Raw genomic sequence first — 70,348 nt, 5'->3', positions numbered from 1 at the left:
CAGTGCAGTCAAAATATAAACAGATTCCAGTCAGAACATTTCAAAGGAGAAATCAACCATTCCAGAGAGCAGAGGATGGCGCCCCTTCTGCCGCCTGGCAAAGAGTTTCATTGGGAAAAATTATTTTTCATAACCTTTTTGCTTTCTATTTAAATTAAGCTTCGCAGAGCAAGTTTGGCAGTAGCGGCAGGCTCCTAATTTGGTCCCCCTTGACCTCTGCTGCCTTGATTGGCAGTTTGTTGTCAGGCTGGAAGTTGTGCCTGCGAGATAGGAGCGAGCAGAACAAATGCCCTAGGACAGCTTTGCGTCCCCCAAGGGCCCCGGTGGAGCGGGGAGAGTGTGCAATTAGAGAGGTCTTCACACGGAAAGTTAATTAGCTACTAAATAGCATTTAGCACAGTTTACGATGGCAAATGCGTGTCTGAAAAGCGAAAGGAGATCAATGAAAGATGGCTGCCGCAAGGATGAGGGCGATGCTGGCCTGCCAGCGTTTCACCCCTCGTGTCTGACTCCGCGCCAGGGTCTCAGGGCGTGGGGCCGGCGTTCCTCAGTGGGGTGAAGGCAAGGAATCCAAGCAGGGCCCACAAGATGGAGCGGCCCATGTTGCCAGGAGCTTCCCCTCCAGGAGTGAAGGCCAGCCTCTCCAGGCCCGGGTTGGGAGATGCCCCCTGGACAGTCTGCCTGGCCTCGGAGTGGCTGTCCTGCCTTGCACACCTGCTCAGCTTCCCCGCCATAACAATCAGTTAAATGTGGCTTCAGTTACTGGGAACTGTGTCTGTAGTGGGTTGAATAGTGTTACCCCAAATTCATGTCCACCTAGAACCTCAGAGTAGGACCTTATTGGGAAGGGTCTCTGTAGATGTGATTAAGGTAAGGATCAGGATGAGAGCATACTAGGTTAGGGTGGGCCCTAAATCCAATGAGTGCCCTTAAAAGGGCTGGAAAAGGACACACAGACCTAGGGAGCTTGCCGTGTGAATATGGAGGCAGAGGTCGGAGTGACGCATCTACAAGCCAAGGAATGCCAAGGGTTGCTGGCAGCCCCCAGAAACTGGAAGGGGCTGGGCAGGATTCTCCCCTAGACCTTCAAAGGGAGTGCAGCCCCGTGGACACCTTGATTTTGGACTTCTCCAGAACCGTGAGACAATAAATTTCTGTTGTTTTAAAGCACCCAGTTTGTGGTGATTTGTTACGGCAGCCCCAGGAAGCTAATAGTGTCGCCGGCCACAGGAGAGCCCCCACCTGGGTCCTCGAGGATGGGAGGTCCAGCTGGCTGCTGACGTCTGAAGCCCGAGGAGGGCTTGGAGGGCAGGAGGAAGCCAGGGCCCCAGGAGACAGAGATGAGGGAGGCGTCAGGACAGCGTCATCTATAAGATCTGAGCTGACTGGGGTGTGGCCCTTTGGCCTACTTGTTTTATTTCCCTGTTGGAACCTTGGGCTGATTGCCCGGGGGAATTTTTCGTTTTGTGAAGGGTAGGTTTTCACTTTGTCTTGTTTTTCTGTTTGTTTTTGCCTTTGATGTTTTTAATGATTTGGAGGGTTTCCGTTTCTTTTTTAATAATAAAAGTAACACCTGCTTACTAAAGAAATTTTGGAAAATAGGGAAAAGACCGGAGAAGTGGTGAAATCCTATCTAGGTCCTCCCACCCAACACAGCCATTGTTAATGTTTTGGTGTATTTCCTCTGGCCTTGTGTTTATCTTTGTTGTTGTTTCTGATGCCTACCTTATTTTCCGGAGTGGTTGACGTGCTGTTTGTAAAATTTGATTTTTTGGTTTTTAAAAAAATTATTTTTAATTTCGTTACATTTGATACCCGCAAAATAATATATGTAATGTGGGTAATCACGCAGCATCATAATAAAACGAACCCCTGTTCTCCATTGCACAGCCACATTACCTGGAGCTGACGGAGCCATCCCAGGCTCTTTCCTCCCCCGTCTCACCTGCTGTAACCTGGTCTCCGGAAGGAATCACTTTCTGGAACGCCGTGTGCATCATTTCCTTGCTCTTTTAAAGCAGGCTGTCCACATGTGTGTACATTTCCCAACAATACATCGTTTAGTTTTGTCTGATTTTGAGCGTTGTAAAAATGTCGTCATCCTTTAAATTCTTCTGTCCCCCTGTGTCTAAGACCGTGTACTTTGTGGTACTCCAAGCTGTGACTGTTTTCCAGTTTGTCTGTGTTCCTGTCGATTCCGTGTGGTTTGTTTTGCAATTTTTTTCTATGAACAATGCTGCTGTGACAATTCTTTGGTGCAGAGGAGTGCATCCCTCAGGGGGCACACGTGGGCCCCACGACGTGTGTGCTCAGCCTCATAAGATGCACCAGTTGTTTTCCACAGGCATTGGGCCAGCATACACTCCCACCCACCAGGATTGTGTGAGTTCTGTCCTGCTATTTTCAATTCATGTCCTATCATAAACTCTGCGCTATAATGTCTTCTTAATGGCCATCATTTTTAACGCCTACATAATATCCTGTTGGGTAGATGTATGCCATTTCTCTTGCCCATATAGCTCTCGTGGACATTTAGTTGTTTCCAATTTTCCACTCGTCCTGTGAAAAACCTGTGTGTGCTTGGTGCTTGTGCACAAATAGGATTCTTTCTCCAGTGGCTTCCCAGAAACAGAATCAAAGAAAGGAACATTTTCAGTTCTTGAGACGTTGTCAATTGCTGCCTTAAAGGTTTGAGCCTTGGTTGTGGACAAATTCACAGACGTGCACAGATGTATAAATATGTGTGTGTACACATGCACACACAGAGGTTCTGGGTATACGTGTGTCAAACAAAGGTTCAATGTGTAATTTTGTGCATGCACAGAGGTTTAATGCATACATGAGTATACACCTGCATACACACTGAAGTTCAATGTGATATTATTTACACGAAAATAAAAACAGGAAACATCCCAAGTCTTTGTCTCTAGGGAATGTTTAAATAACTGCATAGAACCTGAAGCAGCCCTTGAAAAGAGGTGTGGCTGACCCGGCGGACTAACAGGACAGAGGCCCTGAATGTGGCAACTGAAAAAAATCCAGCTGTGACCCAGTATTGATTGTGTGGTCCTATTTCTGTTTTAACGTGTGTGCGTGTGTGTGCTGGCATGTGTGTGTACACACGTGGAACACCCCCAGAGGGCCGTGTGGCCTGTTGTTACCTGGAGTTGCTGTGAAGGAGCAGGATTGAGTCTGGGCTGCGGCTGGTGAAAGAGCAGGAAACCGTACAGTTTTGCTTTACATGCTTCTGAGTGTCTGAATTTGTAACGAGCACATTCCTTTTCCAATTGAAGAAGAGCTGAGGAGAGAGCTGGAGCTTGGACTGTCCGCCTTGGCTGGGCGGGTGGAGGCCTGTGTTCTCGGAGCCCTCCCAGCGTCGGCTGCCACTTGTTTGGAAATAAATCATTGCTGATACACCATGTTCATTTGCATTTCTTTATGACTGATGATTTTGAATATATTTCTGTGTTTATTCATTTTGTTTCTTCTTTTGTGAAGTATGTGTCATTGGCCCATTTACCTCCTGGGGGCTTTGTGATTTTTATAGAAGAGCACCTCAAAGAGAAGAAGGTGTTAGCTCTTGCTCATCTGAGGGTCCCAAAAATCTCCCACCAGTACCACCGTTTTGGACTCGTTTTCATGGAGACCAGGAGGCAGGGAGATGCATCAACTCCCTGGGATCTGTCACCCGGTGGCATTCCGGCGTCTCTATCCCTTCTGCCCTGTAAGCACCTCTGAGGGCTGTCTAGGCCCGACAGTGAGCTTCCGTGTGGGCCACTGTCAGGCTGATGGACGGTGGCTATGCCACCCCTAGAGCAGTCCGGAAGCACAGCCTTTCCAAGCCCATCCTCTCCCGGTTGGTGAATAGCCATTTTGCTCTAAGAATATTCTATTGGGCAGTGTCCTGATCCTGGTTTGCCTTAAATGCTCTGAGTCAAGCCAAGCAATGGCTCAGTGCCACAGGACGCTGTTGGTCAACCTGGAACCAGGCCCAGGGGATGGAGAGGCAAGAGTGGCATGTAGGGGGTTGTAGGGAAGAGGAAAAGACTCCAAAACAAGTTCTGTTTAGATGTCATCCACCAGATGTGGTGGTATATACAAAATCCAGGTTTGTGGTGTCAACCATGTGGATGGGATTTAAATGAATATAAATGAATAGCCAGTGTGCTGTCAAAGAATGCTGGTGATTTTATTACTCGTTATCATTATTATTTGCAGTTTTGGGTTGGGAGCAGTAGAGACAACCGATAGTTCCCCCAGCGCCCAGGCTGCAGTCACCGACCCCTCCCCTCCATACCAGCAGCTCCGAGTCGGCTCTGGGTGTGGGGTTCCCCAGTCCCTCACGGCTCCCCTCCAGCCTGTGGGGACTGAGGGTAGTGGGGTCGAGCACAGGTTCGGGCAGTCCCCGGGGCGTCACTCTGAGCGACCTGGAGGGCATGTTTGGAAGAGCCAGTCAAGACTGGCTGTCTCTGCTACTGGGGCTCCCAGAGGCGGTTCACATGAACCCGGACTGGCTGAAAGTGGGAAGGAGTTGCGTGGAGTGGCTCGAAGCCCGGAGCTCAGCATCGGAAAGGTTCTGGCTTCTAGCTCCACTCTTCCACCGGCTGTGTTTCTCAGCTGGTCTCTCTGCTCCCTGCACCTCAGTGTCCTCTTCAGGAAAATGAATTGATTGGCTTCATGATCTTCAAGGTGCTTCTGTGACCACATGCTCCTTCTCTGGACAAACCTTAGTTGTCCCCACTCACAATGCAGCACCCCAAACTCCCACTGCCCTTCCCCATAAACCTCTTCCGATTGTCTTGTCCCTCTGGGAAGGGAAGTTCCAGCCTGCCAGGTGGAGTTCACTGACCCACGTGATGGGCAGGAAGCCCTTGCCATGAAGCTGAGAGAGAAGGAGAATTTGGGCTGAAAGCCTGAAAAAGAGTTCATGAAATTTAATCAGATGCCTAAGGGGAACACCTAAATTTAGTCAAATTATTGTTAGTATTCATTCCATTTTTAAATTGCCTAGGGTAACGTCACCGAAGAAGTTGGGAAATCACCAGCCTGGGTGGTAATGATTTTGTTTCTACAGAGCCGTGGGCTGTGCTGGGGGACCACGGGGGTCCCAAGGAACCGTGCGCCTGCCACCAGCAGCACCCACGCTGGGAGGCGCAGGGTCCGGGGAGGAGCAGGTGCCCACAGTGGGCTCAGGCAAACCTGAAGCTTTCCTGTATTTGGCCATAACAGACCCAAACAGGATCACATACCGACATAGACCCCATCAGCCCCAGGCTCTGGCCGGCGGAGCCCCCCAACCCATAGCAAGGCCCTTGGTCAGCAATGATCCCTGCAAGAGTCTGTTCCTGGTCACTTAGTTACCTTGTTACTTAGTTTCTGGTTACCTTGTTATGTACTCTGGCCTCATTCTCTGCTGGTTCTGTAGTCTGGGGTGGGCTTTTTGGTGAGTGTGAAGAGAAGCTCCTGAAAAAGGTATGCGGAGGAGGAGAATAGGGTCCCCTCCCACTCCTGGTAAGACTCATGTGATTCAGGGCCCACCAGATTGTGGGGCAACTTTTTGGGGCTGACAGCCCATTCCAGGCGTTTCTGCAGAAAAACCATGCAAGGCCAACGTGGTGCTTTTTTATTGCACTAAGTAACCTCACCCAAGTGAGGAACCCAAGTGTCTTTCTATCCCCAAACAGTACTTAGGTAACAACTGAATATTTGGCCGCACAGCAGACAGAGTGTTTTCACACCCTGGTGAGTTTGAGACAACCTTGTGCTTCCTCTCCTGTCCTTCCCACCCGCCCCGTCTGCCTGAGCCTCATGTTGCTGGTTCGGGTTGGTGTCGCAGCTTCATTTTGAAAGGGTCACATGACCGGCAGGTGCACTCTGGGCTGGGCCTGACCCTGGGCTGGGTGTCGGGACTGGGGTGTGCCCCCGGCGTCAGCTGCATTCTCTGCCAGCTCAGGGGTGCCGCCAGGGCGGCTCGATGGCCCTGTCTCTGTCAGGGACTCGCTCTTGCCAGAACTCGAGTCTCGCCTCATTTTTTCTTAGTCGTATGAAACTTCGCAGGTGCGACCATGACTGGGCTGAGCATGAGCAGCTAATGAGAGCACTTTGGTTTAGAAACATCTTATCTTCTTAGCCATGTTAAATTCCTATAAAATCCGGGGGAAAAAATATGTAGCTCTGCCTTTTGTTCTTTTTGAGTTCGGAAAGATCTCTTTGCTATTGTCTTCTCTGTGAAGTCTATTTCAGGGAGGAAGTCAGCCGGGAATAAAGCAGAACAGTTGGTTCTCAAGCAACTGGTTCGGGAGCAGCTAGGAGCGGTCTCTAGACTGCTTGGGCTATTAATTATTTTGCTTTATTTATTAGCTGTACCCAGCATCCCTTAGCCTCCAAGCATATTTGCAAATGCCTTGAGGGAAAAAGGAAAACAAATGATTCCTGCCATCAGAGTCTCCAGCCCATAATGAATAACACCATCTAATAATGTTAAGCGGAGAAAACCCCATACAGCATCCCATGTACATCCTGAGTCTACCTGGGTAACAATTATAAACGCATCTGACCTGCGGAAGCTCAGAAACTTATGAAAGCAGTTGGATTGGTTAAGTGAAATTTTTCTTCATTTTACTTAGAAATCTGACGATGTCATTCTATTTGACTCAGAAAAAATTGAAATAAAGACAGCACCCAAAGGACTGGTGCATTCTCCCCTCCTACCTGCTGTGCGTTCCGGCCAGCCCAGCACCACTCCCCGGGCTGGCGCAGAAGCAGCCCGGCCTGGTTATCTTTTCCTAAATTGTGTTGGTAATAAACCTGAATAATGTGCCTGCTCTCCTCCGCCCCCCGTGATTTACACCTTTCATAATTAGCCCTGCACGGGCTCCCGTGGTGTCGGGACAGCTTGGCTGAGTTAATCGCCCGGGCTGAGGCACTGTCCTCCCGGCTCCGAGCAGTGCCGTGCTCCCAGCGCGCAGAGCTGTGATTTATGCCCTGCTGGCTTGTCTCTGCTGCCCGAGGTTCTTGAGTCCCCCTGGGTGGGAAGCCAGGTTGGTCTTGGGTGTGGGCTGATGACACCCCGAAGCTGGACCACGGTGGGTGCTAGGGGCTGGAATAACAGCCTGTCCAGCCTCCGCTCATGTCAGAAACGACATCTGGATCCTAACAGAACCGGGTTCCCTGGTGTTCTTTAGGGCTGAGGTCTCTGAAAAGCTTATAAAGCTCCACCTTGGCAGCGGAAGTTGCCACAATCACCCAGGGCAGTGCTCTGGCAGCCTTTCCGGAAGCGACATGGATTGACTGTGCTCCTGTTCACCACCTGGCTGGGCCCCTCGGCCTCCATGGTCAGTGGGAACCAGGCAGAGTCCAGCCCAGCAAGTGGATTGATCCAACGCTGTCTGTGTGCGTTCTTGTGTGTTTGTGTGCACGCGTGTGTGATGTTAATCATGGCAGACGTGCCTTCAGTTTTGCTTGGAAGGGTCAGCTTAGTATGCATTTTAGAAACTGCCAGAATTTGAGAGCCTGATGGGGTCTCAGAGATCAGAGTCCAGCTGCTGTCACCACCATTTTACAGATAGAGAAGTTAAAGCACAGAGTGAGGCTTCCTTTGTCATCCATCTGCATCCTCCTCTGTGCCAGGCCCTTGTGGGGCGAAGGTTGCAGAGGTGGCTAAGACACCATCCTTGCCGGGGGGGTGTGGTACGTCAGAGGGCATGCATGCTGGGAAAGGGCTTGGGGCCGGGGGTGAGGTGTCAGGGAAGGTGGGGCCCTGTCAATGGAGTCAGAGACCCAGAGGTGGAGAGCCACTGCTCCACACCAGCTCCTTCCCACTCCATCCTCTCCTCCTGATTAACACAGCCCGGTGAGCACCACCCCCGGACCAGGGTGCAGGGAACATGGGAGGGGACAGTCTTTACCTGAAGTCCTGTGTCTTCCCTGACCCGGCACTCACAGAGGGCTTGGCCAGACTCCAGAGGATAAGAAGAGCAGAGACATGCAGGGGACACTCGGATGCAGGGGAGGTGACACACGTGCAAAGGCCGAGGGCAAGGGTATGGGCTAGGGTTGGGAATGGCAAGCCCTCAGGGGCCTAAACTTGCAAGGAGATGATATGGGGTGGCTGGAGCGTGTTGGAAAACACAGGACATCCTGCCTGGGGCTGACTGTCCAATAGTCATAGACATGCCAGGGCGCAAGCCGCACATGACGAGCAGGCAGTTAGAATAGGCAGCATCCACTTGCTGCGTCTCAGCCACTCAGCCCCATCCCCACACATCTCCCCTCCCATCACCCCATTTTACAAATGAGATGGAGGCCCAGCGGAGGGGGCTAACGGGCCTAGGACAACACAGGCTGGATGAGGGGCCAAGCCAGGATTGCTCCCAGGTCTTCCGGGCTCTACACTGGGCAGGGAGGATTTCCAGTCAGCTTGTTTTTGGCTGGAAGAATGTAGGCACACCCATCTATGCCTGATGTGGTCATTCATGTTTCAGGTATTTAAACACGCACACGTGTGTGTGCTGCTGTGACCTGTCTTCCTGCATCCTTTTCTCTTTGGAACTCTTCTTCCTATATTTTTAGTTGTCAACATTTGAAAGCCGTATATGAGAAAATGCCTTATGCTTGGAACTTGATGGAGGATAAAGAAATGCTTTCTCTGCTGCAAAGGAGACAACCTAATGTAGTGGTCGGGGCACAGCATTGCCTTGAGGAATGACTGGGCCCCTCTAGGTCTCAGTTTTCACATCTGAAAAGTGGGCATGCTAACAGAGATACGGTGAGGATCCTGTATAACCTTTAGAACCGAAACTGCTCTGTATGAGTTGGTTCTTATTTTATGCCATCCTCTGTGCTTTGTCTGGATGAGGTGCAGTTAGTAAGGCCCAGTTATATCAGCTGGATCACTGGTTGATCTGTGTGTGGACTAGTTGGCTCGAAGGAACAAAGCAGAACTCTGAAATGTCTGGTGTTGCAGCCGGTGGCAAGTCTCCGCCAACTGGCACTTCTGTCGCTGCATGATGTCCCACGTGCCCGGGCTGGCTGCCTTGCCTGAGAACAGGCAGAAGCTGTGAGCGTGCAGGTCCTCAGTCCTTGTGACCAAGAGAGCCGCCCACCAAGGCCACTGTCGCCCTGAAATCCAGAGGCTTTGCCAGGTCTCTGCAGAGATCCCGTCCATTCCAGAGTGGCCTCAGAACAGCCCGCCCTGGGCCGTGGTCCCCTCCGAAGTGGCACTCATGCTCCACAGTCGTGGGCAGAAGTAGGCATTGCCAGAAATTGTGTTTGTGCTAAAGGCTCCAGAGACGGAATTCATGGCCACCAGCAGTGGGTTTGGGGTTGTTTGGGGCCCGAAGCTGTGAACAGTTGGTTGCATGCAGACCGGGGTTGGTTACAGGCTGGGCTAAAGGTAATCTTTGTCTTCCCCATGTCACGTGGACCTGTCGTGGCCAACGGCTCTCTGAATGCCTCCCTCTTCGTCATTGATCTTTTGAAACCAGGAGCTGGGGCTCCAAGAACATTCCAGATGTCCCAGGTTTCATTCTTTTAAGCAGTCTTTTTGTCTAGTGATCAAGGAGTCTTCACAAGAGCTTGAAGAGCACCTGGCTGGCTCAGAGTGGCCTTTTAAGTATGCACCATAGGAGACAAGGGTTCCAAGAAAACCTCTCGGCCAGCTGGGGCTAAGTGTGTGACTCCGGCCGGCCGGGCCACAGCAAAAATGCCAGTTGACCTCAAGTTTCTGTCCAGGTGGATTACGAAAACCAGGTTTGTTTTGTTCTTCCTCGAACCCCTCCGGCGAGCTTTCTTGACATCGACTTTACCAAATGGGAAGAAAAAACAAAACAAAACAAAAAACTTGCCTCCTCAAAACCCAGCGCCCTGCAGAGGAGGGATTGCTTCGAGGATGGGCAGGTTTTCTGGGTCTTTGTGGGCCTGCCAGTAGCGAATCCCTGGCCGTGGGGATAGAGCACGCCATGACGTGGTGCAACAGCCAGGCTTCTTCCACGGGCTCCTTAAGTGCAGAGGCAGTGGCTGCTGGGCAGTGCCCCCAGGCAGAGACGGGGTCAGAGGCCAGATAAGGAGTTGGACGGAGAGATGGCCACATGGTCACTTTGAGAGCAGGATGGCCAGCCTTCCACCCACTCTCTCAATGTTCCCGAACTATTTCCACAAACTCTTCATCATCCTCAAGATAAACCGAGCGGCTCCCATGGGCAGCGCATGTGAGCAGAGCTTCCTACCAGCCCAGCTGTCAGTCTGCGTGGCCTTTGCATGGGTGCCTGGGCTGGCCAGCCCTACAGCCGGTCCAGCACAGGCGGCGCGCCTGGGAGAGATAGGAAAGACCAGATGTAATGCTTTAGGGCGAAGGGAGCTGAGAAATTCTAACACAGCAACCCAGGTTTTTTTTTTTTATTGTGGTAAGATGTGCATAACAAAATTTACCATCTTAACCACGTTTAATTGAGCAGTTCAGTGGTGTTAAGTCCATTCACAATGCTGTGTAACCATCACCACCATCCACCTCCAGAATTCTTTCATCTTGCAAAACTGAAACCATCCTCTTTAAACACTAACTCCCCATTCCTCTCTCCCCCAGACCCTGGTAACCTCCATTCTACTCTCTGTCTCTATGAATGTGACTACTCTAGAGAAGTGGAATCCTATGGTATTGGTCCTTTTGTGACTGGCTGATTTCACTTAGCATCATGTCTTCAAGGTTCCTCCATGTTGTACAATTTCCATCTATGTGGCAGGATTTCCTTCCTTTTTAAGGCTGAATAATATTCCATTGTATGGATAGAGCACCTTTTGTTTATCCATTCATCCGTCAATGGACGCTTGTTTTGTTTCTACCTATTTTGAGTTGACTGTAAATAGTGCTGCCGTGAACGTTGAGGTACAAATATCTGTTTCAGTCTCTGCTTTCAATTCTTTGGGGCAACCTGTTTTTAAAATCAATGCCAGGGCCCTTCTCAGAGTGACTCTGACCAGCCCTCAGGCTTCCTTCTCCTTCCTTCCACACATGCCCTGATTCTGCCCAGGCTCTTCCTTCGCCCAAACCAGCTCCCAGGGCACCTCCTCTGAGAGCCTTTCCAGAGCCCGTGTGTCCTGCCCCGGGTGATGCTCCCTCATGTGACGCCAGTGCACAGTCTGTGCTGTGTCACAGTCCCTGTGCTTGGCTTAGCTCTCCTGTGAGACCCCGTCTCCTGGTGGGCAGGGACCAGTGTCCTCAAGTCATCCCTGAATGAAGTCAGGTGTTGTAGACAAGAGTGACTGATGCTGCTTTAATGAGTCGAGTTGAATAAAAGATTAAATACTGTTCTTTTTAAATTGTGTCTGAGCCATTATTCCAAAATGGTGTCTACAAGCTACCTGCAACTGGACATAAACACATAAAGCCAGGCTTGGAGAGGCATGCCCCAGCCACTGACAGGGATGTTCTTGGGGGTGCCCGGGGCAGAGTGAGGTGGCGGTGGGAAGGGTGCCTCCACAGCAGATTCCACACACTTTAGTATTTTTTGAATTTTTAACCACAAAAATGAATTTATTTATTACTTCCAATTTTTAAAAATTTTTTTGACTTTTTATTTTGTGATAATTGTGGATTCACATGCAGTTGTAAGAAATATTACTTAGAAATTTTAAGCCATTAAAAAAATACAGGGAGTGTTATTTTAATGTAAAATTATTTACAATCTGAAATCATTTCCATTCCCGCACCAGGAGGAAAGTTGAACTCCACAGTGTGAGAGCAAACGAATTTCCGTTGCCAGGGTGGTGCATTTTCTCAGTAGGTCAACTCTAAGGATCGGTGCCTTTTCCAGCATACTTAGCTTATTTCATGTATTAGTTCTCCCCAGGCTCTTTGCTTTGCTTCTCTTCCCTCCCCTTCAAGCCTCACTGAGGCCTCCCGAGACCACCCCTCAAGAGTGCTGCTCCCAGCCCCTCCACCTCCCACCGCTGAGCTCCTGTCCCTCAGAGCACCCCAGGACACAGTCCCTCCTTCACGTTTGCCTCCTCATTCTCCACCAGAATGATGCTCCACATGGGTGGGGACACATCCAGCTGTCCCCAGAACAGGGCGGCACTCAGAACTTTTTGTTGAATAAACGAGTATTTTCTGAGGTCATGCTTTGTGCACAACCCTTTGCTAGGAGAGTTACAAGATGAATCAGACGGGAGGATGGGCATGCAATGACTTCTTTTTATTGAGATATCATTTACATAACATGAAAGCACAGTGGACAAGGTGGACAATGCGGTGGCATTTAATACATTCACAAAGTTATACAACCATCACCACTACCTAATTCTAGAACCTCTTCATCACCCCATACCCCACAGTTAAAACACACTTCTCACTTCCTCAGCCTCTGGCAACTGCTAATCTGCTTTCTGTCTCTATGGATTTACCTGCTATGGACATTTCATGTAAATGGAATCACACAATATGTGGCCTTTTGTGACTGGCTTCTCTCCCTTAGTATAATGTTTTCAAGATTTATCTGTGTTATAGCATGGGTCACTATTTCATTACTTTTTATGGCTGAGTAATATTCCACTGTACAGATATAGTACATTGTGTTTATCCATTCATCAGTTGATTTACATTTCTAACATTTCCTCTTTTTGGCTAATATGAATAATTCTGCTATGAACATTCATATACAAGTTTTTGTGTGGACATATGTTTTCAGTTTTCTTGAGTATATACCTAGAAGTGGAACTGCTGGGTCATATAATAACTCTACGTTTAACGTTTGATGAACTGCCAACTGTTTTCTGCAGTGGCTGCACCATTTTTTTATTCCCATTAGCAATGTATGAGGGTTCCAATTTCTCCACATCCTCACGAACACTTTGTATTTTCCATCTTTTTTATTATAGTCCTCCTAGTAAGAGTGAGGTGGTATCTCATTGTGGTTTTGATTTGCACTTCCCTGATGGCTAATGATGTTGGGTATCTTTTCATGTGCTAATTTGCTATTTGTATATCTTCACTGGAGAAGTGTCTATTCAGATACTTTGTCCATTTTTTCATTGGGTCACTTGCCCTTTTATTGTTGTGTTTTATATATATTCTGAGTACAGCCCCTTATCAGATAAGTGATTTACAAATATTTTCTCCCATTCTGTGGGTTGTCTTTTCACTTTCTTGATAGATTCCTTGGAAGCACAAAGTTTTTAATTTTGATGAAATCCAATTTATCTATTTTTTCTTTGGTTACTTGTACTTTTTGATGTCATATTGAAGAAACTATTGCCTAATCCAAGGTCATAAAGATTTATGCCTATGTTTTTTTCTAAGAATTTTATAGTTTTAGCTCTTACATTTAGGTCTTTAATCCATTTTGAGTTAATTTTTGTATATGGTATGAGGTAAGGGTCCAGCTTCATTCTTTTGCACACAGATATCCTGTTGTCCCGGTACCATTTGTTGAAAAGACCATTCTTTCCCCCATTGAATTATTTGGGCACCCTTGTCAAAACCAATTGGCCATAGATATGTGGGTTTATTTCTGGACTCTCAATTCTATCCCATTGATCAATATGTCTGTCCTTACGGCAGTACCACACACTCTTGATTACTGTAGGTTTGTGCTAAGTTTGGAAATTGGGAAGTGTGAGTCCTCCACCTTTATTTTTCTTTTTCAATATTGTTTTGGCTATTCTGGGTCCCTTGCATTTCCATATGTATTTTAGAACCAGCTTGTCAATATCTGCATAATAGGCAGCTGGGGTTTTGATAGGGACTGTGTTGAATCTATGGATCACTTTGGGAAGTATTGCCATCTTAACAATATTAAGTCTTCCAATCCATGAACAGGGATGTCTTTCCATATATTTAGTTCTTCTTTAATTTGTTTCAACAATATTTTTGTAGTTTTTAGCGTACAAGTCTTATACATCTTGTGTATGTTGTAAATGGAATTGTTTTCTTAATTTCATTTTTGGATTATTTATTGTTAGCGTATAGAAATGCAGTTAATTTTTTTATATTGACCTTGTATCCTGCAACTTTGCTGAATTAATTTATTCATTCTAATAGGATTTTTGGTGTGTGAGTATGAATTTCTAAGGATATTCTATATGCAAGATCATGTCATCTGTGAATAGAGATAGTTTGACTTCTTTCTTGCCAATCTGAATGCCTTTTATTTCTCTCTGTTGCTTAATTGCCCTGAGTATAACTTTCAGTACAGTGTTGAATAGAAATGGCAAGATCAGACATTCTTGTCTTGTTCCTGATCCAAGGGGGAAAGCTTTCAGTCTTTCACCATTGAGTATGATGTGAGCTGTGGGTTTTTCATAGATGTCGTTTATCAGATTGAGGAAGTTCCTCTCTATTTTTAGTTTGGTAAGTGTTTTCATTATGAAAAGGGGTTGGATTTTGTGAAAGGTTTTTTCCTGCAGCTATTGAGATGATCGTGTGGCTTTTATTCTTTATTCTGTTAATCTGGTATATTACACTGATTGACCTTCATATGTTGAACCACCTTCGCATTCCTGGCATAAATCCCACTTGGTCATGGTGTATAATCCTTTTTATATGTTGTTGGATTTGGTTTGCTAGTATTTTGTTGAGAATTTTGTGTCTATATTCATGAGGGATATTCATAAGGGCCTAAACCTTCATGTTCTTGTGATGTCTTTGTCTGGTTTTGGTATCAGCAAGTAACTTTATGCAAAGTCAAAAGCGAAACACACAAAAGAGAATGATAAATTTCTAAGGATTTCCCAAGAAATAAAGGAAAATCAGCCTATATTGGCTACCTGCTGCATGTCAGACCCTCTACTTAGCAGCTTCCCTAAGGATCAAGGGAAAGCAACATGGAGAAAGTGATATTTAATCTGGGCCTTGGAGAGTGAGAAGAACAGGAATAGAGAGAGAAGCAGAGCAGGCAGCCCAGAGGGAGAGACCTAAATAAGCAAATGCCTGGGGAGAGGACCTTATAGGATGGGAAGGAAGTGAGTTGTCTAGTTTGCATAGGATATGTGGGGAGGCAGGTTAAGAGGTGTACTGGGTTGAATAATACCAGGAATCCACCTGGAACCTCAGAATGCGACCTTATTTGGAAATAGGTCTTTGCAGATGTAATTAGTTAAGATGAAGTCATTCTGGATTAGAGTGAGCCCTAATCCAATGACTGGTATCCTTATAAGAAAAGAAAACAGAGACACGGAGACCCACACACAGAGGAGTGGCTAAGTGAAGACAGAGGCAGAGATTGGAGTGATACGTCTATAAACCATGGAAAGCCAAGGATTGCCGGCAACCCCTAGAAGCTGAGGCAAGGAGGGACCCTCCTCTAGACCTTCAGAGGGAGCCTGGCCCTGATGACACCTGGATTGCAGACTTCTGGTCCCCAGAGCTGTGAGAAAATAACTTTCTACTGTTTTAAGCCACGCCATGTGGTAACTTGTTGCAGATAGGAAACTCATACGAGGGGGAAGGAGCAAAGATGAGTTGAAGCCCACTTGTGGAGCATATTACACCCCCGGCTAGGGACTGGGGCGTTCCTGGTGGACTGAGCACTGACAGTTCTGAGCCAGCAGTGTGGGGCAAAGGGGAGGAGTCGACACGTTTTCAGGGATGCTTTTTAAAAGATGATGCTTTTTAAGAGAAGCTTTTTAAAATAGAGCTTTGTTTTCCTCTTTATCTTCCTTTTTTTTCTGTTTACGTTGTTGCTGTTGTCTCTGGAAGTTGTCCACCACAGGAGGCAGGAGCTTGAGCAGGGGACCAGCCACACCTGGCTGTCCATCCCTGCTCTGCCATTGACCTGTGAAATTTGGGGACGTTGTTCCTGGCCTCAGTCTCCTTAGCTGTAAAATGAGGTTGATAATAGCTCCCTCATAGGTTGGTATAAGAAAGTCTTTAAAGCAATTAGTGGACCTCCTGGCACATAGGCAGCGGCCAGTAAATGGTAACCATGGTGACGAGTGGTTATTTGTACCTGATCTTTCCTGTAGTTTTCTTTTTGAAATTATCCTTATTGGTTTTACAATATAAAAAGCAATACAGACTTCTTGTAAAAAGAAAAATCAGAGTGTAGAAGATTAGCTTATTAGTTCTTATTATCAAAGTGATACATTATTCCTTTTAGAAAATTTGTGAAATAAAGAACAAGATGAAAATAAACTATAATCGTGCCATCTAGAGACGATCATTATTATAATTTTAGTATAGTTTTCTACTTCTACAATGTGTTTATGTAAATATAAAATATCTATAGGGGCGTAGCGGTTAAGTTCATGAGCTCCGCTGCAGCGGCCCAGGGTTCGCAGGTTCGGATCCCGGGCGCGCACTGACACACCGCTTTCAAGGCATGCTGTGACGGCGTCCCATATAAAGTGGAGGAAGATGGGCACGGATGCTAGCCCAGGGCCAGTCTTCCTCAGAAAAAAAGAGGAGGATTGGCAATAGATGTTAGCTCAGAGCTAATCTTCCTCAAAAAAAAAAAAATCTATAAATATACATTATATATAAAACCATAATGATATCATATTGTGTATAGTTTTGCATCCTACTTTCTTGATTCAACATAATAGTGTGAGGCTTTCCTTTGGTCATTAAATACTTTTATAAAATGTTTTAGAATAGCTTAATGGCATTATATCATATGAATGTGCCACAATATATTAAAATATTCCCCTATTGTTGGAATTTTAGCAATAACACTGAGTTGAGTATCAGTATTTTTTACTTTATTGAAGTATAATTGATGTACAATAAACTGCATATATTTAAAGTGTACGATTTTCTGAGTTATGACATATATGTAACCCATGAAACCATCACCACAATTAAGATAATGAACATGTCCATCACCCCCAAAAGTTTCCCTGTGTCTTTTTGTAATCCATCCCTCCGTCCACCCCCTGCCCCAAAAGTGACTTATCTGCTTTCTGTTACTATAGATTAGTTTGTTTCCCAGAATTTTGTATAAACTGAATCACGCGGTATGTCCTTCTTTCAGTCAGCATGATGATTTTGCAGTGTGTCCACATTGTTGCATGTATCAATAGGTCATTCATTTTTATTGCTGAGTCGTATTTCATCGTATGTATACACCACAATTTGTTTATCCATTCATCCATTGATCACTGGGTTGTTTTCAGTTCTTAGCTATTACAAATAAAGCTGCTATGAACATTTGTGCAGAAGTCTTGCAAGTGGATATATGTTTTTATTTCTCTTGGTAGAATGGCTGGGTCCTATGGGAGGTGTGTGTGTTAATTTTTAAGAAACTGCCAAACTGTTTTTCCAAAGTGGTTGTACCGTTTTACATTCCCTCCAGCAGTGTGTGAGAGTTCCAGTTCCTCCCTGTCCTCATCAGCCCTTGGTATGGTCAGTCTTTTAAATTTTAGCCAGTCTAACAGGTATGTAGGAGTAGCTCATTGTGGTTTTAATTTGCAATTCCCTGATTACTAATGATGCTGAGTATCTTTTCATGTAGCCTTTTGAGTCTGGCTTCTTTCACTTAACATAATACATTTGAGTTTTATCCATGTTTTTGTATGTATCAGTGGTTTCTTCCTTGTCATCGCTTAGTAGTATTCCATTGTACAGATGTACCACTGTTTATTTATCCATTCACCAGTTGAAAGACGAATCTGTTGACTCTTGTTTTTGCAATTATGAATAAAAACTGCTATAAACATTCACACAGATTTTTGTGTGAGCATTTTCATTTCTCTTGGATAACTATGTGGCAGTGGGATTGCTGAGTCATATGGTAAATGTGTGTTTGACTTTATAAGACACTGCCAAACTATATTCCAAAGTGGCTTTTTCATTTGACATTCCTACCAGCAACGTATGCGAGTTCCAGTTGCTCTGCCTCCTGGCCAGCTCTCTGTCCTGTCAGTTTTCATTTGTTTGTTTTTTAGTCATTCCAGGAGGTGTGTAGTGTGTCATATTGTGTGTCTGTATGTCGCATTGTGGTTTCTATTTACATTTCTCTCATGATCAATAATGTCGAGCACCTTTTCATATGCTTATTTGCTACTTTATTTGGTGAAGTGTCTTTTCAAATCTTACCCATTTTTTAATTGTGTTGTTTGTTTTCTTCTTATTGAGTTTTGAGGGTTCTTTATATATTCTGGATATAAATCCTTTATCAGATATGTGTTTTGCAAATATCTTTTCCCAGTCTGTGGCTTGTCTTTTAATTTTCTTAATAGTGTCTTTCAGAGAGCAGAGGTTTTCCATTTTAATGAAGTCCAGTTTATCAGTTTCTTTCTTTCATGGATCGTGCTTTTGGTGCCATAGCTAAGAAATCTTTGTCTAACAATACTACTGAGTTTCAAGAGTTCCTCATACATATTCTGGATACAAGTCTTTTATTGGATATATGTGTTGTGAATATTTTCTCCCAGGTTGTGGCTTGCATTTATATTTTCTTTAATGGTGTATTTTGAAGAAAAGAGTTTTTAATTTTCCAACTTATTTCTTTTATGGTTTATGCTTTTTGTGTTCTGACACCTTGACCTATTCTAAGGTCATAAAGATTTTCTCTTATGGATTCTTCTAGAAGTTTTATAGTTTTAGGTATCACGTCTAGGTCTGTGATCCATTTTGAGTTAATTTTTGTGTATGACGTGAAGAAAGGGTTGATGTTAATTTTTTTCATAGAGATATCCAGTTGATCTCACACCATTTGTTGAAAAGCTATTCTTTCTGCGTTGAATTGTCTTTGTATCTTTGTTGATAATTAATTGAGCATATTTGTCCATCTCTGAACTCTCTATTCTGTTCCATTGATCTAAAAGTCTACCTTTTCACCAATACCAAACAGCCTTGATTACTGTAGGTTTGTAATAAGTCTCAAAATCAGATGTCCTCCGACTTTATTCTTTTTTTTATAATTGCTTTGATTATTCTAGGTCTTTTGCATTTCCATATGAATTTTAGAGTCAGCTTGTCAATTTCTACAAAAAAAAAAATCCTGCTGGAATTTTGATTGGGATGGTGTCGAATCCATAGATCAATTTGGCAAGGTTACCATCTTAACGCTGTTGACTGTGTCGATCCATGGACGCGGTACAGCACTCCATTCATTTAGGTTTCCTTTCATTTCTCTCAGCAAGGTTTTGTGTTTGTTATTTGTTAGACTTATTCCTAAGTATTTTACATAAGTTTCTTCTTTTTTGATTGTATAAATGGAATTTTTTTATTGAGGTATAATTGATGTATAACATTATGTTGGTTTCAGATGTTGTGTTATAAAGCTAGAGGTGGTGTATTGAATTGAGAATATGCAGGTACGACCTGCTGAATGAGGGAGCACATGCCACCCACACGGGGTCAGCTCCCTCTGCATCCGAGCTCCCACTTTGGGGAAGTGAAACCCATGGGGCCATTTTGATTGAAGGCACAGTTTCAATACACCGACACGAAGGAAATAGAGTCATAAGATTTATTACCCACAGATCACAGAAGCAAGGGGGCACAATGAGCTGGGGGAAGGACAGTCTTCCAGGTCATGAGTGAGCAGGAGATAGAGAGCAGGCTAGCAAGCACCTGTTACTTATAAGGCGGTTGGGGCGGAGGTCAGTAACTTTTCATGGGCTTAACTCTAAGGGGTTATTTGAAAAGGTGTCCCTGGAAAAATAAAGCAGGAACTTATGACTGAGTCCTAAACTCAGGTGCTTATCTGAATGTCCAGACTCAGGGTGAGAGCAGGGTTATCCTACTGTAAAATGTCTAGGCAGCAACTCAGAAAAACAAAAGTTATTTTTCTAAAAAATTGTTTTTCTTATCACAGGTGTGCAACATAATAATTCAACATTTGTATATATTGCCACACCACAATGAGTCTAGTTTGGAATTTTTTATTTATAACATTTTCCAATTGTGTGTTGCTAGACTTGAAGAATACAATTATTTTTTCTGCATTAACCTTTTATCCTGGAATATTGCTAACTTCACTTATTAGTTCTAATAGTTGTTTTGTAAATTCCATGGGATTTTTCATGTAAATAATTATATCATCTGCAAATAAGGACAGTTTTCCTTCTCCTTTTCCCATCTCTATGCATTTTCTTTTCTTTTCCTGCCTTATGCGGAGGCTGGAGCCTCCAGGACAGCGTTGAATAGAAGTGGTGTGGGCAGGCATCCTCACCTTATCCCCATCATAGGGGAACAGGGTGGTCTCCTACACTGGGTGTGATGTTAACTGTAGAATGTTGTAGGTACCCCTTATCAATTTGAGGAGGTACCCTTCTGGGCCGAGTTTGCTGATGGTTTTTGTCATGAATGAGTGTTAGATTTTTGTCAGATGCTTTTTCTGCGTCTCTTCATGAGTGTGTATTTTGTGGACATCTCTGGCTCTTTTCTTAGAATCAATACCTGGAAATGAAAGTAGAGGATCAAAATGCATAAACATTTTTAAGCTTTTTGCATCCTATTTCTAAATTGCCATTCAGGGAAATTTTGCCAGTGTACAGTCCCCCGGGCTGTGCAGGAGTGTTTCTGCAAACCCTTAGCTACACTGGATTTTCTAATTTTTAAATTACTGCTAATTTCATAGACCTCCCCCTCAATGATTTCTTGTCCCATCTGCATTTATTTCATTACTCTGGACTTAAAAATTTTATTGGTTATTTGTATTTATTCTCTAGTGATTTGTTTCTTCTTGTCCTTTTGCTGTTTTTCTATTGGGAATTCTCTTTTTTTCTTTTTGATTTACATACCTTTTTTCATATTAAAGCTATTAATCTTTGTCATATATATGTCCCCATTTGTTCTTTGGCTTTTCGTTTTGTTTTTGTTTTTACTAGACTGTATTTTTTTTTAGAGCAGTTTAGGTTCATAACAAAATTGAGTAGAAGGTACAGAGATTTCCCATTTACCCCCTGCTCCCCCGCACAGCCTCCTCCATTGTCGACATCCCCCACCAGAGTGGTACAATTGTCACAATCGATGAACCTACACTGACACATCATTACCAACTAAAGTCTATATTTTACATTAGGGTTCATCTTGGTGTTCTACAGTCTGTGGGTTTGGACACACGTATAATGACGTGTATCCACATTACTGTATCGTGCAGAGTAGTTTCACCGCCCTATAAATCCTCTGTGCTCCACCTGTTCATCCATCCCTCCCCCATCCCCTGGCCACCACTGATCTTTTTACTGTCTCCATAGTTTTGCCTTTTCCAGAATGTCATAGAGTTGGAATCCTACAGTCTGTAGTCTTTTCAGACTGGCCTTTTTGAATTAGTAATATGCATTTAAGGTTCCTCCATGTCTTTTCGTGGCTCGATAATTCATTTCTTTTTAGTGCTGAATAATAGTCTCTTCTCTGGACATACCAAAGTTCGTTTATCCATTCACCTACTGAAGGATATCTCAGTTGCTTCCAAGTTCTGGCAATTATGAGGGGCCATCAAAGGGTGGTGTTACTCCCAGCCGCCCTCACCCCATCCTCCCGACTCCACATGCACATAGCGCCACCCTCCAAAACCTGCACGCCCTTCCCAGCATGCTGTGTTCTGCTCTTCCTGTGGGGTCGGCCAAGGTTTCCAGAAACCAGATCCAGGATGCAGGCTCCCTCTGGCAGGGTCATGGGTGAAGGCCCCTCTCTGCTGCTGTGGCCAGGAGGACCGGTCCCCTGGAAGGGAAGGAGCCTCAGAGGGAGGGCCCACCGCACACCTTCCTGCAGCAACTTGCTTCCAGGCAGAAGCCTGCGTAAAGGCTTTTACAACTCCTGGGGGGAGTTATTTTCATTCATTAATTGATTAATTAATTAATTCAGGGCACCGTACTTGCAACCTACCACTGGGGCTCCATCAACTTATTGTTCAGCCGACTCTAAAGGCTCAGAACAAAGAAAAGCAAGAGCAAATTTAGAAGTTTCGATATTTAAAATGTTAAAATCTGGCCCCAATATCTCTTTGACCTTGAGAACCACAACTCAATAATTTTGGAGGTTTCTTCCTCCCCCCTCAAGCTTTTTCTGAAAGCAGACACTTCTGATGTGTATGTCTCAGTTATCTATTGCTGTGTAACAAACAACTCCAAAACACAGCAACTGAAAATAACAACCTTTTATTTGCTCACATGGTTTTGGTTGGGCTAGGCTAAGTCAGGTGGTTCTGCTGGGCTCTCTGGGGCTTATGCAGGCAGCTGTAGCCAGCTGGAGGCTCAACCAGGGTGGAGGGTCTGAAATGACCTCTATCCACATGGTTGGGGGGCTCTGATGCTGACTGTCATCTGGGTCTTTCTCTCCTCGTGGTCTCTCATCATTCGCGCCTGGGCTCCCGTACCTGGCAGCAGAGTGAACCGAGAGTGAGCATGCAGAAGCTGCCAGGCTGCTTGGGGCCAGGCTCTGGAGCTCACAGAATGTCACTCACCCCACATGCTGTTGGCCAAAGCAACTGACAAGGCCTGCCTGGATTCAGGGGATGGGAAAATGGACATCACTCTTGACAGGATGAGCTGCAAAGAATTTGAGGCCATTTTAAATTGACTCTGTGCCCGACACTGCACAGGTTACTGGGTAGAGAAAGAACTCACTTGCTATGTTTTGCTGTGAGGATGCTGGCTTTTCTCTTTTTCGTTTCTGTTTTTGCATTTTGGTGATCCTCAGAACACAACAAAAACTAAGAAATGCTACATTTCCTAGAGTTTAGCATCTTCTAGCTCTATCTATAAAACATTTTTAACTTACAGCATTTGGAGAGTTATTGCCTAAATAAACCATCCTTTTAATTTTAATGTACCACACATAATAATTTTATGACCAAACCAAATTATATGCAGCACATGTGAATATTCTTAAAACCAAATTGCTCTACATGTGTAAAAAGATAAAAAATTAAAACTGTACATATTTCAATTTTCCTAAGATTTTATTTCCCTACAATTTTTTTTCTATGACTTCAAAATTCCCAGACATTTTACATTTTCATCCCAGGCATGAGTATTAAATGAGTTCGTGTTCTGTGCCAGGCCTGCACTGGGACCTGGGGATGCAGAAGCAACCAGGATACAGTCGTAACCCTGTGGCAACCCATGTCGTCCTCAATGACCTCGATGATCATACAGTCATCTGCTATCACAGGCCCTAAATGACAGAGAACCGAGGCTTCCATCAACTTTGCTCCAGTTTGAACCCCTGGAACCCCAGCTGTAGGTCCCAAGCATAGTGTCTTGAATTAATTAATCAATTAATTAATGCAAATAATTTTCCCCTAAGGAGTTGTAAAAGAATTTAAGCAGGCTTCTGCCTGGAGGCAAGTTGCTGCAGGAAGGTATGTGGCAGGCTCTCTCTCTGGGGCTCCTTCCCCTCCAGGGAACCAGTCCTCCCCGGCGTATGATTCTGCCGGAGTGAGTCTCCATCCCGGATCTGTTTTCCGGAAATCTTGGCCAGTCCCACGGGGTAAGCAGAAGGCAGCCTGTTGGGAAGAGTGTGCAGGCTTTAGAGGATCGTGCTCTGTGCGTGTGGAGTGGCGGTGGGGAGGATGGGGGGCGGGGGCTGGAAATAATGCCACCTTTTGGTGGCTCCTCTCCAGCTGGGTTTGGAGGCAAGCCCGGGATGGGCCGGCCAGCTGGGGAAGCACGCCGAGCACATGCTCTCCCGGCTGCTGCGGCCGCATTGTTCAATAAGCAGATTATGAAACGCTGCATAAAGTGGCATGGTGGGGGGCTGTCTTCAGACCTGTGACTTGCCTTGTTTTGCACAATAATTGCGTGGTGCAGCCCGGTCAGGGTCCACTCGGGGAGACGGGCGAATCCCTCAGCCTTTTTGGGTCTGAGTTTGCCGTGTGGCCACAGTGGTTCAACTTATGTACCTACCTTCCCATCCGGCTATCTATCTTTACCTGAGTCTGTTTCCTTGGAGAGCCCCAGTGCCCCACAGAAACAGAAGGACCTGGCTCGGCCTACCTCCCCCTGCACACCAGGCCCAGTGTTGTTCTAGAAGCAGCAAAGGTTCTAAAAAGGCAGTCTGTGTCTTTGAGGAAGTTCCAAGTTCTGAGGGATTGTGCTCGAACCCTCCAAGGTAGCCCATTTGAGGAAGAGGTGCTTCTGACACACTTATGTTGTGGGCTAAAACGGGAAAGCAGGATAAAGTGATTGCAGTTGTTTCTCTGTAGAAAGCTGGGGTCGGAGTCCAGAACCGAAGCTTGCCTTTACCCTGAGTATATTTTAATAGGCATTTGCTAGATGTTACTATTTAACCTGGGGGGTGGCTGAATTCATGTAATAAAATATTTTGCAACTGGGGCTCTAAACAAATTCATGAATTTTTTTTAAAAAGCAGAATAAATGGGGTTGTATTTGTGAACTTCGAACTTAGAGGCAGTGAAATAAGCTGGTGAGGACATAGGCTGCAAAGCTTGGTTCAAATTCAGCTCCACCACCTGCTAGCTGTGTGGCCTGGGGCAAGTTACTTAACCTCTCTGGGCCTCAGTTCCTCTTCTGTACAATGAGGGTAATAACACTACTCATTTCAGAGGATTAATGTGAGGATCATATGTAATAAACACACATGAGAAGTGGTTAACAGAGAGCCAAGCCCATACTGTTTCATAAGTGTTCATTATTTGTATTAATAGTATTAATAACCCAAATGTTTCCTTACTGAACCGATATTTTTTCAGGAAAATAGTGAACCAATTTGAATCCAAAGGGAAGCCCCATGCTGTCTGAAATGGTCATGAAACAGCTTCTCTTAGAAAACCCTGAGGACCAGGGTGCCCAGCACTGAGCACACTACAGCCTTAGTCAACACAAAGCCCCATTATTATCCTCATGTTGCAAAAGTGGAAATGAAGGCTCAGAGAGGTTTGGTAACATTGCCCAAGTTCATACAGCAAGGGCCCGTCAGTGTGGCCTCTTCTGTCGCTATGACAACTTACTGCCTCTGTTGAAGTGGAACTGAATTTGATCACAAAAATGCTTTCCCATCTACATGAAAATGTCATTGGGCATGACCTGTGATGGGATTCATTCATTCATTCATTCATTCATTCATTCATGGGTGTCTATGGAGAGCCTGCGACGCACGCATCCTTGTTCACAAGTGTGTTAAGCCTTGTGCGCATGTTTACACGGTTTCCCCGTGCCCTCCCTGCCCTTCCCCCGTGGCTGCATGGACAGAGAAACGTGTGGCCATCACTTGACCTGCTCCACCAGCTCCCCCTCCAGCGCGGACGCACCCCTGCGCTTCCCAGACAGCAACGGCCTCCTGCAGACGCCGCGCTGGGACGAGCCGCAAAGGGCGTGTGCCCTGGAGCAGATCTGTGGCGTGTTCCGTGTGGACCTGGGGCAGATGCGCTCCCTCCGCCTTTTCTTCAGGTGAGCGCCGCTTCCTGGAAGTTGGCCTGTGTTCGGTGTCCCGGCGTGGGTGGGGCTTTAGGTCCAGGGCCCTGGCTGATTCAGCTAACGCTGGCATTCCCAACATCACTAGTCTCGTCAGCAGTGGTACCCACTATGGCTGCCCTGCAGGAACCTGGTCGGGGTGGCCTCCAAACTCTTTCATCAGCCTTCGGGGTGATGGTAGCCAGCTAGTGCTTGGAGCTCCGGCTTGGGGGAAGAAGTGAAGAAGCCAGACCAGGGCTGCACAGAGAGGAGTGTGTGCAGGCTGCTCCCCGGCACCCACCCAGAGGCTCTGCGGCTTGGCCTGTGTGCTCAGGATGGGCTGTGGCTTCCTGAAGGGAGGCACCCTTTCTTTCATGGTGGGCGGACCATCGCTATTAGTGTCCTGCCTCGTAGTCCCATCTCTCCTCCTGAAAGACAGGGTGGCCCTAATGAAAGACAGCACCAACCGAAGACCTGTGCTTGGAAGAAGCAGGCGCGTCGCTGGAAGGGGTTCCCCGACCCAGAGACACATTCCAGCCCTTTACAAATGGGCAGCCGAGGTTGGGCGGATGGCCTGATGGACGTGCAGCCAATTTCCCTGGAGGAGTCTCCCAGACTCCCAACCATGCACCATGTTCTCTAAGCGCCTGCCCAACCTGGGCTCAAAATCTGATTCCACCTAAGGGCATCCCCCCTCCCTGCCCCCCTCTCCTGGAGAGAAAGGACTATAGACCTGGCAGGTAGGAGTGGGGACAGAAGGCTGCTCTGGCAGGTCTCCCGGGAGCGAGGACAGTCCTACTTCCCAGCCTCCCCAGGAGGGGCTATTTTGCCTTCTCAGCAGAGGGGGTGATGGCTTCTGTTGGGGCATAATTCTGTCCCCCTCCTGCCAGCAGCCAAACTGCACGGGGACTTTCTGTTTCCTGCCTCTGAGGTCTGGTGATAGCGGCCGCTTCTGATTATGCTTGGAAATAAAAACCCGTTGTTTACGTGTTCCTTGGTCTTTTCTCTTCCCCTCCAATGGCCGCTCAGCGACGAGGCCTGCAGCAGCGGCCAGCTGGTTGTGGCCAGCCGGGAGAGCCAGTACAAGGTTTTCCACTTCCACCGCGGCGGCCTGGACAAGCTGTCAGATGTGTTTCAGCAGTGGAAATACTGTGCCGGGACGCACCTCCAAGACCAGGTAGCCCGGAGGACGCCACCCCGGGTGACGCCTGGCTGCTAAGACCCACTCCCTGCCCCAGCGGGTCCAGGACTCCCCCGCACAGGTCTCTCCTCCTGAGCCCGAGGTCCCCGGGTGTGACCCGTGGTTGCTGGGCAGCTGATAGAGCAGCAAGTTGGGGTTTGAAACATGTGCCCAGGGCTTCTTGTGGAGTCAGTGCTCGGCACTTGAAACATCATGTTTTGACAAGGCTTCCTGCCATATTTTGCTCGATCTACATACAGACGTAATAAGAGCTCTTTAATTATCTGTTTAAGATACTGTATGTGCTTATTAGAAATGGGGCTGACTTTAAAATTCCCTTCCTTCCCACAGAGCTCCTGCTGGCTTCCCTTATTAAAGGAGCATGGCTTTCTTTTCCCCCTACATTGAACAACCTTTGATTTTTGAATTAAATGTCAGCTGCAGTTTTGCCCTGGATTCGTGACTGCCCGTGGAGACAACCTGACAGGCGGGCTCCCCGCTCGCAGAACAGCGATCCCATTGTATGTGGCCAATCACATGTAATTTATTGCAGGCCCTCCCGGCAGAGGGACGTTGGGCCGTACGAAGCATTAATTCCGTGTTTGCGGCCGGCCGGGGTCGGAGGGAGAGTGGGGGGCGGCAGTGAGGGGCATGGCGGTCGATGGGAGTGGGCCAGGGAGCCCAGTGGCCAGGGGAAGCCAAAGCTAAGATGAAGGTATTTTCATTTTAATTGCATGTAATTACACTCGCCATTTAGGGGTTTGTGTGCAGGGGGAGCGGTCCCGCTCCTTTCAGAATTGAGAGAGAGCCTGTCACAATCTGGGAAGACGTCGCTGGCTCCAAAGCCCTGAGTCGGAGACACTGATCTTCCCCGTTTCCTACTGTCCAGCAGGCCACCAACGAAAAGACATGCATGCAGTTCTCCATCCGACGACCCAAACTGCCCTCGTCCGAGACGCACCCCGAGGAGAGCGTGTACAGAAGGCTGGACGTCTCCGCCTGGCTGCGCCACCTGAACGAGCTGGGCCAGGTGGAGGAGGAGTACAAGCTGCGCAAGGTGAGGCCGGGCCCTCGGCGGCCGGGGAGCTGGGGAAGGGGGTCGGGCACCCTGCGGCCACCTCCGGGGGGTCCGTGCCCTGGCGCGAGGAGCTGTGTGAACACGCCCGATGAAGCAATCAAAGCCGCTGGCTTGAAAAAGAAACCTCCCGAGCGGGTTTGGGGGATCCCGCGTCAGCCTGTATAGAAGGGCGCACAGTGAAATGCAGCACTTCCAAACCGGGGATTAGGCCATGACGTGAGAACCACACGTTAATCTGAGCACCGCCCCAGGGGGGGCATTGACATTGAAATGAGCCTGGTTTGTGTCCTGTATGGGAATGGAGGGCCGGCGCTTTCCCCGTCCAAACATGTGCAAATTGCAGCAACCTGAATCAAGGCATCAGTTGTCAAGAAGGCGCAGCAAAGCCACCAAAACACACATCTCCGGGGATTTAGGGGTGCTCCGAGCGGCCCTGTTTTGGCCCCTCCCCAACTTTTGCCGCTTCCTCCAGGCCATTTTCTTCGGCGGCATTGATGTGTCAATCCGGGGGGAGGTCTGGCCCTTCCTGCTGCATTATTACAGCCACGAGTCAACATCGGAGGAAAGGGAGGCGCTTCGGGTGCAGAAGCGGAAGGAATATGCAGAGATCCAGCAGAAAAGGTGACCGCCACCCGGCCCGCCCTTGAACCGCGGAGGGAAATGTCATTTGAAAAGGCAATTGGAGGTGCAATTCAGCCTTGATAATATGTTCTGTGACCCATAGTTTCTTTCAAAAATGGGTCTCCCAGGAATGTGAGTGATAGGGTTGGATAAGTGCAGCCATTATCCTGAGTGCTCGGCCTCGGAACCTGGCGCTCTCTAGCTTGCATGTCAAGGTTTTAGAATTCTTTTTCAGAAACAGACTTAACTAGGCACTGACATCCCACCGCTGAGCACTGGGGTGGCAGCGGGGCCTCAAGGGGCCACCCGGGAGCGGACTGCTGAGGTCTGTCTGGGCCTGGCTGGCCCCAGGCCGTGGTCAGCTCTCCCTGGTGCTGGGACCCATGAGGCGGAATTAATGTTGGGGAAAGCCTTGGATACACACCTCAGCAGGGAGCTGGAGGGTCTGCAGTGGCGGCAGCACCCCAGTTCCCATCTGGGGAGCAGAGGTTGGGAGGGATGGCCTCTGCCCAGAGAGTGTATGGCTTGTTGACCCCTGGTGGGCGCTCTGCTCCGGGCCAGGCTCTCCATGACTCCTGAAGAGCACAGAGTGTTCTGGCGCAACGTGCAGTTCACCGTGGACAAGGATGTGGTTCGGACAGATCGGAGCCACCGGTTCTTCCGAGGCGAAGGCAATCCCAACGTGGAGAGCATGAGGTACCCACCTCCCCCCACGGTTCCTCCCCCAGCTGCCTAGGGCCCCGCCCCCTCGCTTCATTTCCTCATCCGTGAGCCACTCTGTGAGCATCACCTTACCCCTAGGGCCTAAGTTGACCCTCTGGGCAGTGGACGAGCAGCAGCAGCTTCTGTGGGGGCCAGGGGTAGAGGGTTTTTCTTCCAGCTTAATCATAGTCCCAGAAGTAGAAGATCATTAGCTACTTTGGCAATGTCAATTGGCCTCTTATGGCCATAGTGTCCGGGGAAGCCCTGTAGGTCCCTCCCAAGGGTGCCAGCAAAGCCCCCCATCCTCTGGGCGCTCACCAAGGCTGTCCTTGCTTGGCTCACACCAAGCATGGATGAGCCTCCCCCTGAGTGTCTGTCTCTGTCTCCCAGTGGGTGGTCCTCCAGGTGATAAAGCCACACAGAGCCCGGGGTTGGCATTTTTGACATTCTGCTGCTGCCTGGCAAATAATTGCACAAAATTAGCAGCCCATAAAATGTCCCTGCCAGCCTACCCTTTGTCACAGGCAGTTGGCCATTAAGAAAATCGACCCACATTCCTCCTTCCCCCTGCTCTGGAGGTCTGGGCCTGGTGAGTGGCTAATTGCAGGCCACTCAATTTCTCAAGGCTCTGGAGGTGGTCCCCAGAGCTACCCTCCTTCCCCTGAGATCGAGGCGAAGAGGGGGATCCTGGCAGCCCAGGGTCTCCAGCCTGGGGTTCTGCGGGTGCTGGCCCAGGTGACATGCCACCAAGAAAACAGCAGGGGTGGGCTCTGTTGTGGCCGCTCTCCGCTGACCTGCCTGCTTCCTGCACCGTGTCGCCAGGAGGATCCTGCTGAACTACGCCATGTACAACCCGGCCATCGGCTACTCCCAGGGCATGTCAGACCTGGTGGCACCCATCCTGGCCGAGGTCCTGGACGAATCAGACACCTTCTGGTGCTTTGTGGGTTTGATGCAGAACACGATCTTTGTCAGCTCTCCTCGGGACGAGGACATGGAGAAACAGCTGGTGAGGCTTGGGGATGTGTGTGGTGGAGGGCACCGGGAGAGCACACTGCCTCCTCCCCTTGCTGCCAGAGGTCACAGCAGTCACGTGTGGTTGGCAGGCAGCAGAAAAGCCAGGGTGGGCATTGCCAGTGGGGTATGGGGGGCTTAGCCCTGGCCTCTGGGGAAGAGTCAGCTCTCCCAGGAGGAACATATGCTGCTCCCAGGTCTCAGGACCCATGTTGCCATCCCTACCCCATGCTCCCTGCAGGCTGGACTATGCAGAGCCCTCCCCTGGGGCCTCCCACCTCCCTGCACATAGCATCCCAGCCCAGGCTCCCTGGTGGGGTGAGGAGGGAGGGCCCCATCACGCCTGGTCCTGTGCTTTATCAGACAGGTCCTCAGGTCCTTCTGGGCTGCTCCCTGCAGGGCTCCAGCACAGCCAGGACTCCTGAGTGGGGACAGGAACGGGAAGAGCTCCTGAAGCCACCCTGGAGCCCACTGGGCATTTGTCTCACCCTACCCAAGGGCAGGCCTTCCCTGCGGCACCCAGCCAGCACCCCTCCCTGCATGACCTCCCCTCACCTACACAGACCAGGCAGCACTAAATGTTGGGGCGGGGAACACGCAAAGCTGGGTAAGCCGGTGCCAGGAGCGTTTGCTCTTCACTCTATGCAGCACCTGTGTGTTCCAAGCAGCTGCCGGCTGCCAGGTGCCGGGCTCTGTGTCGTGGTCTTGGCTGCCGAGTCCAGGAGAGTGCTTCGGCCTGGAGGCTGACAGTGCAAGAGAGGATGCTGGGTGCTGGGGAGAGGTACAGAAAGTGCCCTGGTGACCAAGATGGGAAGGAAGGCAGGCGGACTAGCCTGACTCCAGAGTGCGTGGGGTCTGGCCCTGGACACTGCCAACACTTGGCAGAACATAGCGTTCTGGGCAGTGACACTGCGTGGCCTGGTCTTGTTGGACCAGACATGTCACATGCCGTGAGGGGAGAGCTGGATGGAGGGCCTCGAATGCCAGGGCCAAGGACTAACCATTAGGGCCGTTGAGACTGGAAGGCGGGTTTGAGGACAAGGGAGCCGGAGCAGGGAGGTGTGGACTGGAAGGGAGGGCACCTGGGGGTGGGGGTGGGGAGTGTCCATGAGGGAGGGGTCAGCTGCATGCATGGACTTGACCCTGCTGTGGGCCACAGGGTGGAGAAACTGGCCAGTTGGGAAGGATCCTCAGAATCAGTTCCTACAAGGGCCCCATGCCGCCCCAGCGGCTGTCTTGAGAGGGAACAATGGGCTACTTGTGTGGGAAGGGGCCTGTGAGTCACTGAGCCCCTGCCCCAAGATCCCCCAGCTGCAATCTCAAGAGCACGGAGCCTGCCAAGCCTGCCCGCCCTCCGCGTCGGCCCTTGATGTCAGGTTTCCGCAGTACCTGGGGAGGCAATTACAGAGTCTGACGCGATTTGGCCCTGACGGGCTCACACAGCACGTGGCCCAGTGACTCGTTACTGCTGGAGATCGATTTTCCAACAGCTCTGGTGAGGTCAGCTGCCTGAGCCAGGCGCTGCCAGAAATAGCCTCGATCTTGTCCCCCGTCACTGGGTGGTGTCCTAAAGTGCAGGAATCGAGCGTCCTGGGGTTCAGAAACACCCCCTCCCTGCTCTCAATCAGCTCTGGAAGGTGATGGATTTTGGCGATGGGAGCAGATAGTGGTTGGGCAGGGGTTCCATGGATGATCTGCTTGCCGTCCCAGGAAGGAAAGGGCATCAGACACAGCCCCCACATGGTGGCTGAGGCTGGGGAGTCTTCCCAGCCTTGGAGCTGCCACTGACCTCCCCGTCCACAGCGGGGTACTACGCTCTGCCTTGCCCTGGGCCATGCACCGAACGGTCTGAAATCTGGGATAAACTATCGAAGACAGGTGTGAGTCAAATTCAGTGGCAGGATAGAATAAGCGGGTGCAGACGCCCGTAGCAGATAGAGACCTGGTGAGTGGCGTGCCTGCTTTTCAGGGGTGGGGTGGCCCAAGGAAAGGCCCTGGTGGGAGTGGGCTTCCTGGGCCGGCGGGCAGGCCTGCGCGGGTGCTGGGGGGCTGACTCGTCCTGGCCTCGCCCCCAGCTGTACCTGCGGGAGCTGCTGCGGCTGATGCACCTGCGCTTCTACCAGCACCTGGTCTCACTGGGCGAGGACGGCCTGCAGATGCTCTTCTGCCACCGCTGGCTCCTGCTGTGCTTCAAGCGGGAGTTCCCCGAGGCTGAGGCGCTGCGCATCTGGGAGGCCTGCTGGGCCCACTACCAGGTGAGCCAGGCCAGGGCACCAAGGGCTGGGGAGCAGGGACCTTGGCCCCAGAGTGACAGTCACCATCCCACGCCCGGCCTGTGGGGAGGGCAGGGTGCCGGCGTACTCTGCACCTCCTCTGGGGTCCTCCTCCTCCACAACCCCTGACCCCCCGTCAGCCACACATCAGCCCCTCACACAGCAACTGCCTTCTAGTCCCACATGGCTGGCTTCCAACCTGCAACTCACCTCCCAAGGAACTGAAATTGATGCAAACTGCCCACTGACCGCACGCATTACCGCCTTCTGAGGCCGAGCTCGCTCCTGTCACAGCCAATCAGCGTGAAAGACACCGCGAGGGCCGAGCAGGCCCACCGCAGCCCAGGAGGCCGGTGCCCAATGTGCCGGAGCCAGTGCCCACCCCACCTGTCCCCCTCGGGACGGCTCAGGAAAGGGCCAGAGACCCTGCTTCCCCATCGACCCCTCCGGAGACCCCAGGACCAGCGTGCTGTCCCCTCCCGGTGATGTCGATTTCCACTTGCTGTCCACCATTATCAGCGTCTCCTCTACAAATTCCCCTGAGAGCACGGCATTGGCCCTGTCACATGGCTGTAACGCCCAAATTAGCAAGAAGCTGGCGGTGTTAAAGGATAGGCAAGTCTCTTTGAATCCATCAGCCTTTAAAAAAAATAGTATTGACGCATCCAAGAGGCGGCCAGGACCTTTTCTGCAAGAGCAGGCTGCACCCTCACTGTGCAGCCCCAGCAGCTCGCAGGTAGATGGGAGCAGCCACCAGCCCGCAGAAATGTGCATCAGCATTTCCCGCCCTTCCTAAGGTCACTAGAGGACGGTATCTGACAAGAGTGAGTCTGAGGAAAGCTAGTGCTGGTGCCACAGGCGGTCTTTGCACCCATCCGTCCTGCCCACCTCCTGCTCTCTCCCTGGCCCGGGTCGGGCTGCATCACCCGCCGGGATTAGCATGCTCGACGTGGGCGTTCAGGGCGGAATGTCTGCACTAATTGGGGAGCACTGGCATGGATGGTTCAAAATGCTGGATCACACTTTTTTAGGAAAAATCGTGTTTGCTGGGGCCGGCCTGGTGGTGCAGCGGTTAAGTGTGCGCGCTCCGCTGTGGCGGCCCGGGGTTCGCAGGTTCGGATTCTGGGCGAGCACCGATGCACTGCTTGTCAAGCCATGCTGTGGTGGCGTCCCATATAAAGTAGAGGAAGATGGGCACAGATGTTAGGCCGGGGCCAATTTTCCTCAGCAAAAAGAGGAGGATTGGCATCGGATGTTAGCTCAGGGCTGATCTTCCTCACACACACACACAAAAAATCGTGTTTGCTTTGCTAGGTCTGGGGCTAAATTTAGCTGCGTTTGGCGCCAAGCCTTGATCAAATGAGTTGCAGGGGGGCGGGGAGGTGGTAGAAGGATGGTGGGGGGGGGCAGGCTAATTCATCAGGCGTGAGCTCTGCAGGGGCAGGGGGGTCACTACCAGGTGGTGCCTTTGACTTGTACAGTGACCTCTGAGTGAGAAAAGCTCTATTTTATCCATTTACTGCTAGTTCGCCTGCGGGGCTGGACTGCCCTGGGCCTTGTCCCGTGAACTGAAATTAGTCCTGCACTGCTGTCCAGCCCTATTTAGGACGTGTCCCACCTTTTCCTCCTCACATTCCTCCCCAAGAGGAGCTGGACATCCTCCTTCCTGGAATTCCTCTGCTGTCTTCCCACCCCAGCCAGGGTTCATATAGCTGCAGAAGGATCTTCTGAGCTACAGCAAGACCATCCTGGGTTAGCTCGGAGGAAGGGGCGGGAAGTCCGGGACCCAGCAGCCTGGCGGATGGTCTTTCCAGAGCAGGTGTGGTGCTGGGGCATTTGCTGCCTGTAACCTCGGCCCACATCAAGGGCTCCGCCCAGCCGGGTTTGGGAATGTGGTTCCACCTGGCTGGGTGGTCGACATCAGGAGACTAAACACAGGCTTCCTGGTGCTCCTTGTCCTTCCTCCTTTCCCGGAAGCGAGTGTGAATCAAAGGCGCTGTGCCCTCAAAGCGTCCAGGCAGGAGAGCGCACAGGATGCACCCGCCGTCAGGACCAGCTGTCGGCTTCCTGCTGCGTGCCAGGCGCTGCTGGGCAGCGGGGTGAGGCGGCCTCCGAGGAGGGCAGTGGAGTCCTCCGTGGGCTCTGAAAAGACGCTTCAAGACAGCGGGATCGTTTTAGCCACTCCGTGGGGACCATCAGGGAGCTGCTGTGCTCCGCTCTGTGTTAGGCTCTTATTCCCGCTTTCTTAGTGACAAACCTGCGTCATCTCTGGGGTGCGAGTTGTAATGTTCGGCCTGGAAGCAGGAGGACACTGGCTGGTGGGTGGCTGCCAGAGGTTCTTTCTCACTGGCGTGTTCCGTGGAGCTTCTGATGCAGCCCACTGCACGCACCATCGCTCAAGACCTGTATGAATCAGGTGTTGGAATGAGCACAGGCCAACCTTCAGAGGAAGCGTGTTCTTTGCCCCCATGATGGAGAACACGCAGAGGGCGCCCCAGAAGAGTAGCAGCAGCCCACGGGGGCAGCCCCAGCATCACCGCTCTGGATGTAGGTACTGACGTTGCCCCTCTGCAGGTGGGGAAACTGAGGACAAAAGAGGCTACACGGCTTGCCCAGGTCCATGTGAACCCAGACAGCCTCACCTGGAGCCCTCACCCTGCACCGGTGCACTCAGTGTCCACCTGGAGGCAGGGCCTGGGGCAGGGTTAGGGGCCTTATCTGAACCCTACTCTCTACCCCCAGACAGATTACTTCCACCTGTTCATCTGCGTGGCCATCGTGGCCATCTACGGGGATGATGTTGTTGAGCAGCAGCTAGCCACTGACCAGATGCTCCTGCACTTTGGAAACCTGGCCATGCACATGAATGGGGAGCTCGTTCTGAGGAAGGTGAGCTACAGCCCTCCACGTGCAGCTCCACCCTCCACGTGTGTAGAGCCCTGCCTCCACACAAAGCCCTCCACCATGCAGAGCCCCGCCCCACGCAGTCCCTGCCCCCACCCATAGTCCTGAGAGCTCCCCACCAAGGCCCAGGGGTCAGCAGCGCTGGCAGCTGCTCAGGTTCTGCTGCCCCACTCCTCAGGGTGCCATGGCCCATCAGGCCCTGACTCAAGAGCCTCTCTCACCTCGTGGAGTGAACGAATGACTGGGGTTGGTAGAGAGGTTCCCCATGTTGGGGCGCCTCCCTCACAGCCCAGAGCCAGGAAGACAGAGAAGGAGGCTTAGGGCGAGGGTGGCCGCCTCTCATCCAGGGTTAGTGGAATAAAGGGCAGTTTTGCTGCCTCCCCACTTCCCAGACTCCTGCTGGAGATGCTGCTTCTTAAAGCTCTCTGATGGTCTCCCAGGGGCAGTGAGGTGGGGTCAGGGGGTCAGCGGTCAGGTGGTAGGAAGAGGGCTTGCTGAGGGCACTGTCCTGCACAGGACGGCAGAAACAGACACTGCAGGGGCTGAAACAGGGAGCCACGGGGCAGAGCAGAGGGCCAGGGCATCATAGTGGGGGGCTGAGTCAGAGAGGGTGGTGGGAAACAGGGACAGAGTGGGCCTGCCAGTCGGCGGGGGCCCTGTGCTGCTTTTGGCTGCCCTGTTCACCCTTCATAGGAAGGCCGTTTGGGGAGCCTTCTTTGTCTCAAGCCACACGTGAGCACTGCTCCGAGAACCTTGTGGTCCCATCACTGCAGCCGGACCAAAGTGTTGAGTGGGGTGTGGCAGGCAGAGCCTCGGCCCTGAGCCTGGCACACAGTCAGCCCCACAGGTGTTGGCTACTGCTGCTGCTGCTGCTCTTCGGCCGCCGGGCTGCCCCCTGCCCCTCCTGACCGCCTGTCCTCTCTCTTTGCAGGCGAGGAGTTTGCTGTATCAGTTTCGCCTCTTGCCCCGGATCCCCTGCAGCCTGCACGACTTGTGTAAGCTGTGTGGGACCGGCATGTGGGACAGCGGTTACATACCTGCTGTGGAGTGCACGGGCCACCACCTGGGGTCGGACAGCTGTCCCTATGGGGGCATGGTGGAGACGCCATCACCCAAGCCCGCCAGAGAAGGCAAGAAGGGCCCAAAGACGCTGCGGGAAGGCTTTGGTGTCCGCAGATAGGTTGGGCTCCCTGTGCTGGACGAGGGTTGAGGGGACCTCGCTGGAGGTCCCGAGCATGTGGGAGGGGTGGGGATGGGCGTGGAGGGGACAGGGTATGGTAGAAACTAAAGAAAATGCCTTTGGGTGACATGAAGGGAAACTTTTCATATTAACGACAAAAGCAGAGCCTGGAAGCAACAGAACGCATGGCCACTCCAACTGGAGACCAGGCTGCCTGGGTTCTCTTGTGGCCTGCCTTTGATGGCTCTCAGCACATCCCAGGAACTCCTCCAACTCCTCCAGCTTCATTAGCAGCCGAACAGCATTGCCAGGCCATGGGAAAGGCAAGGGCAGGAGAAGGTCCTGTTCGCCCACCAGCGCCAGGGGATGCAGAACAGAAGGGGGTCCCATCCAGGCCCAAAGACATCTTTGCAAGCCGGACACACCTCCTCATCAGGCCTCATTCTCTGAGCAAGCCAAACGCACTTCCTACAGCTTCTCCAGCCACAGCTGCAAAGCTGATGTGAAGATCTGCCCCAAAAAAGCCCCACTGATTTCAGGATAGAGAAGTGTAAGAGCAGTGGGGAGTTCAAGAAGCTGGGGGCTTTTCACACTGTCCATTTAAACACTTTATACTGCTGGTATGTGAAGGAGACTGTTTGCCCATGAACCCGAGCTGCGGGCTGTTGCAGAGTGTTGGATTCCTCTCCCTTAGTTGGGGAATTTCTAGATGAGGTTCTTCGGTATGGTTTAAAGTCAACCTCAGCAAATAGACCACAAGCTGGGGGTGGGCGGACTGAGATGTGTGTGCACATGCACATGAAAAATGCTCTGGAGAGTCTGCACTGGTGAGGGAAGGGGTAGAGTGTTAACTGAACGGCCAGGACAAAGGCACCTGAAAGGAGCTGGAAGGACCCCTGCCTCCTGCAGCGTCTGCAGTCTCCTGTGATCTATAAATCAGCTTCTCAGGTGGTCAGACGCAAGAGCCACCACAGCAAAGTAGCCAGCACTCAGGGCATCTCTGCTTTCTGTGTGGGAACCAGGTCTTCCCAACACGCTCTCCTTCCTCCAAAAGATTGATATCAGCCATTTGCACAGAAAGGCACTCTTTGAACTGGTGGGAGCGAGGAGCCTTGAATCCTTCCTTGAATCCCCCTGTGGGGAGAAAAGTCCTTGAAGTGCTGGGAGCCGTCATGGACTCACAGCCCTGACTGAGGCTTCTTCCTACTGTCAGCTTTTCTCTGGAGAATGAACGCTCCTGATGGTGTCACTTTAAAAAGATGCTTATCAACAGGAGAGAGGAAGTCACCAGCCTCCTCCCTTCTCAGCCTCTCTTTTCTCCATGAGCCCAAGTCCTCCAGCAGGCAAGGAGACCAAGACGGGTGCTTTCGGTCCCTCTGTCCAAGAGCCTTTTGAAGAGACCATCCTGGGGCCCCTCAGTGCCCAGCTCTTGGAGTCCTGACCATTGCAGTCCAGCAGCAGGGTCCAGGGAGGATGGGGCTGGACTTCTCATCTGCTCTGCTTCTGGGAAAGGAGGAGTGCCTTTCTGTGTTGGCTCCTCATCTGTTGTGGAAATGGCTTGAGTTAGCCAGGCACTATGCTGACCCTCCTCTAGAAACCACACCCTCATGAACAGGCATTATCAGTTATCCCTTGCCACAGTAATGCTGCATAACAAAAAACCCCAAAACCTGGTGGCCTCAAACAGCACACACTTGTGTAGCACATGAGTCTGCAGGTCAGCAGTTTAGGCGGGGCAGTTCTTCTGGTCTCGATTGGGCTTGCTCCTGTATCTGGGGTCAGCTGGCTGTTTAGTCCCAGCGGGGTGCTCACATGTGTTGAGGTCAGACTTGGCTCTGCTCTGTGTCTCTCACATCGCTCCTACAGGCTATTCCTGGCCAAGGCAGAGGTGCAGAAGCAGAAATGCACAGGTGCCTTTCCAAGCCTTGGCAGACGCCACACCTGCTGCCTTCCCATTGGCCACAGCAAGTCACATGGCCAACTCAGCATCAAGGGGTGGGGAAATGGGCCCGCCTCCGTAGTGAGAGGAGCTGCACAGGGACCCGGCAAGGGGCTGGCATTCGGGAAGGGGTGAGGAACTGGTTCTTACGGTCTACCACTACCACCAGGAATCTTGGTCCAAATAACGCTGTTTTGGAACACGCCTTCTGCCAGCAGTGGACTTCCCTGGAGAGGCAGGGGATGCCTAGAAGAGGGGAGGGAGCGCTCCTCCCCTTGCCCTCTCTAGCAGCAGAGCATTTTTACTACGATTCCTTGTGCCTTTGGGCTGCTGTGTGTGGGGGTGTCCCAGGGATCGCCTCGCTTTGGAGGGTCCTGGTGCATAGCATTTATTCTGAATCTCCCAGCTCCCACAGCCCCTCATCCCCACAGCTCCCCAAGACCCCATACCAAGTCTCCCCTTCTCCCCCCACCCTCACTGCTCCCACCTCACACGCTGTGGGCTGGGCTGGGCCCCCGTGAGATCTGTGCCTCTCAGAACAGCTAGGATCTCGGAAGCCGAGGGACACGCTGCTCTGGAGGGATGAGAAGGCCCGCCCCTTGCACAACTCCTTAATCTGGACGCAATTAGAGGAAACCAGCCAAAAACCCTGCGGCAGCTGTTGCCCCAGGATTATTCCCAGCCAGCAAAAGGCATTAGGGTGATAATTCAGTCATTAGACTTCTACCTTCCCAGCACCAGAATGTGCAAATACGGGGTAATCAGCCCTGCTCGACCGTCCTCCACGATGCTGCTTATTTAACCCATTTTTTAAAATGACACTTAATGTTATTGGCCAGTGTGTGTGTGCATGCATACTTAAAAGTTTCCCCACCACTGATATCTGTGCTGATGTTACACAATGTCGTTGGAGCCTCTGGGGAGAGAGGGCGCCCTTGATGTGCACGTGCTGGCAGAGAAGGGGCAGCACAGAGGGGGCTTGCCAGCCCAGCTGGGCCCAGGAGGATGGGGGACACACAAGCTGGGGAAACAGTGGGGCTGGGGTCTGGTTAGGTGCAGAGGGGAGCAGTGTGTTGTTCCAGAAGGTTCCAACTCAGGTCCCAGCCAGGAAGACTTAGAACTCACAAGTCATGGGAATCCGTGTCCCTGAGCCAATTCGAGAGGGAGGGACTGGTACGGTAGGGAGAAGCCCCAGCCCACCCCTGCAGAGGAGGAGGGTCTGCAGTCCAGACAAGGCAGCTCCACTGGCAGCCTTGGTCTGGACGCTGTCAGCAGGCAGCACTGTGCTGTCCTCGGAGTTTTCCGTAAGAGCCCTGCCTGAAGCCCGGCTGGGGGCGGGCAGCTGGACAGGATGAAGATGCTGGTCCTGAAACCTGGGCTTCCCCTGGGCTAAATGGCAGTGGCTGGCAGAGGTCACCCGGCTTCGACCTTGGACAGGTGACATAGGAAATGGGGCAGAGATTGTGGACCATGGTGTGGGGCCTCTGTGGCTCTCCCCCTGGTTTTTGTGCTGTCTTCTCAGCTCTCTTGTATGTTCTTGTTTGGTAGAAGAAACTTGGAAGGGCAGCCCCCAGGATGATGGGAATCTCCTCATGGCTGTGCCCCACTCCTGAGGAAGCCTCTATCCTCCGTCCGGCCTCCCCTCCCCTTGCAGGGAGGCTGGAAGGTGTCAGGGACACCTGGGTTCACTGAGCAAAGGGAAGGAAGCCTCTTCTGGTTTGTCTGCCCTGCAGAGGCTCCTGGAGGCTGCCCTGCCTTGGAGGAAGGAGGAGGAGATCCCCCCCGGGAAAACCACACACGTGGGGGTGCAGCCTGGGCCAGAGGGGGCCAGGACTGGCCTTGAGCTGTGAGGGAGCCCGCAGGTCTGGCCTGAGGCTGCGCACTTCCCCTGGAGGCCCTGAGGAACCCGACAACTCGGGATCCCATTGGCCTGCATTTCTGAGCCGGGCGGCTGGGCTGCCCTTGGAGTGGAAGCTTTCTGTCCCTTGCGTCCTTGGCTCAGAAGGAATTGCCCAAAACTAACCAGCTCGTTTCCCCCGAAGCTGTGAAGGCTGAGGACAGTGCTGCACAGGGGGAGATGCTTACCTAGGGTCAAGTGCCTGGTTCTTGTTCCGCCTCTGACCCTCCTGGGCACCTGGTCTTCCCCGAGCCTCCATTTCCTCATCCATGGAATGAGAATGACGATGTCCACACAGCCCCCTCACAGGACGGCGGGGGGCTTTGTCCATGTAAAAGCTGTTGTGGGGATGGTTAAGCCCCAGGGACCTCACCTGCCACTCAGGGAAGAGACCACTGACCCGGGTCTTGACCTTGGCCTTCAGCAGCTTTGACGGAGAGAGGTGGCGGCCTCCCGCCCCCAGAGCTCTCCCTAGTTTGGGAGTCAGCAGACCCACTCCCTTCCACACGTCCGCCTTGCTGCGTGTCCCCAGCCAAGGGGAAGCCTCTCTGTGCCTCTTCTGTAAAATTCACCCCATGCCACCCCACACCTGCCGCGAAGAATCACCATGAACCATAACCTCGGCCACCCCGCAAGATGTGTGTGTATGTGTATGTGGGCGTGCAAGTCTCCGCCACAGGGACTGGGTGGTACACTGAAGGTCTTACGTCTCAGCTGTGAAAATAGCCAGGCTGGCCTCCTGGGTCAGCGCGGGGAGCAGGGCCGGGGTGCAAGCAACCTGCGGTCCTCTGGCTCTTTAAACACTTTGCGCTGAATTTCTAGGTCAGAAGGTGACATTTCAAGTTCAAAGAGAGGGGAAGTCACAGGGCCCTCTTCTCTCCAGCACCTTTGGCTTACAGAGGACAGGTTTTTGTTGTTTAAGGGAACCCGTCATGAAATTTGCACCATTACTAAGAGGTTACTGACTTCCGTGGCAAGCACTTTGTTCTCTGTGTTTTGTTTTGTTTTGTAAATACAATTGCCCACTGGTCAGGCCCTGCCCCAGCTCCAGGACTAGTCACCATGACCCCTGCTAGCCACAGCCCCACAGCACTTCCGGCTCTCATGGATTCCACCGCAAAGTAAATAAAATCATATTGACAACCAACATACGCTCTACTGCGCCTTAGGAGAGGGTCTGGCGGGGTGTATTAGGTGAAAGTGTGCCAGATTCTGGTGCTGGGCAAAGAGGGCCCCCAGGAGGGCCGGTGGCTCGGCAGGCGCCTCCTCTGGAACCATCGGGCGGCTGGAGGGAACAGGCGCGTGGCTGTGGCTTGCGGCGGGGAAGGCTGGGAGGAAGGGCGGCTCGGCGTCGGGGATGGAGAGGTTGGCGGGAGGATTAATGGGACCTGGGAGAGGGCCCGTGAACCCTGGCAGGCGGGGCCCCGAGACTGGCCCCAGGCCTGGAAATGCACACGGTGTTTTATTGAGACTGAGCTGCCTGGGCTCTGGTTTCAGGAAAAGCCGAAGTCCTGCATTTGTGAGCTTTTCTCAGGACGCAAACAAGGTGAATCTGACCTTGTTAGACGTGGGAGTTAAAGGATTCAGGCGTCGGCTGTTCTCATCTCGCTGCTGCAGGGAGTCGTGCCCCAGAGATCATGGGAAGGGTAGGCAGAGGGGGTCTGGGGGGCGTGCCTGGTTCTCCTGGAGCACAGCAGCGAGGTGGTGGGCTCCTAGCCCTAATGGCTGCGCCTTTGGGATTGCCTTTCCATCCTTTGCCTGCAAGGGGAGAAGGGCACGTGTGCAGCTCTCCTGGATGTCTACACCTCGGGGGTGCGATACGACCTCTGGGAGGCCTCATGTCTGCAGGGTCTGTCTCACCCTCCGTCCACCTGGCCTTGGCTGAGCCATCTAAGAGCCTCATCAGCCCCTCTCTGCATGCCAGGGGGTGCCCCCGCCTGAGGCTGGCTGGGCAGGTGCCACAGAGCCAGGAGGGGCAGCAGACAGGTGATGCATCAGCTACCAGGTGTGGCTGGTGGCTCTACTCAGAGAAACCTTTGTCTATCCTTTTAGAGGTGGGAGGTGCTACTTCCCCATCATACCAGGAAGCCAGGCCCCAGCCCTAACCTGGATCTGAAGCACCAGTGATGGCCCAGTGCAAGAAGAGATGGAGATGGGAGCTCAGGGGTGTCAGCCCTGCCATTGCCACCCTCCAAGGCCCGGCTGCTGCAGGCACTGTGAGGAGGGGGTGAACCGAGGGGGGAGGGCGGCGGCTTGTCCTCAGGAAGGAATGATCCCACCCCCGCAGGTCAGCCTTGCAGGGGGACGAGACCTATCATGACCTCCACCTTGGGCCATGGACTGGCCCCGGCCGCTCCCAGAAGGGCCTTTTAAATGTTTTGGGCAGCTGGTTCCCTGGATGTGGCCCAACCAGGATGCACCGTTGGGATGTTTGTCTTTGCTCTGCTCTAGTCCTCCCATAAGTAACAACCGCGTCATCATGGCCACAGGGACGTGCCACCTGGAGCCAGACTTTTCCTGGCAGGCCCCCGGAAAGGCCCAGCCCTCTGCTGTCCTGTGGTCCTGAGGGCTGTGCCTGGTAACAGCTCGTCCGCTGCAGTATAGACAGGCGGTCTGCTCCACTCACAGTCTTTACACCTCTGCTAGCGGCAGAGGCTCCACCAGGGAAGTGCTGGAGGGCCTCGTTCACTTCAGAGAGAGTGAGCATCCTGTGCATGGCCCTATTCCACATCATTCATTCATTCATTCGTGCATTCATTCAACAAGCATTTAGTGAGCCCCAACAGGGAGGCCTGGTACCATTGTCCCATGGACCAGCTCCAGGGGACCGAGGCGGGAGCATGCCAGGTCACTGGGGTTTCTGCGGTAGGCATACCTACACCTTGCAAACCCTCCAATGAGCAAAGCCATCCTGCTGGCCCCCAGGAGGGGCCACTCGGACGTCCACGGCTTTGGGGCTCACAGGGCAAACCTTGACCAACCAGTGTCTGAGCTGCGTTGGGCTCCCTGTCCTTCTCCACAGGTCTCTCTTACTCCAGGGACTCAGGTGAGCAAGAAATGTCACTTATTTTCTTTCAATCAGGTTGAATCCTGTTATGAGCCCCATTGACCCAGTTCAGTCTCAGTTATTATCCGTGTCTCTTCTTCCCCACCCGCCCACCTAAGGGGGTGCAGTGAGCAGAGGTAGGAAGGGTCCCATGCAAAACATGCAGGGGGCATTCTGCTCCTGGCCACTGTTGCCGCTGAGACGCCCTCTGTCCAAACCCAAGGAAGCCCTTGAGGCCTGGCTCCTTTCTTTGGCTGTTTGGCTGGGGCACTGGCATCTGGGCAGAACTGCATCTCTGCCCTCAACCTGTTGCGGAGAGGGGAAGCCTCCGGATAGCACCCCCTCTGCACACAGAGCAGGAAGGCCTCCAGCCAGCCCCTTCTCTCCTCGGTAACCACCTCCCTTGCCTCAAGAAGCACCCGCTCACAGAGCAGAATCTGCGGGTGGCTGGCTGCAGCCCTATCCCACCCCTCAGCATAACCCTCCTGGAGATAAAGGAGCGCCACGGCCTGACGAGGTCCGGGAAGCCTTGTTAGCAAAAGGATGTGAGAACAGAGCCCGAATCTCTAGAGTTAACAGGCCACACGAGTGACCTCACTGTTGAAGGGGATGCCACCTGCCTCCTGTGGGCACGTGTCTTCACACCCCTCCACCTCCCCACGGCCATCCTGGGAGGGTCTAGACGCGCCCAGCCACTTTCACGCCCTCTGCAGACCAGAGGACACCTGCCAGTGGCCTCATGGGCCACATTCAGATTTTGGCATTGGGACACAGGAAATCATCACTCCTCCTTTAACCCACTCCCTCCCCCACCCTCCTCTCTCTGCATCTTAGGAGAGTAACCACGTCAGGCTCCTGGGGCTAGTACTGTGTAATTTAGACAAAGTGGTTTGAAAATATGCCATTCAGTCTCTGTATATGATAATACATCTGCCTTGACAGGTCAGATGCCACCAGCTCTTCTATCAACAGTTTGACACTGAACAAAAGAGGGCATTTTATATTTCGAGTCATTAGAGAGAATGAAAATGATTTCCAAATGGACGTTTGGTTGCTGAAATTAGGATGGGTGCAACAGGGATAAGAGTGCCCCAGGCAGAGTATAGCAGCCCCGCAGGAGGCAGAAGCAGGTTCAAAACCCCCTCAACCAACGAGAGACACGTGCAGTTCAACAAAATGCGAGGCCTTCCCCAAGGACCAGACACGAAGTTTACTGATAAAATTCATGGGTTCCTGGCCTTATGGGTTCCTGGCTGTGAATAAGCGTAGTAGAGAAAGACACCCAGGGTCCTAATGGCCACAAGTTGATGAGTGAGGACAATGGTCTGGCAGTTTTTAACAGCAGAGTCCAGCAATGGGCAAGGGCAGGTGGTCCTGGGGGGGTGGGGGTCAGAGCTTTGGATCAGGCTTGCTGGAAAACTGAGGCCAGTGTCTGTCTGGACACCAGCTACAGGGGGACAGGTAGAAGATTCTGAGAGGGACACCAAAATGACTAAAAAGACCTCAGAAGGGCAAAGGAGAGGGCCCTGTTCAAAATAAAGTTTGAAGAATGATAAATGTTAGCAAGGGTTTATGAATTCATGAAGAGAGTGCCAAGTAGCCGTTCTCCACTTTCCTGGTGGGGAGAACTGGGCAAAGGCGCTCATGGTCATGTGAAGGTGCTGCGGCTGGGCCGGGCATCAGGAGAGCCACTTGAGTCGCTGACCTCTTGGTGTCCCGTCCACTCTGTCTTCTAGAACTCTGTGATGTCTCTTGGTGTGGGATTCACCCTTTGTCCCTCCCAGGGCTCCTCCCTCCCTCCAAGGCCACAAGTGCAGGAGGCGGGAGCGAGTAGGGGAGTTCTGGCTTTTCATACTAGCTCAACTGGAAGCCTGCTTTCTGATATGAGGTCTCAGTTTCCTTCTGTAAAAGGAAATCCAAGTGTACTTGAACAACAACTGGCTGGGACAAAAAGCCAACCAGGAGCATCAATTGTGGGGTGGGTGGCAGATGGGCTCCCCCAGGGCAGTTTCCAGGCACCTAGCCCCCGCCCTCTATTCTGCCCAGCTCCTGCCCCTATTGGAAAACTTTAGGAAAAAAGTGCCGGTGACTCTCGGACCTCTGGGGGAATCCCACCCACCTACTCAAACAGCAGGTCGGTTCTACCTCCAGGCACATTCTGCTTTTCTCCAAAGCCCGGGCATCCTCCAGCTTTCTGATCAATCCCCAGGTTCTGTCAAATGATAATTTAGATGGAGACTTCCCCCAGTTCTTGAAACACTGGGCCACATGACCCCTGGAGCCAGGCAGATAAATAGAAGTGAACTTTTAGGGCTCAGAGTCAGCCAGCCTGAAACAGAGTGGCCAGGAGGGGTGCGAGGTGTCCTGTACACAAGGAGGTAGGGGTGAGGGCGTGTCCAGGGAGGTGAGCTGCTTGCGTCACCGGGAGATGAGACAGAGAACCCAGCTCTTCCACAGTGTGCCTGGAAGGCACACGTCATCGCTGTTGGGGGGGGGTGGGGTCTTTCAGGGGGGTTGGGTGAGACCCAGGAGCTGGGCTCAGGTTAGTGCAGGTAGGAAGAGGCGCTGCCCCCACAGGTGTTTCTCCAGGTGCCCGCAGGTGGGACAGCGTAGCAAGGCTAGGAGTTGGTCCCCCTTACTTGCAGCCTGCAGCTTTCCCCCTTCCCCCACCTTCTGCATCTCGCCTCCCCAACACGGTGGCTCAAAGATTCTGCAGATTTGAGACTCTTACCAATAGGACCACTGCCCTTCTCTTCAACCTTCTGGGTAGGAGTGCAGCAGTCATGGCAGCCCCAAAGAGGTCCCAGTGTCGCCCACAAGGTGGGAGGCCCCCGGGTCGGAAATCCTGCTACGGGTTCACCAAATTGGCCTGGCCTTCTGGGTCCCTGCACAGACCCCCACCCCCATCACATGCCTGAAACTGACCCAGAACACCCAGGACTGCTTGTCGAGTGTGTTGCTGAGTCCCCAGAATCTGGTTAAGGATAGTTTCGGTTATAGGGGACACCCCACCAGCAAGTGTCCCGGTGATGGTTATGGACTTCTGTGGCCTCCACCTCCGGGCCGTGGATGGGTACCTAAGAGACTGGAACCCAGACAGGACTGGAACCCCATAGGGCGTTCTCCTTTCTAGAAAGCAACTTCCAGAGCTTGAATTAGGGCCTGCTTGGCATGCCCTGCCCCCCAGGCACTGGGACATCACGCAGCTTTGCACCAGGCTGGAGGGGGCTGCCCCAGCCTGCCCCACTCCTGTTCTCGGCTGTCCCGATAAATCTGAGACACAGACCTGGCTGAGGGATTCAGCAACACAGTCGCATTTCTGCAGAGCCTGGGCTTCTCCCCAGGAATTGGTCTCCTGGGAGGGAGGGGAGCAGGCCAGCGCTCATATCCCTGCCCCGGGCCCCCAGCCTCCTGGAGCCCTCCACCCACACGAAGCCTTGGGAGCTAGGGTCCCCATGCTGGGGGGAGAGGGAGGCGTGTGTGGGCACAGTGGGGCTCCGAGTCCTCAAAAATAATCCTCCGCACTAATTCCCATTTCAGCAGGAAGAGGCCAGCACCACTCAGATCCACCCCGGTCTCTGCAGAAGGGGCTTTGTTGCTGTTTCGTTTTAATTTCACACCCAGTGGGCCTTTTCTCCGAGTGGGGATCCCGCCCTACCCCAGGCACACACCTTGGAGCCACCTTTCGCGCCGTTCCTGCTCAAGTGGGGAGTCAGGGAGGGACACAGAGGGAATAGGGCACGCAAGACAGGAGAGGGGCTGGGGATGAGACCGGCTGGGGGGCTTCTGGCGGGAGGGGATGCGGGAAGTAGAGAGGGCACAAAGGGTGGAGGGGCACTGGGCTGGGAATGGGGAAGAGGCGTGGGAGAGGGAGGGGGAGGAGCGGCAGGCCCCTCCATGCCTGCGGGGCCCACTGATCTAATCATATCAGGTGTGCTCCAGATAAATATTAATAACCTAGTGACAGAGGGAGTTTGGGAGAATCTAATTAAAAGGGCACCGTGCAAGCTGGCAGCTTTGTCAAGGAATCACTCCGGTGAAACCCAAGGGCTGAGGAGAGGAAAATAGGCTGAGCCTCTGAGAGGGCCCTAAAAGGTAGCTGGAACTTCCCCTGTCCCCACAGCTGCCCCCCTGCTGGAGAGTTCTGCACCCTGCCCTCTCCCCAGGCCACCAACCCAGGGCAGCATGGACAGGACATGACCAGGCCTCTGCAGGGTGGGTGCCTGGCTCTGGTGCCCTCCAACGCCCCCTACCCACCCCTGCCCTGGCCCCATCACTCCCCAGCACCACCCCCAGGAGCCAGCCTGAGGCCAGGGCACCTTGCCACCTCCCCCAGGGTCCCAGCGCCTCCCCCCTCCAGCTCACTCAGCCTCCCCTCTGTCTGTCTGTGTCCAGCTGATGCGCTCTCTTTACAAACCCTGAACGTGCACACCATGCCCCCGCCCTCAGAGGCAAAGAAGTGGGAACCTCAGGCCTCAAAAGAGCTGCCGGGTACATGAGCTGCCCTGCGGGGCACAGGGGCCTCTCATTGATGCCAGCAGACCTGACCACCCCAGCAGAGCCAGGCCCCACCATGCTGCCTTGGGTCGAGTCCTCATTGTGGGTCCAGAGTCAGCCCATGCCCTGATCCCAGAGCTTGGCCAGCTTGGCGGTATCTGTGTGCCTGGCAGGTCCCTTGTCATGGGACTTGCAGGCCCGCAGGGCCCATTTGCTCTTGAAATCAAGATTTATTTGTGTCCCTTGCGTGAGTTAATGGTGCTCCTTGGCCTTTGTCGACTTGGTGTGGTCCAGCTGGAGCCGGAGGAGCTGGGCTCCGGGCACCTGTGGACGAGGATGAGTGGAGCCCTGAGCGCAGCGGAGGCCCCTCTTGGGCTCCACCGTCCCGGCAGCCCGGCCCATGCCCTCACTCAGGCCCCGGCCCGGCCCTTGACAGACGGACAGACCGCCTCTTGAGGCTGGCTACTCGGCTTCTGGACGTGAACAGCAGCGGCATCGGCTCTTCCTTCTGTATTTGGGAATGTAGACTTCTCTGTCCAGTCCCCACTCTCCCCAGGGGCTGTCTGCGGGAGAAACCCCTGGGAGGGGAGGGCTGCCTCGGACCATCCACTAGGCTGTGAGGAAGCCTCCTTGGGGAGGCCTAGGAAGGGAAGGGGGTGGATCATCTAGTCCACTCCAGGCTGGGGCTCCACCCTCCCAGCCGTGTCCTGTCATCTGGAATGCCCTCCACGAGAGAACTCGCCCCTGCCGGCAGAAGCTGCTGTTTGACCTGGAGCACTCGGGACGTCTACATGGACTAGGCAGGCCTGAGGGTGGGGCTCATGGGTACCAGCGAAGGGGCGTTTGGGACACTTACCCTGCAGGGCCCTTTCCATCCATCACATACTCAATACTCACAGTAGCCAGATGGGGGTGATGCTGGTTTCACCCTATTTCATAGAGGAGGAAACAGAGAAGTTAAGTAATTGGCCCAAGGTCACCCAGGCAGTAGGCAGCAGAGCCAGGACAGGTGCCCAGGTCTTTCTGCTGCTTTTTTCCCTGTGCTTGGACAGTCTCCAGCCAAGGGCTTTGGGCCATCCTTCCTCAAGGAAGGGGACACTTTGAGCACTGTCCAGCTGGCACCTTGAGTCTCAGTTTGTCTGACTCTGAACTGAGCTCCCCATTCTCTCTCTGGATCCTCCCTCATGCCCACCCAGGGGGTGAGGGGCAGGATGTGTGGGCTGGATTTGCTGTGTGACCTAGGGCATGAGGCCTCCCCTTTCTGGGCCTCTGCGGTGGTGCAGGAGGTTGGTATGTGATCCCCAGCCAGAGGACAGAAGCCCCACCTCTTAGAGGGGCTCACCTGGCTCCCCTCCCTCCGCTGGGACCCCAGCACCCAGCAGGGAGCAGCCAAGGACCACTCTTAAGGCCACCCAGAGTGAGGATGCCAGGAGCCGCACCCCGGAACCGGCTCCTGGAGCTCCATCCCCAGCAGGCTGTTGAGAACCACGCAGATTCTCCTGCCCACCAGGCTGGGAGCCTCAGAGGAGAGGGACACACCCAGAACAGGAGGCCCCCTGGGCTTGGTCTCCGGGTAGGGGAGGAGGCAGGGACCTGGCCCCGAGGGGCAGCTCTGGGATGGAAGGAGGGGCCGTTGACTGCAGAGGCAGGGAGGGCGGCTCCTGAGAAAAGGGGAAGTGAGGACAGGCCCGCCTGGAGCCCAGCGGGTCTCTGGGCAGAAACGGGGTCAGGGCGGCTCTGGGGCATCCATCCTGGAGGAATGGAAGCGATGCCTCTCACCTGACCGCTGGGTCCAGCCCTGGCCTCGCCTTGGGGGTGCAGTAGGGGACAGGGGGAGTGTGAGCTCTGGGCTCTGTCCCAGACCCCCCAGGTTAACTCCTCAGCTATAAAGTGGGGCTCTTAGTGCCCTCCTCTCAGGGAGAATAGTAGCCACCATGCATTGAGCACTTGTTGTATACCAAACACCTAGTCTGGGTAAAGGACGCATTTTCAGGTGAGAAACAGGCTGGAGAAGGGGAGCCACTTGCCCGTGTCCACGAGGAGAGTGTCACAGGCAGATTCAGAGCCAGTGGGGTGGGCTCTTCATGATGCTCTGCCCACCTCCTCACCACTTCACTCTCCTCACACAGGGCACCTCCTGGAGCTGCCGGCCCCCTGCCCTCTCAGGACGCTGTCAGGTCCGCTGCAAGAGGCCACGAAGGAAGAGACCTAGGCCAGCCTGAGAGATGGTGCTCTCAAAAATCACACAGAGTATTCAGGGAGCTTGACAAGTCCACCAATGGCCCGAGGGCCCCAAGGGAGCAGATGAACATGGGGCTGGGGGGTTGGTGACAGTGATGGAGGGCGCACCTTCTGGCCCTGGAAGCATTGGCATCCTGCATCCCCATCCCCTTCGCCCCCGCTGGCGTCACCTCTCCCCACTGTCTGAGGCCTGCACACCTGCCTTAAAGGGGTCCCGCATCCCAGGTACCAGGAGGCCAATTCAGGGTCAGAACGCAAAAAGGACGGTTACCCTCCCTGGTCACGTGGCTCTGCGGGGACCTCACCCTGACGGGACAGGAGAGTTGCCTGGGGACTTAAAACTGGGGTGCCTGGACCCCTCCCAGATGTGCAGGGAAGTGGGGCCGGGCCCTGTCTGTTTGAAGGTCCCCTGGAGCCTGGAAGCGGACGCCCCAGCCCCGCCCTCTAAGGGGCTGCTCTCCAGTGAAGCCGGGGCTCCCTCCCTGCCCCCTCCCTTTCCCCGACCCCAGCCCCGCGCTGACCTCCAAGGCTGCAGGGGTTCCTGAGGAAGGGTTGCTAGCACCCAGCATCTGGGTGTTCCAGGCGGCACAGAGAGGTACCCACCCTCCTCCCCGGGGAGGCACTGGGACCCAGGTGGAGGAGCTGGGCGGGAGCACCAGGCACGTGGGACCCCTGGGGCTCTTTTCACCTTCCTCCATCCTTGCCTTTATCTTCTGGACACCACATAAGCAGAACCTTCCTGCATCTTTGAGCTTAGAACTTGCTGATACGCAGACTTGTGGATTTTCCAAAGTGCTGGGCTGGTGTGGCCAAGAGACGCCTCACATCCCTTGTAAGAGAAGCAGCAGCCCCGGCAAGTCCTCGGCAGCCCCAGCCCTGGCTGTCACTGCCTGCCCCCTGCGGGAGCGGCCCCTCCTCTCATCCTCCATGACTGCCTGCAGCACCCTGCAGCATCAGGCCCTGGTCCCCATGAAGAGTGGTACAAAGAGAGATTGGGTTTCTGGGGTTACTGGCTTTGGCTCCGAGGCGATGTGGCACGGGGGCTCCCAGCCCATGACCGCTCCTGGAGCGGGCCCATTCCCAGGCAACACAGGACTCCCCTAGGCCAGGGAGGGGGCTGCATTTGAATCCCGCATTCCTGCCTCCGCTGTGGGACTTTGGGAACATCGTGGGACCTCTCTGAACTTGAGTGACCACGACTAGGACACTGGTTCTACCTCCCACGGCTGGCTTCTCTACTCACATCCACCACACCCGGGACCTACCCCCAGACCCTCACCCAGCAGTGCGTCATGGCACGGCCCTGTGTCCCCCACACCCAGCTTGGTACCCCGCCTGTAGCAACCTCACAGTGTTTGCTGGACAATAAACTAATAACAAGGGCCCCTCCCTGATGCTCAGCAAATATTGTCGGAATGAAGGAACGTCACTACCAACACGCACACATGTCAGAGTACACAGACCATAAAAGGGCTGTGACAAGTGCTGATGAGCCGATAAGATTAGATCCCAGGTCACTGAGGGGTGTACAGGGGAGACAAGAGAAGTTTTCTGCCTCGAGCGGAGTTTGAGAGCAGTCTTGCCACTCTCTGGACTCCTCTGTATAGCGTGGGTCTTTGGTTCTGATCCAGGCCTCTCTCGCTGTGTGACCTTGGGCAAGTTGCTTAGCTTCTCTGAGCCTCACTTTGCTTACCTGTAAAATGTGGAGAGGAACAGTACCTACCTCTAACACTCGTTTTGGGAATTAAATGAACAACATGAAGTAACACATAAAGCTCGCCACGTGTCCCTGGCCTGTGGGAAGCCCTCAGATTGCAGTGCTGTCATTGGGGTCTGCCTCGCGTGGAGCGCACAGCTGCAAGAGAGAGTAGGTAGGGGAGGCTTCACCTGCCTTAGCTTGTCCCTGGCTCCGCGGACCTGCACGAGCCTCCATGCACCACGGCCCATCTCTGGGCCTCAGCCCCTAAGGGCTCAGTGCCTGCCCTGTGGCAGGCGTAAGGGGCAAAGACTTGGCTTTCTGTCCACGACTTGTCCGGCCCTCACGGCACCCTGCAGGCGGGCAGCTCCTGGACCATTTCACAGATGAGTAAACGGAGGCAGCGAGTTTGTGGAACACGCTGAATTTCTTGGCCTGACTGTGCCAGCTCCAGAGGGAACTGGGGTGTGTGTGAACACAGAGGGGCAGAGAGGATGGGCGTCTCCAGAAGGGGAAGGCCACCTGGGCCTGGCCACAGCCTGGGGTTGCTGCAAACCGTGCCCAGTCCCTTTGGTCGGGGAGGGACCACTGGGACACTCAGGTCCCCTAGTCCAAGGCGGCCCTGGTGCCTGGGCTCCCATGTACCCTGCTCTGGCAGAGGCGCTGAGGGGCCCAGAAAGGAGAAACCATCGACAGCACTGCCCAGCGTCTGTGGCTGTGGCACAGCGTCTGTGGCTGTGGCACAGCGCTGGGCAGTGGGCGAGGGCCTCCCATGTAGCCCCATAGGATTGATATCTTTCACTGGTTTTGTTTTCAGCCGAGGGACTGGGCTCGTAGAGCATTGTGACTGTGGTGGTTTGGCCTCACCGGGCTGGGGCAGCTGGTGACAGGGAAGGGGGTCCCTGGTGCCCCATGGAGGTTCAGGGGGATTGTTGGAGGAGGGGCGCCACCTTAGGAAGGTCTCGTGTCCCTGGGGGAGGGCCAGGGAAGCTGGGCCAAGGCTCCATCCTGGGGTAAGGACTCAGACACCGCGGATGACGAAGCTGCTGGCCAGGAGCCCCCAGTGACCCACCCCGAGGTCCTCTGTGCTGTGGCAGTGGTCCGGGGACCCCAGCTGCTACCTACTCCCAGCAGGTGGCTTGTGCCTGTTGAGGAAGAACTAGGGGCCTAGCATGACGTGATGGCAAGAGCAGATTCAGAGTAAGGGAGGTCCTGAGTTTCTGGGCCACAGTGGTTAGTCTATGCAGTGAGAGGCTTGGGCTGAGGTGACTGCTTTTGGGGTCCCTAAACATGGCCAGGACTCAGCGAAATACTCTGTTATTCCTTCCAGTGGCCATACACAGTGGGGCTATTATTATCCCCATTTTCTAGATTAGGAAACTGAGGCACAGAGAGGTTACATCACCTGCCTGAGGTCACACAGCTGCTTAGTGACCAACCAAATTCAAACCCCACAGCCTGGCTCAGAGCCCGCACTCTGACCAGTGCCGGGTCACTCAATTTCTCCTGCCCTTGCCTTCTGCCCTCTAGGTTGCTAATGCTGACAGGAGGATGACAGCTCAAGGACGAGTGTCCCCAGGAAAGACTAGCCAAAATCGAGTCCCAGACACAGAGGGAGGGGCGGCTCCCACCAGAGAGCACCAACCAGTGAGCCAGGAGGTAGCCTGGCCCCCAGTGTCACCTGGCCTGGGCCCCACTGATATGGCCAGACCCAGATGACGTGCCAAGGGAGAGAATGCAGAAATCAACAACCGGAAATGACCCAGGAAGCTCAAGGCCAGTGTTAGTCCTCCCCACAAGCCGGACGACAGCCTTCTGGGATAAACGGGAGGCAGCGGATGATGATGAGAAAACAGGGACACACAGCTCTGGTTCTGAGCCTAGCATTTTGTGTCTATCTGCATGCCTCAGTTTCACTGCCCGTCCAGGTAGGAGGTAGTTAACACCTTCCGCACAGGGTGGGCGTGAGGAGTCAGTGAGATAATCGAGGTAAAGAGAGCGGGCTGCGTGGTCCTGGCACCTGGCAGACCCTCAATGGCCCACAGCTGTGTTAGAGAATTTCCACTGAACCCTCGAGAGGAAGCAGGCTCCCACGTCCCAGCCCCCGGGAAGTGAGGGAAGACATGGGGGATGTTAAGCCAGGCCCCTCTTCCTAGGAGCCCCGTGAAGATGGACACAAGGCACACGCGTACCCCTCGTCAAGGGGTTGGTCAGCCTGGAGGCCCAGGGGCCGCCTGGAGGGGCTGCTCCCAGTGCGTGGTCCTCGGCTATCTCTCGGCCTTGAACTTTCTCTTCTGTTTTGCAATCAGTTCAGAAAGCGGCATTTCTAGACTCCCTTCTTATCGCCGCAAAACTTCTAACACAACAATAGCTGATTGTACTGCTCCCCTGGGTGCGGCTAAATTCTGGGACCCCCCCCCAACACACACACCTTTTTATTTTTTTGGTAGCTCTGGAAGTATAATGATTCCATTGTGATTGGTCTGTTCAGGTGACAGCGTGACTCTTGAGTCCAGAAGCATGAAAGGCGGTGGGGGCTGGGGAGAAGGGGGCACAGGAGAAGAGGGGGCCCAGAGGCAACCTGGGAGTCAATCAAGGGAGATCTTCTTAGAGCAACAAAAGGGCGTTCTTTTACAGAAGTCACCTGGAGGGAGCATCGCTAGACTGGCTGGATTTGAAAACATGTAGTTATTTGTCAAAACACTAATGGTTTCATTTTTTTTAATTCTTAAGAAATAAAATTGGTTTATAATTTTCACGCCCTCCAAGAGCCTGGCCAGTAGGACTCAGCTGCCGGATGGAGTTGGTACGGACTCATTTGAACATAAAGGAGCAACAGGCCATCAGATACGTACCCTTGCTTGGCCGAGAGCTGTGGGGAGCCGCTCAGGGACCAGGGACCAGGCTGGGGACAGGCCCAGCCCCTAGCCGGGCTAGCGCTGTGACCCTGGGCACGCTGGCTCTCCCGGGCTCAAGGTCTGTAAACAGGGTAGGTGGGGAGCCCGGCCTGCCAGGGGAGCCCTTGGTCCACGTGTAGGTTCCAGCTGCCAGCAGGAGCCCCTGGACTGGGCCTCTGAGTCACCAGCCTGGGCCCCCGGGAGAGGGCCCCCACCCAGCACTCTGGGTGCCACCTGCTACCATGGCCCCCTCAGCCCAGGGGACCTCCTGCCTCACGGGGCTCCTGAGAAAACCCTGGAGGCATTTCTTGGAATGTTCATAGGCGGTTGCTGCTCATTCAGAAGGACCTGGCAGAGGCTCCAGCGGCTGGAACAGGGAAGCAGATCGAGTTCTGCGGCCTGGAAGCCAGGCACACTGGCACTGGTGCCAGGCATGGACGCTGGGACCTGCCACTTCATGGGGACCTCTGGCGGGCCTCCTGCCACCCTGCCCCTCGAGGCCTCTATCTGTAAAGTGGCCCCTCCCAGCCTAACCCTTCCTTTGCTGGCCAGTGCGGGTAAATGGGGACATGGTCCCCGTGCTAGGACAGAACCAGGCTCACGAGTGGGTGTCATCATCAGTCTTAAGGAAACAAGCATGCATAAAGGCACCGGTATTTGCTCTCTTCTTGGCGTTTTGCCAGCTTTACCCCGCTCGGCCTTCCCCACCAGGCCCGATGGGGAGCAGGGAGGCACCTGCAAGTCCCTGGTCAGTCTTCTGGCCAGTTTCCTGGCAGAGGCTGAATCCAGCCATCTGGCTGACTCCAGGGCCCGTGTGCACAGAGGCCCCCCGGTCCCAGGCTGTATTTCTGCTCTGAGAGCCTGTCTGACCTTAGGACAGAGGCTCCCCAAGGCCCATGAAGGAAACTGGGACGTCAGAGGAGAGATCTTGCCCAATGTCATCTTCCAGAGTGGCAGGGCAGCCCTGCCCAGCAGGGGGCCTCCAAGGACTTGGGCTCCTGATGGGCAAGGCCTTGGAGAGCTAGAGAGGGGCAGCCAGCCTGCGAGGAGCCCACATCAGGGGCATTAAGAGATCACTGGGGTTGGGGCTGGGAGCAGCCTTCACATGTGTGCTGGTCTGTCCTGCCGAGAGGGGACAAGGCTTGCTCTTTCATTGGCAGGGCGGTCGATCTAGAACTCGCCGGAGACTCACCTGGATTCAATCCAAGAAAACCTTCCGGTAGGTAAAGTCGTCCTGTGGGGGAACAATTAGTTCTCTATTGTACGGTGCAAGAAAGCCTGGAGGGGGTGCAGGTCAGCAGGTTTGAGGTCTAATGACCTTGGAAGCCTTGAGGAAAGGCCAAAGGTTCTGAGAGCTCAGCTCGGATCTTGAAGCGGGGGGGCCAGGCCAAGGGAGAGCCAGGGGCTGAGGGGGCTCCCAGGGACCCAAGAGAAGCTGGAAATGCATATGTGTGGATCCTGTCGGGCAGGGAGCCGGGGCACCTTGTCCTGAGTGCTGTGGACAGAGCCATGAGCCACCCGGCAGAGCCACTGGGCAGAGCTAGATGTAATGAGGCTGTGGCCTGGCCGAGGACACAGACTCTGCAGAGGAAATAACTAGAGGCCTTTTACCTACAAGTCATAGCCAAGGACAGACAGCACCCCCAGACACTGACGAGGCCATGGTGGTCGGGAGGAGCCGGCAGAGCACCTAGCGTCAACTCGGAGGGCTTCCTGGGAGAGGTGGCTCTCCTGCTGCCATACCTCCCCCAGGACAGCAGCAGCAGGCTTCTTTGCTGGGACACCCAGAGCTGGCAGGTCACCCAGCCTCTTGCCAAACAGGTGGCAGAAAAACCTAAGCTGGGTTGTTTTTTTTTCTTTTTAAAGATTTATCAAAGTGAAGTTCACATAACATAAAATTAGCCATGTTAAAGTGAACGATTCAGTGGCACTTAGTACATTTACAGTGCTGTACACCCACCACCTCTATCTAGTTCCAGAGCATTTTCATCACCCAGAAGGAAACCCCATACCTGTTAAGCAGTTTGTCCCCATTCTGCCCTCCCCCCAGCCTCTGGCAACCACCAATCTGCCTTCTGCATCTGTGGATTTGCCCATTTTGGACATTTCATATCCTAAGCCATTTCTAAAAGAGCAAAAAGCAGATATTTGGGGTCTGGTCCCCCTGCATGTTTCCAGCTGTGTGGGCTTGAGCATAATACTTTAGCCCCCTTGTGTCACTTCCTCATCTGTAAAATGGGCATAAGAATGCCTCATCATAGGGTTGTCGTGGAGATAGACAGGTCACCTATGCAGATCACGGAGTGCAGGGTCTGCCCTGGGAGCCTTGGTGCATTTCAGCTGCTGTTGTCATTGGCATCAGATGTCAAGATGATATGGGCCCAGGACAGCTGGGGGCTGTGGAGAGCAAAGCCTGGAATGGCAGACCTGGTTCTCCACTGCGCACAGCTCACGCATGTAATCCCAGGCAGGTCACATAACTGGAGTCTGCATCTGCTCCTTCCTACCTCTCTGACATTGGGCCTCAGTTTCCCCATCTGGAATGGCAATGTAGACCTCACAGTGTTGGGGGGCGTGGCTGGCATTGTGCTGGGGGTGGACAGATGCTCAGGAAGGAGTATTCTGCACCGCAACAGGGATGCAGTGGGGACCAGAGTGGCCTTCGGAGGAAAGGCTTGGAAGGAGTGGCAGTGGGCAGGTGCCCAAGGTCCCAGTGATGGGGGATTTGTAGGACTGAGGGCCAGGTCTGAGAGCAGGCAGGTGCGGCCCCAGCTCTTCCGGCGTGTGCCTGTGCAGCGGGGCTTTTGAACAGGTGGCTGGATGCTTCCTGTCCTGGCTCCCCTTGCAGGCCATCCGTCAGCTCCACCGTTACCGTCCTGAGCCAGCCAGCGGCCATAAACGCGCCTGCCCCCCACCCCCTGCAAGTGGCCCGGGTTTTATGTTGTGAGAACACTGTGGGGCGTCTCAAACACACCGCTAATGACAGTCATCACGAAGCAATAAAAGTGATGGGGCTGGTGGGAGGGGGCTGGCGGGAAGGCAGGCCGCCGGCCCTGCTCTCCCGGCCGTGGCGGCAGGAGCTCTCCGAGAATTGATTAGTCGTGGACGTGCTGACCTTTTTGTTCTTGAAAAATTGCTTTTGAGCAGCTGAGGCAATAAAAGTAAATTGATTCAGAGAGGAGGGTGAAATTTGCGATAGCTGGGAGGGGCGGATGAACGCCTCCTGACGTCAGCACCTCCCAGCCCCAACCCCTGGGCCACTGGAGGCCGCACCTGAGAAGCCGGGCAGGGCGCTGCTGGCGGGGGAGCAGGCTGGGGCGGGGGCCTGGCACACACCCAGCGGGGCTGCAGCAAAGGTTCACACAGAGAAATGAAACTGATAGTGAGAAAGGGAGGGACGGACATGAAATAAAATGAAGTGGGACTGTGGGGAGTAAGGAGGCAAAAAAGAGAACACCACCAGGGAAGAAGCCAGGGGATGAGGCTAGAGCAGAAGGCAGTGAGGACCTGGAGGGACAGGAAGGAGAACCGGATGAGGCGGGAGCCTCCTGCGCACTGCACGTACCCCACCATCGAATTTAATCCCCACGAAGCCTTATTTCTGTCCTCATTTTATAGACTCAGAAAACTGAGGCCCAGGGAGATCAAGTCACCTGCTCAAGGTCACCCAGCTGGGAGGTGGTAAAGCCCAGTGGAGCCCCTCTGAGGCCAGGCAGGGGGCTCCAGAGGGTGGATCCTTTACTGAGTCACTGTCAGGCCCTCCCCCGCTCCCCGTGGGGGCCTAACAAGTCCCACTAACCCCTCTCCCTGGAGGGGGTGGGCGTCAACGTCCAGAGGAGAGGCTCAGAGCAGACAAGATTCCTGGCCCAGGCTGCCGGCGTGGAGCGGTGGCGCCGGCTCTCTGCGCCCTGTATTCTCAGCCTGTGCACCCCTCTCACCGCCTGGCCCCTGTTTCCTCACCCGGGTCCTGGGGCTGTGAAAGCAAGAGCTGAGTTTGCAGGCGCCCAGGAGGTGCTGCTTCTCTGGGCCGGGCCACTGGTCCAGGAGGGGGTAACCCGTGTTTCTTCCCTGCAGCCACCAAACCCCACTTCTTCTGGAGTCCCGGCACAGGCTGTCCCCTAGCTCATGGGCCACACTCCTGGATTTGGGTCTGGGGGTTTGAGATGTGGAATCCTGTGATTTTCGGGTTGGAGTGTGTGGCCTCAAGTGGTGACTAAACACCAATCAGGTCGGTGCAGGAAATGGTTGATGTCGCCCTAAAACGCAGGCACCCCAAGGGGAAGAAAAAAAAACCCTGCCCAACTCTGCGGGTGACCCTGGGGGCCTCAGGGTGGCAGGTCCCCGCTGCTGCCCTCGGACCCCAAAGGGACCAGCCCGGAGCTGGGCCTCACCTTAGACATCCTGAATCCCACACCCTGACACAACTCCCCCACCCGCGGGCACTGCTCCCTGCTGCCACTCATCAGGCACTCACACCTGCGGCCCCTTTCTCCTCGACCAGCCTCTGGAGAAGGTCCGGAGGCCTTGCTGCCTTGATTTCCCGGGGAGGAAGGGGCTTGCCAGGGTCCCACCGAGGCCTGGGTTTCCTGCCTCCCTTGGTGCCGGCAAGTGGCCACCCAGGTGCCCCAGCCCCCGCGAGCAGCTCCGGCGAGGGGCCGCCCCGGCTCGGAAGCTGGCGGTGCCGGTTCCCCGCTGCCATCTTCACCCCGGGCCCAGGCGGCGCCGAGCCGCAGGGCGCCCCCTCCTCTCCCCTCCCCCTCGGGGCTCCCCGGGGCGCGAGGGGCCTGGGGCGCGCGGGTTGCCGGGCGACCGCGCCGTTGCCAGTGGAGACGCTCACGCACAAGCCCCCCTGGGCGGCCGAACCCAGGCGGCGGGGCCGGTGCTTGCGCCGCTGGGCGCGGGGCGCGGGCTGCGAGGAGGGACCGCCCGGAGACTCCTCGAACCCTCCCGGCCCGGCGTCCTCTCGCCCCTACCCCACAGTCGGGGGCCCGGAGAAGGCGTGTCGCGTACCCCGGCGCCTCCCGCGGGACGCAGACCCCTCCCTACGGCCACCGCCATTGAGCGAGCGCAGGAGAGGAGAAGGCGGTGGTGACTCCGCGCTTCCCAGCCGGGCTGCCATGTTCCCTGGCTGTTTGCCTGCAGGGGTCCCAGAGGGGTGGGAAGGGGCATTTTTCACGGGAGATGGGCTGTTTCCTTACAAGGAAACTGAGGCTTGCAGTGGTTGGGTAACTTCCCCGAGGTACTGCTAGCGACCAGCAGCGCGGGGATTCGAACCCGGGCTGCTTGGTGCCCAGTTCTGGCCGCTCCTCACGCTGCCCACTGGTTCCTTGGCGTGGTGGGTGACCTTGGGCGGGGCCCTCGCCCTGTCTGGCTGCCCCCTCCCGGCCCTAACAAGAGGCGGTTCCTGGATCCAGGACGGCGCTTAGGGAGCAGGCCCGGGCCTGGCGCAGGGCCGGGAAGCCGCTGCTTGGCCCCGCCTCCGGGAGAGGTCCTGGCATTGCCAGCGCATGAATAAGGCCGGGCACGGCGCCGGGGGAGGGTGTGCAGAGGTCAGCGCAGAGGCTGTGCAGGCAGCGTTGTTGGGACTGGCTGCCAGGTGCAGCCCGCGGTGCGCATGGGCCCAGGCTGTTTCACTTCCCCTCGAGCCAGGGGGCGGGGGGCGGGGGCAGCTGGAGAGGAAGGCGGGTCCCCCCTGTGCCTAGCCTCCAGGATGGTGAGCTCTGGAAACAGGGGACCCAGCCAGCCACGTGCTGGAGCTGAGCGCAGGGAGTTTACTGAGGGCACATTTAAACCCCTGGTCCCCACCCCCTGAACACCCTGCCTAGGGGAGCAGCAGAGGCTGCCATGGGAGGTCCCCTCCCCTGTCTTGACTGGTGGCCCCAGCCTGTGGCATCCACGCCTAGGAGCGACAGCAAGATCCTTGCATGGGTAGGTTCTAAAAGACTCCAGGAATCTTGTGCCCACAAATACGGATGAAGGCCTATCAAGTACCCAGTCTGTGATTATTCATACATCCAAGATTGATTTAGCAACTTTCAGTCCTCTCAATACTGTTGTGATAAAATGCAAATTCCTCTCAAAGAGTTATGGAATTCAGAGTGGGTCTTATGATCAGATACTAAAAGTACCACTGTCTTTGCAAGTAGGTTCATGACTATCTCTGACTTTAAAAGGGCCCCCTTCTGGGAAAAGTGGGCCACCTCTGATCTGAATAACGTACCCGCCACCACCACCCGCGTTTGTGTCTCTCCCCAGCGCCGAGGGTGGCGGAAGAGGAGAGCCTCCTCCGTAGGGCACACTGACTCATCCCTGTGGTGGCCTGAGTTGTGCACTCACCACGTGCCCTGGCTGGGCTGGACCCTGGGCTTGTGGCCTGTGGAAGGGAGGTGGTCAGGGGCACTGGTGACACAGCATCTACCCTGCAAGGACGGAGAGGGAGGCCTGAGCCCACACTGGGGGTGCAAGCAAGGGATAGGGGCACCTGGGAACACTTTGGGGAAGTGGGGTCTTTTGACCTGGGCTACAGGAGACAGGATTTCCAAAGTAGGGGGTTGGGATGGACTCTGTCCCCATGGGAAGGTCTGGCCGGAGCAAGCAGGTAGGATCCGTCAGGGTGTGTCCTGGCAACAACTCGAGTGTCCATCAGCAGATGAGTGGATAAACAGACTGTGGTGTCTCCATACAATGGAGTATTATTCAGCCATAAAAAGGAACGAAGGGTTTTTTTTTTTTGGTGAGGAAGATTGGCCCTGAGCTAACACCTGTGCCAATCTTCCTCCACTTTGTATATGGGACGCCACCACAGCATGGCTTGATGAGCAGTGTGTAGGTCCACGCCCGGGATCCAAACTGGCGAACCCCTGGCCACTGAAGCAGAGCACGTGAACCTAACCACTATGCCACTGGGCCGGCACCAGGAATGAAGTTCTGACATGTGCAACGACATGAATGAATGATTGAAGACATGCTAGTGAAAGAAATCAGACCCAAAGCCCCCGTTTCATTTGACTCTATTCATGTGCTGTCAGCTCCTGGCTTCACCTGCCCCCCCACACCACACACAGACACACACCAGACTGCCTTGCCGCTGCCTGGATGCAGGAAGGTAAACACACTTCACAACTAGCTTGGGCACAACCGAAGTGGGAACACAGGGGTACAACCCAAAGGGAATCCTGAAATGCCAGGGGATTCACGGATGAGCCAACACACACCCATGGGTGATGACTAGTGTAGGGTGGGTGTGTTTGTACGCTGTCCATAGGCAGGCACTCAGCGTACAGTGTGCACACAGGGCACACACACGCACACACACACAGCAACATCTGGGAAAATGCCTTTCCACGGTGGGTTGGTGACACACTGAGCATTTGCAAGGGAAAGGACTTTCCACGGAGCCTGAGCGGTGTCCAGCCAGAGAGGCAGGCAATCCCTGCCTGGGGTCAGAACTGGCCCCCCGCCCTGATCTGCAGGAGGGAAGTTGACACAGAATCCCAAAGGTCCCAGCTTAACTTGCCACAGACCCTTGTGCACAATTTCCGTGGGAGCTGGCCTTTGGGAGAGGTCCCCAGTGGTCCGCCATGGCCAAGAATATTTTGGGAACTGCCTTTTAGAATCAGTTGACAAGACAAGAGAAAACCCCACTCCTGTCACTTGGCAGCTCATTCAGGCTTCGTCTTGGTTTGAGTTTTGATTGTACGGTAGATTCTCCTTCCAGGCTGCATTGCTCACCTTTTCCACCTGATCTGGGTGTCTCCTTCCGATGATCATCTCCTCCATCAGCAAATGAAGATTTCCCGCCAAGAAGGCCATGCTGGGAGCGTTTGTCGGGTTCTGGAAGAGGAACCCATCTTGAGCATGGGCACCTTGTAGGCAAAGCAAAGCCTGCTGGAGAGGCAACGGCCCTGGTCTGTACGTTGTCATTCAACATTCGTTGATCCCCTCTACGGGCCAGCACTGACAGCACTGGGGGTACCTGCATGAGCCGAGGAAGGGGGTCCCTGTTCTCTGGAGAAGAGTGAGTGACATCACACTCTTCCAGTGAGGCAGTGTGCGGTGTACAAAGACAGGGGAGGGCACTACGAATTCCACCTCATCTTTTATAATCCCGCCTGGAGATCTTCCAATGGCGGCGGAGATGGTTGGTCCTCCCAAAGCAGAGTAATGCTTGAGACAACCGAAATACCCAACGAGGAAACATGGTGTATCCACAGATCAGAACACTGCGCATCCATTTAATGTGGGGTTCCAAAAAATATTAAGGTCCCAAAAGACCTTCATGTGACTCCATTTGTCTGGAACATCCAGAATAGACAAATCTAGAGAGACAGAGAGATTAGTGGTTGTCTAGGGCTAGGGGAGGGAAGGGGATGGAGAGTGACTGCTAATGGGTACCTGGTTCTTTTGGGGTGATGAAAATGCTCTGGAATTAGATTATGGTAATGGTTGCACAACTCTGTAGATTTACTGAAACCATTGAATGTTATACACTTTCTATGGGAGAATTTATGGTATATTAATTATATCTCAATAAAGCTGTTAAAGATTTTAAGTCTCTTATGGAAATGTTCCTGATGGTATTAACCAGTATGTACATCTGATTTCATCTTTATAAAAAAAATATGTGCACAGGTGCAGTAGTGAGAAGACCGGAAGGAAATGCACGAAAACATTAACAGTGGCTTTGTCTGGGTAAAGGAATCAGAGAAGCTTTTATTTTTCATGCATAAACAGCCAGGAGGCAGGATCCGTCCAGAGTTGGGGGTGATGCCGAGGCCCCACAGCCGAGCCCCTGGCCCAGCCCAGCCCTGCCCAAGGCGGCCCTGTGACTCACCAGCAGAGGCATCATGCATCAGGCAGCCAGAGGTCAGCTCCTCCCTGAGGAGGGAATGCTGCAGGGCCGGCGGGGCAGGCAGGTGAGGCGGGCATGGCAGGCGTGGTGGGCAGGCTGGCCAGGAGCCCCACTCTGGCTGTGAGCTTTGGCTGGTTCCCCTCAAGGCAGACAGGCAGGAGAGGTCAGGCAGGAGAGCAGCAGTAATTACCTGGCCAGGCGGGTGGACTGGGTACCCTTCCTTCATTCCCGAGGAGAGAGGTCACCCCTGGCACCCGGACCTGCCCCAGTGGCATTGCCCAGCAGCAGAGCTGGCAAGTTGCTCATGACCCTGGTCCAGGAGGGAGTCTGCCAGGGCCCTGGCCTGACTCTTGCTCCAGACCCCAGCAAACCCTCCACCCCCCGAGTCTATGTTTTGAGCTGCCGTATCCCAGTGCTTTGCAAAGGAGCTGGTTCGAGAAATGATGGTGGATGAATGGATGAATGAATGAAGTGGGACGGTGGACCTATATGTCACCTCGGGCTGGCGGTAGGTGTACATGGCCTTGTAAGGAAAAGTGCCCAGGAGCAGGGTCAGCACCATGGGCACCGCCTGAGTCACTTGGTTATTCCTGGCCACGGAGGACATCCAAGGGGGAGGGAGGGGCCATCTGGCCCCCCGGGGGCCTGACGCAGCCCGCCATGGAGGAGTTCAGCCTTGGAGTGAGCAGAGCAGGGGTGTCTAGGGGCCAGGTAGGAGGTTTTCAGAAGGCATCTGGGGTGAGCCAGGGGCCAGTGTCCAAATCGGGGCCCCAGTCCCGCTAACGGAGTTGCAGAAGCTGGCGTCTTGGTCTGCTCAGCGCCAGGCAGCTGTTTGGCGAGCCCTTCCTCAGGCCTGGACTGACTCAGGGGACAGGGATGTGACCATGAATAAGGAGCCACAATTAGCCCTCTCTTCCACTACCCCAATGCTGGCCTGGCTGGCACATGGGGAGGAGGGGCAGCCTGGAGGCCCCTGCTCCCTCCAGAGCCCAGGGGAGCCAAGGAGATCGCAGGTGCAGCCAGCTGTGGGCACTGGCCCAGGGAAGGCCTAGTCAATGGGAAGTTCACGGCGTAGTCCGGCCAAGGGCTCACCTCAGCAGAGAGAGGCCACTGGAGGTAGTGACAGACGCCAGAAACCCCAGTTCACATCTTCACTCTGCCTCTTTCTAGCTGTGTGGCCTCAGGCAAGTTACCTCACCTCTCTGAGCCTTGGTCTCCTCCACTGTAAGATGAAGTTAAAAATACTGGGTCCCAGAGTCCATCCAGGGCCTGGTGCAATAAAAAATATATGCAAACTGCTTGGCATGTGGTCTGCTTAACAAATGATGGCTGTTGTTATCCTTCTGACGTTACTATTATTAATAGAATTAATATTAATGTCATCATAATTGTTACTGTCCAGTCTTAATATCTCTGGTCCTAAGACAAGATCTGTCCCCAGGGCCCATCCCTCAGTCCTTCAGCCCTCTGCCCCATTCTGTATACTTAACCCCGCTGACTTAGGATATTTTAAGGTGTTTCTCATGAATCTGAAAGGTTTTGCCCCCAAATCTTTTCTGTCTTTGCAAAAACTCCCAGTGCCCTCTCTGCCTCATTCTCAAATTTGTCCACTTGCTTTGTGGCCATGGCTGCCCCTCCCCTGCTTGGTGGCCTCCAAAGTGGCCCTCACTAGTGCTTTGCGGCTGGTGCCTTCCCCGGTCAGCAGGGTCCAGAGCAGGACTGGTGCTCTGGGCTCTGTCCCAGGGCCTCCTACACCCTGGCAAGCCCCAGCGGGTGGAGGGGGCTGGGGGAGGGGGCTCTGAGGAGAGGATGAGAACAGAGGAATCTTGCCCTCTGAGGTCAGCCCATCTATTTTTAATTTCTTCCCAAAAGGGGCCAGGACGGCAGCCCAGTGACCGTCACTCAGCACAGGTGTAATCCCCAGGGGATCCGGTGTCTTTGGGAAATTGGACCCAGGCTGGGGATGCCCAGAGGCCCTCAGTCCCCAAGGAGGGCCCGACCTGGGGAAGATCCTGGCCTCTGGAGTCAGATAGACCAGTCTGAGCCAGGAATGGGGCAGGGCTCCACCTCTGGAGACCCCGGCTTCCCCTGTGTGGAACGGACATGAGGACCCCCGGCCTGGGCGGGGAGGGAGTCGTGCTGCAGGAAGGCTTCTGGGCTGGGATCTGGTGGAGAGCAGGCTGGTCAGGCCGACAGGTCATGGGCCTTCTGGAAAGGACTTGCCCTGGGGAAGGCCCTGCTCCTCTGGGGAGGACACTCTGAGGCTGTGGGTGGGTGGGCATGACTGTGGTTCAGGGGTCAGCAACGGTCCCAAGGCCCGACCTGTGAGGGTCCAGGAGCTTCACCGACAGAACGGTCCCAAGTGCTGGGTGGTGGTCGTCCTGATCCCCCTTTGGGAATAGGGGGCTGATTCCCCAGCAGATGGCCCTTGGCTGTCGGCCCCCTTGGAGAGTTCCCTCAGTGGAAGAGAGGCTTCAGCCAAGGGCACATCCCTCCCAGGGCAGCGGGCACCCGATGACCAGTGACCCAGAGTATGAAATCCCTGCCCCCCCCCAACTCTGGCCAGCCCTGAGGCTCGCCCGGTCTACAGAAGTCCCCCGGGGCCGCCGAGTCGTCCTTGGGACTGCCTGGAAGCTCTACTCCCTCCAGCTCCCGTTCCTTCCTCAGGTGAGATCCCAAAACTGCTCTGCCTCCTGACCTTGAGTCTCCCCCCAGAGTCTGCTGCCCGGGGCACCCACCTTGCAAACAACGGAGGCACCCACCCTCAGTCCTGAGGAGAACTGACGCAGACACCTGCCTTGGTTTCCCCAACAACATTATCCACCTCCAGGACGTCTGTGGTGTGTTGAACGGTGTTTACTGAGACCCTCAGAAAAGGAGGACACAGGAGCCCCACAGGTGTAACTGGGGGAGGATCCCAGACTGAGATCCTCCTGGGCTTAAGCCTAAATCGGATGACTGGTGTCCTATATGAAGAGGAGAGGACACACAGAGACACACAAGAGAGGCCACGTGAAGACGGAGGCAGAGGTTGGAGCGATGCAGTGACGAGCCGGGGAACGCCGAGAATTGCCCACAACCCCCAGAAGCTAAGCTTCTTCCTCAGAGCCTGCAGGAGGAGCCCGCTCTACCGACGCATTGATCTCAGACTTCTGGCCTCCAGAACTGAGTGAATACGTTCCCGTCGATTTGTTACGGCGGCCACAGGTGCAGGCTCTAAAGACCTAGGCCTCTGTCTGTCTGTAGAAGCCTCCCCCTCCCTACAAGTCCCATTTGGTGCAGAACTGCCCTTGAAGCCCCTCCGGGGGGCGGGCGGGGGCAGATGGTGAGGGCCTGGAGCTGTGCTCTGCAGTGGCATCATCCTGAAGATGCTTTGGCAGAAGCTCTCAGCAGAAGAGAAACGAGACAGAGTTTCAGCTATAGAAATAACTTCCTCGCAACTGTTATTGGGCATTTGTTGGAGGGAGGCTGGAGTGGACGAGGGGACACAATTGTAGGGTGGCCAACCATCCGTGTTAGCCCAAGATCCTCACACCCCAGGAAGCCCTCCGTTCTCGGCAGGACGGCGCAGCTGATCAGCCTGCTGGCCCGGGGGCCTTTACAGAACATCGGGTAAGAAGGCGAGGCTGGAAAGGAGGGAGCGGATTCTGGGAGTGTTTGGGCAGAACTGAGGTTCTGGGCAGAGTGGGGAGACGAGGAGTCGAGGCTGGGGGATTTCTCAGGGAAGATGTATTTTGTTTTGGATGTGTGGAAATTGAGGTCCAGTGGCCGTCCCTAGGATCTGCTGTGTAGCCAGGCCCTGCCAGATGCTGCCATTACGGCCGGTGTTGGACCCAGAAGCCAAAAGGGCCGGGACACTGAGGGGCCTCGCGCCAACCACATGCGGAAACACACGGAAGCTTTGAGGATAGCCGGTGATGCTGGCAGGGAGGTGAGGACTCGGAGACTGTGGGCAGTGAGGGGAACCGCCCATGCGAACATCACAGGGCTTGTTTCCTCATGTCCAGATCACGAGAGAGAAATCCAAAAGCAGCAGAGGAATATGAAAAGAGAGGAAACAAACTTCACCGCGGAGAACCCCAACAAACACGACCTCAGCGGGGTGGCCAAGGTCAGCATTGACAGTGACACGTCATGTTGATCCTCCGTGTCCTCGACACGGTGTGATAAGCGTGGCACTTCACCTCTGGGGTCCTCCTCCCCCGAACCCACCACCCAGTGCAATCGTGAGAAAACCCTCAGACACACCCCACTAGAGGACTATTCCATACCCACCTGGGCAGTGTCCTCCAAACGGCCAAGGTCGTCCAAAAGAAGGGAAGTCTGAGAAACTCACCGCCAAGGGGAGCCCGAGGAGATGCAACAAAGAATGTAATGTGGCTTCCTGGGTGGGACAGAAAAAGGATATTAAGTGAAAACTAGGGAATCTGAATAAAGTATGGGCTTTAGTTAATAATCATGTGTCAACGTTATCTTGTTAATTGCGACAAACGTCCCCACTAATGTAAGATGTTAACGATAGGGGAAACCAGGTGTGGGGTCTACCGGAAGTCTCTGTATCGTCTTCGAAACTTTTCTGTAAGTCTAAAATCTTCTAACATTAAAGGTTTATTTTTAAAAAAGCAATGGAGCAACATCCAAAGGATACAGGTAGTTTGCAGAAGAAGAAACACAAATGGGTGATCCTCAATCTTCGTGAGGACTAAATAAGAGAAAAGTAAAAACAGCAAGGAGACATTTTTGCCTATCCTATTGGCAAAGATGAAGACAATGATAACACCAAGCGTTGGTGGAGGCGCTGAGACAGGCTTGCATCGTAGGGGCAAATAAATGGGTAATTCGTTGGTATCTCTTATACTATTCAATCTTCATACACTGTGAACCAGCAATTCCACTTCCAGAAACAGCCTGCAAGAGCACTGGGATGAAAATATTTGCTCAAGTGCACAAAGATATTTGAAGCAGTAGTGTTTATAAGAGTGAAAAACTGAGAAAAAAGAGTCAGTGAATAGAATATTGGTTAAATACATTTTGATACATTTAATGGAATTTTATGCATCCACTTAAAAGAATTAAGTATATTTTTTACGGAATATATAAAGTATATTCTTATACAGAAAGTTTTCCAAGATATATGGTTAAGTAAAAAAAGCAAATTGTAAAACATTTACCTGGTTTCTGCACACACACAGGCATATGTTGGCACAAGCAGAGCTGGTTTCATGACAGAATGACTTCTGCAGTCCTATGGGGCCCAGTGCTCAGAGGATCCCATGCTTGGTGTCATGTTCTGCTATTGCCATCTTGAAATTCTTAATAGCTTTGTCTTTGAACTTGTGTTTTGTAAGTGAAGTCTGCGGGACAGTGCAGCGTGTGCAGGAGCAGACACTTGCACCAGACGCCCCTCCGCACATGGCATTTGCGACGCCCGGTGAGCACAGAGTGCCGGTGGACCCACTCTTGGTGGGAGCGCAGTGAGATATAAAGTGAGCACAAAGCAAGTGTGTCATGCCTGCAGCTGAGAGGGGACACTGATGGCGCCAAAAGGCCACACTGAACCAGAACTTGCTTCAAATGCAGAAACAATGCAATGGAGTTCTAAGAAATGCAAATGACCAAGAAACCCTATCAGGTCCTGTCTGAGTTGCCTTACTTCCTTGTATTAGCCCCCCTTATGCTGAAATGATGACACAGAAGAAAAAGGACCCTTAATGGCTCTTTTCCTTTCAGTCCTTCCCTACCCTTCAGAAGGCTGGAGGTGGAGAGTCCTGGAGGATGTGTGCACATTGAGGAGTGAGATGAAAATAGCTGAGTTTGTTTTGTGCAGCGTCACCACTCCTCTGGTGTAAGCGAGCTACGAAATATGAATGGTGTCATTTCAGGGATTCCGCATATGAATTAAATGCTCTTACATTGGCAATTAAAATTGTCATTGTGCCATATAAAGATGAATGGTAAAATTTATGCCAATAATTTAAATTTTTTATTTTTCTTTACTTAGAGTAGCATTAAATAGCAAATAAAAATATCCTGACAAGTAGAGGGAGAGACGTAGAAGGAAGGAAGGAAGGAAGGAAAAAGCTCTATTTTTAGTGCCTTTAAGGGCACATTTTTCCTGTTTGGAGGAAGGCATGGCCTACACTAAGTAGAGGAGAAACGCCAGACCCGCCACAGCAGATGGCAGCAGAAGGACCAAAGGCTGAGAGATGTGGCCAGGCTGGAATGGGTGTTCCTCGTAAAGCTGGGGAGTCCACCAACCATGTTCCGTGGGAGCCCCTGGAGGACACGTCGTTTACCTGAGCAATGAGTGTGCCATGAGAGGAGGCTCCTCTGCAGGATGGTAGTAGGTGTCCTTACAGGAGTGGGCTCCCTGACACCAAAGGGGACGACAGAACCCCAGGGGACAACGCTTTGTTGACAAGCAAAGTGGGTGCAGTTCTCCTAATAAGCAGGGAGGTCCGATTGGCAGTGGGTAGGGGGCTGACCCACAGAGAGCTTTGAGGATGGTGAATTGAACACAGTGTCCCATAGGGGAAGCCAGGTGTGTAGCCAACAAGGGTATTGCTTAACTTACAACAGCCAACAGGAATCGAGGAGGGACACCAGGAGGTCAAGGACAGACGCCAGTAAAAGTTATGGTCACTTGTCCCACCTTCAGGCCTATGCCAACTCTTAGACCCCAGACCCACTGACTCAGGAGAGCCCAGGTCCCCATGAGGAAGGACCTGCAAAGCCCCATGGGCAGCATTACGGTCACGGTCGCCTACTCCTTCCCCAGAGAACTGAGGGCCATTTACTTAGGTAACCACACACTGGAGAAAGGAGACCATTCACACAGTATCGGAGTTGATATTGGTACCTTGGGGACCCAAAGTGCCATCATGGTCGCCCCCCGCTAGACTGTGAGCATATGAGGGCCGAGGAACAACTATGTCCTGGCCTAAGTCTGGCTCACAGTCAGTTCGCTGGTTCCACAGGCCCACCAGTGGTCGTTTCCTGGTCCCTGACTGTATCATTGACACAGACGCACCTTGTG

At 53.3% G+C, this 70,348-nt stretch overlaps 1 protein-coding gene across 1 annotated transcript; it reads left to right on the top strand.

Moving 5' to 3' along the window:
* Nucleotides 1-25,085: 25,085 nt before the first annotated feature.
* On the top strand, nt 25,086-36,308 carry LOC131417827 (TBC1 domain family member 16). The gene is made up of 9 exons (XM_058561801.1): nt 25,086-25,293; nt 26,326-26,473; nt 27,366-27,533; nt 28,027-28,175; nt 28,737-28,871; nt 29,700-29,886; nt 31,967-32,146; nt 34,907-35,053; nt 36,000-36,308. Exons 1-9 carry the CDS (start codon nt 25,088-25,090, stop codon nt 36,246-36,248), a joined length of 1,569 nt encoding a protein of 522 aa, XP_058417784.1. The 5' UTR covers nt 25,086-25,087; the 3' UTR covers nt 36,249-36,308.
* Nucleotides 36,309-70,348: the final 34,040 nt, after the last annotated feature.

Source organism: Diceros bicornis, chromosome 18, assembly GCF_020826845.1.
Source record: "Diceros bicornis minor isolate mBicDic1 chromosome 18, mDicBic1.mat.cur, whole genome shotgun sequence".
In the NCBI taxonomy this organism is placed as follows: domain Eukaryota; kingdom Metazoa; phylum Chordata; class Mammalia; order Perissodactyla; family Rhinocerotidae; genus Diceros; species Diceros bicornis.
The sequence above is the reverse complement of the archived record's forward strand: the minus strand, read 5'-3'. Positions and strand labels throughout refer to the sequence as shown.

Bases quoted from the DNA above. Each gene is read 5' to 3' on its own strand.
- LOC131417827 (XM_058561801.1), top strand. From the start codon at position 25,088: ATGGACAGAGAAACGTGTGGCCATCACTTGACCTGCTCCACCAGCTCC. The intron at 28,176-28,736 runs GTGACCGCCACC...GCTCCGGGCCAG, and splicing joins GCAGAGATCCAGCAGAAAAG to GCTCTCCATGACTCCTGAAG. The intron at 32,147-34,906 runs GTGAGCCAGGCC...CTCTACCCCCAG, and splicing joins CCTGCTGGGCCCACTACCAG to ACAGATTACTTCCACCTGTT.